Source organism: Oryctolagus cuniculus, chromosome 7 (genome assembly GCF_051225735.1).
Source record: "Oryctolagus cuniculus isolate XC-2025 breed Fujian yellow rabbit chromosome 7, ASM5122573v1, whole genome shotgun sequence".
Classification (NCBI taxonomy): Eukaryota; Metazoa; Chordata; class Mammalia; order Lagomorpha; family Leporidae; genus Oryctolagus; species Oryctolagus cuniculus.
The window spans coordinates 84071267-84143355 of record NC_142873.1 but is presented as its reverse complement, the minus strand read 5'-3'; the positions used below and the strand labels follow the sequence as shown (position 1 = coordinate 84143355).

Here is a 72089-nt window from a genome sequence, read left to right as displayed (position 1 = left end):
TGGGAGAAGCAAAACAAATGGGATTTCTTCACAAGTTTTAAGTCTTGGGGCTAGGATAAAAGTTCTATACTTGTGGACGTGGGCAGGGTGTTAGGGTCAGGTGCACTAACTCTAAAATGTCTTCCAATCAAGCGTAAGTTTGCATTGATTACCTTACTGCTACAGTTTGAGCATGATTTGGCTCCTGAGCCCTTGCAAGATATTTAAATCCCAATGTCTTAAGGGTCAGAACAGAGTGGAAACTTAATCTAATTATGTGGTCTAGAAAGTGGGTCCCGTGGGAGGTTCTTGGGTGTGCCCTTGGAGGGTGGCTGTCATGAACAGGTTGTTCTGAAAGCCTGAGACTGACTCATCCGCTCTCTCTGCCTCCTGGTTCACCCTGAGATTCTTCTTCCACATGTGCCACTGCCACCATTGCCATTCTCCACTCACCAGAAACCAAACCAAGGGGCTTGTCTGATCTTAGATTTGATGCTCCAAAACTGTGAGCTAAATTAATCTTTCCCTTCACAAAATTTTGTGCCTCAGGCAGCTCATTGTAGTAACGAACAACTGACCAATATCCCCATCTTGACAGTTTTGCTCAGTGCATGCTCTGAAGGTCAATGGCGTAGGCCAGGAGTAGCCTTAACCAACTTCCCAGGACAGTCTGTAGAAAGCCAACCGGGCCTCTAGCAAAGTCTCTTGTCACGACAGCAATGCAAATCCCTCAAGCTGAATTCCTCTCAATTCCCTTTCTGGCTGCCATGGAAATTACAGACACCAGAATTACTAGCACGTATTGGGTTCCTTGAACATCATAGTACATTCACCAGGCATGTGTCATTTAGATACAGGGTGTTTAGCAAGTCAGATTGCATTATATACAGTTTGGAGATCACCAACCCTTCAAATATTAGAATATTGATTCCAATGTGAAATCTTTGTTTTGTAGAAATAGAGTTTGTGATACAAATTTGAAATGACCCGAAGCCCAATTAGCAAGCATTGCATCTGTCTCACCTTCAGCGTTATCTGAGTGTTATCTTTGTTACTGGTGCAGAAAGATGCAGAGAAGAATGACCACAACAAAAGCGCAAGAGTGTTATTGAATAGCCCGATAGGGACAGCACCTGGAGTCCCTGCCACACCAGGCATCAGCCTGTGGATGAAGGAGGCTATGTTGCCAGGGTGGGAGTTGCACCTGGAAATCAGGAGGTGGTGACTGAGCGGTGGTTGTGACCAGTTGGTGCATTTGTGCCTTGTGAGAAATTTTACCCAAGAGGAGGAAAATAGGCACTATTAAAAAAAAAGCACTATGGGATGGAAAGACTACTAATAGAGACAACTCAACTCCATAGGTCTCTATGTGGTATCTCTTGGATGGGGTTTGAATGTGGTTTGGATGATCTGTGTATTTTTGTCATCATAGCACTAATTACACTGTATTATAAATATCTGTTTATTTGTCCTTGTCCTTGTCCTTCACTGGACGATAAACTCCCAGAGGACTAGTGCTCATGATTTCTCTCCCTACCCTCTTTCACTGTCCTAGCATCTAGAGCATCTGGTACAGGCCAGTAATCAGTAAATGTTTCGAATGAATGAGTGAACGATTGCAAACTGACTCAACTTGGTTGCTAAGAGCAGGTGGGCAAGGGACAAGCGAGAGATGCCTCCAGGTCCATCACAAGTCAGGCTGGCTCCGAGTTCCGGATAACATCATAAAGGAAACAGGGATCTCGGGGTCTCTGTGGGAGACTGAGGCTGGTTTCAGAAACCAAAAGATAATTTGTTCTGTAGGAGAATGGGACCAGAAATGGCATCTTGTTAAGGTGTCAGAAACACTTTAGAAAGGACTGGGTTCTGTTGAGACAGAACATGGAACTTGATAGGAGGTGGCAGAGTGGTGGACAAGGGAAAAAATTTATTATTTTATTTGGGTGCCTTGTAGAGTCTGTGGAATGGGTAGGTTTTGGTAAGAAATAGTGTGGTGGAGTGGCATAGGAATTTGAGGAAAGGTGTCCTTGCACCAGGACCAAGCTAAAGTCAAGAGTACCATTGCAGGAATCTAGAAAGAGTCTCTAAGAGGACATGTTAACTGAAGCTAGACAGTCTGCGCATACTACTCACTCTTAGTCACTTACCTGCATGACGCTGCTCCTTGGAAATCATTCTACTGGTAATACATTTTGGTATATTATGAACAACTGAACTAAGAGAGAAATATATCCATTTGGAGTAGGAGTGACTCGAATATGATAGGCAATCACTGTTTGTTGAAAGAACATATGAATCATCACAAAGGTTATACGTGACTACTGGGAAGAGCCCAACAATCCTAGAGTATCAGTCTGTTTGGGCAGCTATCTGTGGCCCTACATGTCCCAGGTTACCAAGGAACAGAACACTAAGGCAGGGGATTACTTCTTCATGATTAGTTCAATAAAACAGGAATTTACTGATGGAGCTGGTAGCCACCATCTACAAATGTTTAAAGAAAAAAAGATATCATTGGTTCTGAAGAGTTTTAATCTCCCTCCTTATCTAGAGGCTTATCTCAGGCACGCTCCATCTAGAGTCTAGTTTCTCCAGACCTCTAGCATCACTTTGGGGTTCTTTCTATGGTTCCTTCCTTACAGTCTTACCTTCATCTCGGATTTTTTCTCTTCCTTCCTTCTCAAAATAGAGTGTGTCTCTGAACTTCTTGTTTCTTTTGGGAAAGGGTCCTCAGCCTTTGGCAGCGTTTTGGAGAAGATGGCAACTGGGCTGGTGCCCTGACACCAGCGAAGGCAATGGAGCTTGTGAAATGCATTTCAACAAACCTGCACAGCCCGGGGCTGAGGGCAGTTCTGGGTTGGGCTTTGGCAGGTGCCACCCAGGGTGGGTCTGGCTGCACAGGAGCCAGCCTGCTCAAGCCAGCTAAGGAGTGGCTCTGGTCACGCCCCATGTGGCAGCTCCACCAGATGGGGACACCAAGCGAGCTAGACAATAAAGTCAATGGGTCCACCCCCAAGGTGCAGAGTGGGCTGCTTCCACTGTTTGTGCACATGGTTGAGCAATAGGAATCATGAAAGTCCCTAGGCGACAGCAATTGATGATTTTTGGTTTGTAGTCATTCTCTATTAGTGTCCCTGGGCCCTTCCTCTCACTTTCCCCTCTTTGTGTGTGTGTGTGTGTGTGTGTGCATGACAAATAATACAGAAAAAAAGCATAGACAAGAGTTCAATGAGCACATATAGATTTAACTATTTTTAACACTTTACCATATTCATTTCATATGAAACATTGTACATATACACATACATGGTATTTTTCGAAAGCAGGGGTGGATATATTAAAATCACATAACATGGATAAATGACAAAGATTATAAAATTAGGAAAGAAGGGTATTTTATTATGTAAGGGGTATAATTCAGTGAAGACAACATTCATATTTGTATATATATATATACATATACATATATATACTAAATAATACATCATCCACCTCTCTCCTTCTCTATCTCTCTCTATATATATATGCGCATACATATACTCACATATGAGACAAAACATGGTATTTGTCTTTCTGTGTCTGGCTTATTTCACTAGTATAATATTTTTTCAATTCCATCCTTTTTGTTGTTGTTGTTGCAAATGTCAGGGTTTCATTGTTTTTTAATGACTGAGTAATACTCCACTGTGCACATACACTGGCCTTTCTTTATGCATTCATCTATTGATAGACACCCAGGCTGGCAGTGTTGTTTTTGTAAATAGCACCACCATAAACTTGAGGATGGAAGGCTCCCTGTTCTGAAGAGTCCAAGGCCTTTGTGTCCGCCCACACGTTAGGCCTGTTCCCCTCTCACCACTTTGCCTTTTTCTCTTGCGACAGCATGTCATGCCCTGAACACCTCCTGTTACTCCTCTCCTCCCCGCCCACACTGCACTCCCGGCCTGCGTCTTCTTGCTGCAGCACCTGCTTTTTTTATGTGAATTACTTGAATTACTTGTAGGCCGAGGTTCTGAACCTTTGGTCCTCGTGTCCCTAGAGTCCCCGGAGCTGGGGAGCCTGAAGTACTTACTGAATCAGTTTGTTCAACCTGAGGTCGTGGGAAGACCCAGCTTTCATCTTCTCTCTTTGTCTTTCTGGGATCCAGTGGAGAGGTCTCTGGCCCCAGCATCAGAACCCGGCGGCAGTCCTGGCTCCCTGTTTTCCACTGTGAGTCCTTGGGCAAGTCACTCCACCTTTCTGAATCGGCTTTCTGCCTGCAGCTCAGGAATTTTAAGAGTTTGCTGTTGCACGTCTCATAATATTGTTAGGATTAGATGCGAGAATATGGGTCAGAGGGTTTATGAATTAGAAAGTGCTGCAGAGAGGGTTCTTACGGTAGAACCAGTTTGAGCTAATGACTGACAATAGGTTAAAGTATTCCTCTTCTCAGATAACTTTCCCACTTGCATTATGGGAAAGGACATAGTTTTAAAATTGAATTCTGTTCAGTGAGGAATTATACCATGTCTATTATGTGGCTGGTAAATTTTGTGTACATGGTGGAGGTTAAGAAATAGAGGTATAAGAAATAGCTGCTTTCTGAGAAATTATGACATAATTAGAAGAGATGACAACAGATACCAGTGAGCTGCTGTCCTGGGGTTTAATAAATAGCTACCAGACTTTGTAATTAGACTTCTCAAACTACTAAAATTGCAAAAGAAAGCAAATTGAGAGACCAACATTGAATTGCCACCTTTTAACTTTCCTCATCTATTCCATTGTTTATAAGTTGTATTTGGAATTTGTATATAATAGCCTAGAAAACTGTTGCTTCACCAAAAAAATCTATAAAAAGTTAAAGGAACTCATTTGAGATTTCTGAAAAACATAAGATGTTGTCTTGATCCTTTCCACTTTTAACTTGAGCCACTCTGTACTTTGTTAGGGGCAGGAACTGGGTTCCAGCGCTTGAGAACACAGAGCCCCTGGCTGGAGCCTGCCCTCTTGCTCTGACACTATTTGTTTTCCCTCAGGTCAATGTAAGACTTCTCATAAGGCTCGGAACCTCGCTGGACTCTGTTTCTTTTTGGTGAAATAGGGGTTGGACTAGAATCTGTGCTGTCCAATATGGTAGCCTCTGGACACAGGTGGCCATTCCATCTAATTTAATTAACGTTAAATAAAATTCAACATTGAATTCCTTAGTTGCACCAGCCATATTTCAAATGTATACTCGCCACACATAACTGATGACAGTCATATGGGACAACAGAGATTTCAACCATATCCAGCGCTGAAGAAAGTTCTGTTGGATGGTGCTGGACTAGATGTTTCCTGAAGATGTTTAATTTTTAAATTCCAAGATTTCTGTGGCTACATGTGGGACCTGCTTAGCATCTAACTCAATGTGGCCCAGCTCATAGTGGATTTATAAAACAGTCCTATGTTGTCTCTTAAAATTTTTAGCGGTGATGATAATTCTTGGTTAATTCTGACGGATGGCGTGAATAGTGCTGCCTAGGATATATTGATTTTATTGAAAGTGCTGCATAATTTGGTTAAACCAAAGTCTCCTATCAGCCTTCTGTATCTGTTTGAAAGGTTGTTCTGTATTTGAATATCCACTTTTTCTAATCCATACCAGGTATTTTTCTTTCTTTTTTTGGCCTGAGATTAATCTCCCCTAACATTTTCACAATCTTATGGGAAAAACTAATCTAAATGATAAGTAGTTTCTTTTTTCTTCTTCAATCTACCATAAAATTGCCAATGTGTTTTTAAAACCACTATTTTTATAGAACTTGTGTAAACACTGTTCTGGACTCCATCTGTTGAATCAGCCCCAGCGCTAACAAGTGTCGTTGTGAAAGGTGCCATAATCAGTGATGTGGCTGGGCTACAAACTGAGATGGCTTGGCAACACACAGTGCCACATAAATTAAGTCATTGTCATAGCTGTTAAAAAGGAACACTGATACCATTTCAATTCCATGCAGAGTCAAAGGTGCAGGGAAGCCCACACTGCCTTCTTTCAGACTCTGAAAGAGAGAAATCATGAACAAATGGTAAAGTGATCCCAAATTTCTAAGACATTTACAAAAAAAAAAAAAAAGGAAATATGACAGTGAGTTAGAAGGGGAGAGAGTCCCTCAAAATGATTCGAAAAATCTCAGTCCTCAAGATAATGACAACTTCTGAACATCAAAACCTTCACTCTGCAACCTTTCTTAAATGGTATCTTCTTCTGAGCAAGCAAAAGTCGGAGACCAACACATTCTCTTTTTTTACCTTAAATATTAGAAAATCAGTAAAATTTGAATATATCAGGTTACAGTAAATACGTAGCAAGACCGGCCAACAGAATTGGCAAAAAAATGTTCAGGAAAGTCCAATGACATAATCCATCTCAGCTTCACACACTCACAGAGCCTGACCTCGGTGCCTGCTCAGAGACTCTGCTTCTCGTCAGATCCGGGCTGCTGCCCTTATTACCATACTGCCCACGTGCTGTGCTTGGAGCAGAGAAACCCTGCCCCTGGAATGGGCTCGTGTCAACATTTTTATTGCAAGTTCCCATTTTCTGATCATTAAAAAGCTTTCGGCACAGGAGTAACTTTGCGAAAGTTCAAACTTTGAAAGGATTCATTTAATGGCTTAAAAATAACATTTGGGCCACGCCCATAATTTAAAAATCTTCTAACTGGCTTTGTGGTCTGGGTTTTTTCAAAATGCATAAACTTAAAATATGAAGGGACTCAGCAGTTGGAGGAGTTCCAAAGATTGGTTTTTAGTGTTTGGTGAACTGGAATGAAGTTCCTTAATGGTGAGCTTTCCTTGCAGAAAGGAGAGCGTAGGATCAATTTAGTTGGAATGTTCTCTAGTGGAGGCTGAAAGGCTCTCAGTAACTTTCCTTCACGGTTATGAGGGAGCAAAGATTGGACCCAGGATGGGCTGCAGAATTTTTGGAGCCCAGTACACAGTGAACACTTAGGCCCCTTGTTAAAAAAATTATTAGAAATGCCAAGACAGTGACAGCAGAGCATTCGACCAAGGGTAGGGCTCATCTAAGTGTGGGGTCCTCTGAGACCCCATGTGCCAGTGAAACCGGTCCTGGCTGAGCTCTGTCCTTCTTTTCCTCTTTCCCTCCCTCCCTTCCTAGTATTCTCGAAGTATGTTAAGAATTGTGCTGTTTCTAAAACACTGTGTGTGTGTGTGTGTGTGTGTGTTTTAAGATTTTTATTTATTTATTTGACAGGTAGAGTTACACACAGTGACAGAGAGAGACAGAGAGAAAGGTCTTCCTTCAGTTGGTTCACTCCCCAGATGGCTGCAACGGCCAAAGCCATGCCGATCCAAAGCCAGGAGCCAGGTGCTTCTTCCTGGTTTCCCATGTGGGTGCAGGGCCCAAGCACTTGGGCCATCCTCCACTGCCCTCCCAGGCCACAGCAGAGGGCTGGACTGGAAGAGGAGCAACCGGGACTAGAACCCGGCACCCATTTGGGATGCCAGCGCTGCAGGTGGAGGATTAACCAAGTGAGCCATGGCGCCGGCCCCCTAAAACACTGTTAATGAGTATTATTGGCTCAAGTGTAATATATATATGAGCATTGTCATTTTAACAAGTTGTCTTCATTCTTGTACAAAATGCTAATGTTCCCAATTTTCTTTCCAAATGCTATTTAGGAACAACAAATAAAACACTTGAGAGAATGCGGTTTTCTAAAGTTTGTAAATTATTTTCATTTCTGCTTTTAAATAGTATCTTCCAAGTATCTCCACGAGGTCTTAGGCTAAAATAAACCCATTTTCAGGTTACGGAGCTGATGCTCTACAGTCAGGTTCAATGACTCTCACAAAGCTGGACACGTCTTTATTGGTGGAACCAGAATCAGTACTTCCCCTTCTTGTCGAGGATGCCAGATATCAAAAAGCTTACATGCTAAAATAGGAGGAGCTCTTCAACCAAGAAATACATGTAATGTTGTGAGCGGTGTATATATGTATTTACTTTTCACCATGGAGGGATTGGGCCAAACTCAGCGTGCCTGCAGAGACAGGAAAGCCCACTTGTTTGGTGAAACTTGCTCTGCTTCACAAGGGCAGTCCCTTAGCCCCAGTGAGTCCACGTGATGTCATGCTGCAATCAGGTTTCTTTAGAACCTGGTGAGCAGAGGAAGTGGAAGAGGCTAGATACAGGCTGCTATTAAAGACCCAGAAAGACTTCAGGAAGGACTAGAGATCAGAGATTTGAAGTTGGATGCTCATCTTTGTTTTTGAAATATCATGGGCCCTGCATTTTACAGTACTGTTCCATGGGTTGTTAATAATGTGTTATTTAATAAAGGAAGCACCGGCAGCAGCTCTTTTTGGTCAATTAAGTTTGGGGAAACAATGTCTTTGACAAAGTTAAACAGCTTCCTAACTACAGGACATCTCAAACCTTTAATGGGCCGCTGTGATTTGTGACTCCCCAAAGGGGAGTGTAGCTTTTCCAGACTTATTTGACCACAGACCATCTTACCTCTTTTTTTTTTCTTTCCCAAAGACTCTCAAGGGGCTAATGTTCCACAGAATACACTTGGTGAAATGATGCCTTGGATTAAAGGACCAACATTACCAATTATAGTCCTGTTGTGAGTTGAGTTGCAGCCCGCAAAAGATGTCTACCAGGAACTTCAGATTGTGACTTTATTTGGAATAAGGACCCAAATGCCAATGTGATTAAGGTAAGGATCTCACGATGAGATCATCTTGGATTTAAAAAACTTAGGGTGAGGCCCAAATCCCATGACTAGTGTCCTCAGAAAGGAGAGGAGAATCAAGACACCACCGATACACAGACAAGAAGGCCATGGAAAGGTAGAGGCAGAGCCTGGTGGCTTGTGTCCCCAGCTGAGGAATGCCAGGAGGTGGAAGAAGGCAGAAGACACAAGGACAGCTTCTGCACTGGAGCCTGGGGACGTCCAGCTTCCAGAATCGTGAGAATCAATTCCTGTTCTTTGAAACCATCAACCTGTAGTGATTTGTTACTGCAACCCCAGAAAATGAATGCAAGTCCAATCTGTAATGCAAGACCAAACTGTAAACCAGAATTGAAGGGTGTCCTTTACCTTTGGTCCATGGAAATGTGGCCAGCCTTGCTAGGACTATTGCAGGAGAGGGGAAAGTTCCTCTGAAGACAGTCTGAGACCTAGACCAGTTGAAGTGAATGACAGTACACAAAAGGCCAAACCTGAGCGCAGTCCCACAGCTGTATAAAGGGATGTGGCATGATGGGACAAAAAGCCAACAGTGGGGCCCCTAACAATGCCACTCCTGTCTTCAGGGGATTCTCCCACCAAGCTGCCTGTGGGGTGAGAACCCTACATGCTCTCAACTGTCTCGCCTCCACCACCCAGCTCTCACGTAAGACTGGGAAAATGTCCAAGTTGGCTTTGTATTCTGACCCCTCTAAGCATGTCCGTGGTTTGTTCTCTTTGCTTTTCTTTCTCTCTCGGCAGCCTTTCCCCTACATTGTTGCCTTAGTAGTCATTTATTTCTGACCTGTAATTGGGCAGCATCATAAGAGCTTTCTTTGGCTCAGAGCAAGGGGGAGTTGTATTAAATAAGCTAGTTCTTTAATTACTGGCCTGCTTATTGTGTGTTAGCAGGAGTGGCTAAAATGTCAAAGAAGCTTTTGCTCAATGGCTTTCACCCCGGAGGATCAGAGATTGTGGCAGTCCAGGGAAGGCCCTTGAGTCACGCTGGGTCTTTGTGATTCTTGGTAGCAGAGCATAAGGCAAGTGGAAGACTGCAGCTCAGGCCCTGGTGGCCCTCCCCTCTTGAGGTGCAAAGCGTGAATCAAGCTGGCCCCAGCCTTCTAAGAAGGTGATGGGGAGCCGTGTCCAGGACTTCAAGAATCCATTCATCCGCTTGCTTTGAGCAATTGATTACCACTTGCATTCCAAAGGCTCTATGGAGGGTCCCTTTCTTGCTGTCACACCAGTAGGGGGTACCCCAAAATTGGGGGAGGGGAGCAGCATTGAGGAACTGTTCTGGACCCCAGCTTGCTTGGCCTGTCCTCTTCCCCTACTGACAAGAAAGAAAATGGAAGGGGAGGCTGGTGCCAAAACAGCTTCCTGGTGCCACTGCAAAGAGCAATCCGACTGGTAGTGGGGAAGTGATTAAGAGGTGGTGAAAGGGGGGACTAGTAGGAACTTTCCCCCTGTGACTGACCCATAAATTTTGGAAACCCTGGTGATCACCCCTATTAAAAAGGCAAAAATATGGGCCACAGAGAGGTTATTCCAAGTTCATCCTGAGACACCGGGGCAGTACTGGAAAATAAACTTCTGACTCCTGATTCCTGTTCTACAACATCACTCCGGGAGAACCACGTCACCCCTCGCCTGTCACTCCACTCATAAATACAAGCAGATGAATCTGCTTCCAGAATTCCTTCGCCCACTCCTCCCACTTTAGCTAAAGGTCTGTCCCCTCCTAGAGTGTGGGAGCGAATGTGTTAGCCAGCGAAAGCTTTCAGGGCCTTTGTGCAAGAGAACAAGGAAGTCAAAATGCAATAGGTAGAAAAAGACCAGAGAAACATCTGGAAGAAATATCTGGGTGCATAATTATGATAACAGTTCCCAGAAAGGTCCCGGCTTAAGATTTCTGTGGCTTCTCTATTCCTTATCTGTTGTACACCCCCCAAAAGTAAGGCAGCCCTCCTTGCCCTGGCGCCTCCCCATAACCACACTCCCACCCTCTGCATCATTAAAGAAGACAACTCCTTTATAAATCTTCTTGGAGTTACCTTCCTATTTTAATATGGATTTGATTCTTACATGCAGGCATCATAGCCTGTCTTTTACTGATTTAAGATGGAATAATTAGGCAACAGACATATCTGAAAATAGATACCCTTTAAGATGCAGTTCCTTTCTTTGACGACATAGTCGGGAGAACCTTCTCAGGCTTGTTTTGAAACAAGACAAGCCCTCTCTGGGGAGTTCCAGACACATCTTTTGCCCCTCTTCAGCCAGCACTTGTTAAAACCCTGCCGCAGTGAACCTGCCCATATTTAGATCAAACGCCCAAGTGCAAATCTGAAGGAATGGAGGCTAATTTGAGAATGTAAGATCCATTAAACTATGCAAGTATGCATGAACTGGAAAAAGTGGATCCCATAGATAGCGCTATAGCCCTTAGCTGTTAGCAGGTGTGAGTCAGTCAGTTGTACAATTCATTTGTCTACCTAATTGCACTGAAGATAGGCTTTTACTTTGCCTATAACATCTCTAATGAGTAGGTTTTCAGTTCGATCTAACTAATTAATTCTTGTTAACTTCCTTTGCATTGCTGTTCTTTTAATTTAACCAGAGACAGCCCAGAGTTGCGACTAGTGTTTAGTCTCAACTAGATTACTCCAATTCATTAAGGGCTGTAATTGTTGGTCATACCCTTCCAAGTGGTCATTACAACCCCTGGCTTGCATAGTGAATAACAGCAATTTCCTGACTCCAACAGCCTCTTGTGTGAAGGAGGAGAAAATGCTAATAAAGAAAGAATAAATGATTCTCTACTCCATTCAGGGCTGTGTAGATTTCTTTTGCAGCAGAAATTGTACTGAGGTGGTAAAACGGGCTTCTTGCAGGCCCCCTACCTCCACCCTGAACGAAAACAATACGAACCAAGTGAAGCATTCCCTGCTACTGTGATTACAGCATCCGTAAAAGTGATTATATGGCTGTTGTAATCAACTTCAATGAAAGCTGCCTGTTAGAGCTTCAATAATTACTCATTTCTGTTAACAGCTTGCTTTCAGTTTAGCACTTTGAGGCCAAGGGGGGGGACCCAACCAAAAAAAAAAACTTAGGGCATTTTAATAAAGGATCCCGCTCACATGGTATTTTTGGGGGCTAAGTGCTTGTGTGTGGGCAAAAAAAAAATGGACATGTAAGTTTTTGTCGCTTTCTCAATAGCAATCCCCTTTCATTTGAAGCTTAGATTCTATTTAACCAGCAAAAGCACAAGTTCATACAGGGTTCAATCATGTACGAATGTTTATTGAAGGAGGTACAATAGTTTAAATAAAGTGGTGGTTTTAAATATTTTACCCATTTCTTTAAACAAATTGCCAATCCTTAAAGTCTGTGCTAAACACATTTCAAAAGCAAAATACCACAAGGATCTTTCAATAAAACCTCCGCACTGAGGGTCTCATTTGCTCCCCACTCCTTCGCTTTGGATGTATTTTATTATTAATTTTAGGGGGAGAGGGCAAGGTTGGGAGAATCAAATTTGTTTTAAAGTTCTTCAAATATTTGTCCTCAGTGCCTTTTTGGGAGAAAGAAGAAAAGAAGAGATTCCTTCCAAGTCTAGTAAGACGAACCGATCAGACGATCCAGATCCAGTTTAGGGGGTCTGGACAAGGTGGGATTGGGCAGAGAGATGTTAAATCAGAAACCCTGTAGAATGTGACCCCTATGCTCTCACGGTTCTCACTTTCAGCATTTCTGAAAGACAAACAAGTCAAATAAACATAATATTAAAAAGACAACAACAATAGAGGCCTTGTTTTCATCAAAGACAGAAAGGGAGACCGCCAATGTACAGAAGTTCTTTGAGCTCAGTAACCATCGCCTAAACCAAGTCTCCTCCTTCCCTCCCTCCCAAAACCAACTCCCCAAACAGCAAATGCCAGAAACCTTACAAGAAAATTGGACCCTGTTCTATTTCCTTGCCTTCAAAGTACAGATAATTTGGGAAATCCTCAAAATGCCATTTCATCCCAAATCTAAACATTTTTTCTTTTGTTTTTGTTTCTTTGCAACATATAAAATCCAACACATATCAAATTCAAATTATGATGCCTTTGAAAATTACTTAGGAAAAAACCCCCACTAACCTTTAAATTTTATTTAATTTTTCTCCCATCACAAAATGATTCATGAGGAAAATCTACTGTTTTTTTCCCACATGTGATATGAAAATACAATTAAAATCCTTTAATCAAATGAAGTTATGTTTTATCGATACTAACAATCCCATTGATTTTGATTTTATGTAAGATGCTCTTTGAAGGGTCAAATTTCACTGATTTCAGTATTTCGCTGAGTTGTCTTGAGCAACCCACAGCAAGAAGATAACCTGTCTGGAGGATACACATTCTTCATCTGCACACATGACAATATTCAGCACAAGGACAGTGGGTTCCGCATTTCTGAGACTGACTGGTTGCATAGAGTGAAGAAGCAGGCCTTCATTCATTCCCCTTCACAGTTGCTCCACTGGCACATTTCAAATGGGTTTTCACCCAAACAGCTCTTTCTGGCTCACACATCTTCCTCTGCTCCTTCGCATTTCCCACATGTTCGTTTCATGGTGAATTGTGCTCCATTTGACTGTGTTTCTTATTGATGTTTACAGTTCGGCTCCCTCACCATTGAAGTCCAGCTTTGACCAGGAAAAGGCAGGGGTGAACGCATGGGAAGTGTGTGTAGGCTGCGAGCTGGGACCAGGTGCAGGGAGTGGAGTTGCCAGAGAGACCTGGTAGTTCAGGGCTGTTTTGATCGTACTCCTAGGTCTCTGACAGGAGACCTAGAAAGGACCTGGGATTCCAGAGCCAAGTTTATCGCCCTAATCCTTTCTTCATTTCCTTCCATGTTATCAAGCTGTGATGGTCTCCTTTTAATTTGGATTGCTCTATTTCATTAGATATTTTCGTCCTTTTATGAAAAGAGGAAGATAAAGCTACATATTTGAGATTCAAATGAAAATGAGACAGTCCATTTTTAGACACTTAGAAATGTTAAATGTTGGGAGAGAAGAATGTAACAGTATTATTAGAACCTTGAGATTAATTTTATTTGTACTTACCTATGTAAAATTACAACTTAGAGAAAAACATAGTTTTTTTATTAACACTTCTATAAAATGTACTATATGTGAAATATAGGATAATCAGGGTTCGTTTGAGGAGGATTTGAGTGGTTTTATTTTGGTTTCTCATTTAAAACAGTCACATTATACCAAAAATCCCAAGAGATTGCCACCAGCATACACAAGCCAGGATGAGAGCATAGCGGGTAAGAATCTTAGTATGTATTCTGCAAAATTGTATATTCTCTGAGTGAGAAAAGAAATAGACGAGCCTCTGACGTCAAAGGAAGCAGAGTTGCCAGAGGAGTTCTTCCACTGAGATTTGTATACCACTGTTGGGTCCCTTGGTTTCCAGTTCAGTGTTTTTTTCTGGTTTGTAAACTCCAGTGCCTCTGGCTTCCTTTGTTTATATGAAATAGTCCCACCCAGGTGCCTATAATAACCACCAATGTTTGATGGCATTCAGGTCTTTCAAGCCAGAGCATCAAGCAAGACAAGTAAATTGGTGATATTCTGACATTTGTATTCTTAAGACAGAAAGCTTGGCTTTAAACCTTTTAGCAGAAGAGATGATTAAGAAAGGTTCAGTAGGTAGGTGCTAAGAGAAATTGGTATGTTAGCCCTGCAGCTTCTGGCTAACTTATCAAATTACAGCATTAGATAAGCCTCTGCCTTCCAGTTGCCCACGCTACCAAATACCAGAATTCCACAGTTGTTGGGAGTGGGAGGTGGGGAAGAAACTACAGAGATTTCAAGGATCTACTCACAATTAGTCATTGCATTTGCAAACTGAAGGCATTGGAGTGAAACAGCATAATCTTTGCTTAGACGCAAAATAGTATCTCTTTGATCCTCATTGTTGCCCTGAGAACTGGTGAACTATAGGGTGCTCCCAGTTTGGAATGCCTGTCACAGTGCTTTGTGTTTCTAAAAATGCTTTCAATAAATATTTGCCTCATTTGGATGTTACTGTTTTTTTTAAATATCAATCAGAATACCTGCTTAAGAAAACTCATATGTGCAAATCTTTTTCTTCTAGAACTCCCAAACTTTTCAAGAGAAGGATTTAATACTTAATTTCTTTTTAAGCTTATTTTAAAAATAATGAATATAATTATGGTGTTAAAACGTGATATTTTCAATATGTACACATTGTGGAATGGCTATATTTAAATAATAGACATACGTATTACCTCACATATTTATTATTTTTTAATGGTGAAACACTTAAAATCTACTATGTTGGCAGCATTCAAGTACACAATACAGTGTTATTAACTATAGTTGCCAGGTGGTACAAGAGATCTCTTGAATTTACTGTTCCTAAAAACTTTGTATCATTTGATGAGCATTATCCCAATCCTGTACCCTTGGTGCGTCCATCCCTTGGTAGCCACCATTCAATCTATTCTGATTCTGAGTTCAGCTCTTTTAGGTTCTACATGTGAGATCATGTGGCATTAGTTATTTTGTGCCATGTTTATTTCACTTAACAGAAGATTCTCCAGGTTCTTCTGTGTTGTTGCAAATAACAGGATTTCCCTCCTTTTTAAGGCTGAATAGTATTCCAGTGTGTGTGTGTGTGTGTGTATGTGTGTGAAAGTGGGGCAGTCGGGACTCAAATTGGTGCCCTATGGGATGCTGGCACTGCAGGCCAGAGCTTTAACTCACTGTGTCACAGTGTCAAGCCCCTACTCTTAGCACTTTTAAAATGTGTAATATTCTATCATTAGCTATACTCACCGCACTGTGCAACAGATCTTAAAAAACAAACAAAAAAACCCAACCATACTTGGCCCAATTACCCGAAGAACCACCGTACTGTTTTTCCTAATGGCTATACTAATTTACATTCCTACCAAATGTTCCCTTTTCTCCACATCCTTGTCAACAGTTCTCTTTTTTTTTTTTTTGATAATAATATCTCATTGTGATGACTCAAATTTAATTTGAATTTCCCTGATGATTCGTGATGGTCAGCATTTTTTATATACCTATTGACAATTTGTGTCTTCTTTTGAACAGTGTCTGTTCAAGTCCTTTGCTCATTTTGTAACTGAATTGTTTTCTTTTTAATAAGTTGTTTGAGTTTCTCTTATATTTTGGATATAAATCTTTTACCAGAGTTACACACAGAAAGAAGGAGAGGCAGAGAGAGAGAAAGAGAGAGAGAGAGAGAGAAAGAGAGAGAGGTCTTCCATCCACTGGTTCACTCCCCAATTGGCCGCAACTGTTGGAGCTGCACCGATCTGAAGCCAGGAGCCAGGAACTTCTTCCCAGTCTCCCATAAGGGTGCAGGGTCAAGGACTTGAGCCATCTTCCACTGCTTTCCTAGGCCATAGCAGAGAGCTGGATGGGAAGTGGAGCAGCTGGGACTTGAACCGGCACCCATATGGGATGCCGGCACTGCAGGTGTCGGCTTTACCCGCTACGCCACAGTGCTGGCCCCATGACATTCTTAAGTAACATTATTAATGTTACTAACATTTTGTACAAAATTCTTAAAAAATGACTACATCTCTTCTACGTAACTGAAAGCAATATTTGGTTAAATACCATGTTTGTAAGGGGACTCTTCATGTACTTCAAGATGTTGCTCTCATCATTGCAGCTTACCAGCAAAAGCCAATGGTGAAGAATAAAAGAATACATTGATGATTTTGGTGCTGGTGAGAAAGTGGCAGAGGGGACACTCATTACTTGCTGCTCAGAGTGTTTAAACCAGCATAAAGTTTTTGGGAGAACAATTAGGATATATCAAAACTTAAAACATGCATCCCTTTTAAATCAACAATCTCCTGTCTAAAAATTATTTAGCAAAAGTATTTGCATACGAATATAAGAAGATGTGCACAAGAACGCTCATTACAGTAGACCCTCAGTATCTCCAGGGAATCAATTCCACCCAGGACCCCCACAGACAGCAAAATCTGTGGTGAATAAAGTCTCTTCCATAAAATGATGTGCTTTCTCTGTATAACATTGGCCCATCCTCCTTTAAATGTTCAGTCATCTCTAGATTACTTATAATACCTAATACAATGCGAATGCTATATTGTTCCACATAGGGAATAATGACAGGAGAAAAATATTTGTACACGACAACAGAGATGCAAGTTTTTAAAAGTATTTTTGATCTGCAGTTGGTTGGATCTGAGAATGTGGAACCCAGATACAGAAGGCTGACCGCGTAGCATTATGGATCCTACAGAAAATTGGAGACCATCCAAATGTTCATAAACTAATAATAGATAAATTATGGCACAGCTATGGCGTACAAGGCAGCCATGAGTGACGTGGAAGGATGCCCATGATATCCTGATGAATAAGAATAGGCAAATTTAAGAGTAGCATGCAGAGGCTGCCACTGCACACGCCTGGGCCTTTGCACTCCCAATGCTGCCTGGACCTGGAGCCCTGAGCCCTGGTTCCTGTGAGAGGATGCTCCAGGCGAGGGGGGAGGGACAGCATGCATGTGGTGCTCTCCCACCTCTACCGGGAGCACTTGCAGCGGAAGTGCAGCTGGCCAGAGGGTGTGTCACACCAACTGAAGGCTGTGACAAAACATGTACACCTGTGGGTTCACTGCCCCAGATAACCCTGACTGGGCTAAGGGGCAGGAGGTGCAGAAAGTGGGACTCATACAGTTTGAAAAAGTCACAGAAGAACCCGTGGGCATCGCTCTGAAGCTGAATGAGAAGCAGTCCGGTACTGTAGCCAGAATTCTTCATGGTGGCATGATTCATAGATAAGGTTCCCTTCACGCAGAGCACGAGATCCTGGAATTCAATGGCACAAATGTGATTAATCACTCAATAGATCAGCTGCAGAACGGCATGAAAGAAACCAAAGGAATTATCTCGTTAAAAGTAATTTAATCAACAAAGTGGGCTTCCTGTACTACAGATGTTCATGAGAGCACAGTTTGACTACAATCCCAAGACGATCTGATTCCCTGCAAGGAGGCAGGACTGAAGTTTGTCACTGGAGACATTATCTAGATCATTAACAAGGATGACAGCAAGTGGTGGCAGGGGTAGATGGAAAGCTCTTCCAAGAAGTCAGTAGGATTGATCCCGTCTCCTAAATTCCAAGAATGGCAAGTGGCAAGTGCGGTGCAGTGTGCTCCAGGTGAAGCCCCAGGCTGGGAAGAAGAAAAAGAAATACAAAGACAAGAACCTTGCTAAGTGCGGCTCAGTTTTGGACCGGTTGGATGTTGTCTGACTTCAAGGAAGTGGTTCACCATTGGAGGGTGAACCAACGGCAAAAGGAAGTCCTTTCTCTCTGTCTCTCTCTCTCTCACTGTCCACTCCGCCTGTCAAAAAATAAAAAATAAAAAAAAAATTAAAAAAAAGAGGAAGACCCTGGTGCTGGTCAGAGCCAGTGGGATGAGCTGCAGCCATATCAAGGATGCACTGCTCAGCCAGAATCCGGAGAAGTTTGTGTACCCTGCTCCATATCCAACATGATTGCCAAGAAAAAGCCAGGAAGATGGGAAGGGGTACCACTTATTCCCAATGGAAGAGATGACCAGGAACATCTCTGCTAATGAGTTCTTGGAGTTTGGCAGCTCTCAGAGCAACATGTCTGCACAAAATTTGAAACAGTGCACCAGATTCATAAGCAGAACAAGATGGCCATCCTTGACACTGAGCGCCAGACCCTGAAGAACTTTTGCCTCTCGTTGTGTTCATTGCACTTGCCAGCCAGGGTGCTCAGAAGGAAGCCCTGTAGCAGCTGTAGAATGCTGCTGAGGATATCCATAGCCACTATGCTCACTACTTTGACCTCTCACTGATCAAAATGGCGCTGATGAAACCCTTAAGAAGTTGGAAGAAGTATTTGACCAAGAATGCAGCTCTGCACAGTGGGTTCTGTATAGCCCTCTCCAACATTTAGAACCCTCTTTCCCTTGCTTTACAACAAATAAAACTGCTGCAGCTAATTCTGTCAGCTTCTGGCTCTCTACAACTCTCTTACTTAAGCCAATAGGATTCAGGTCCTCTTGCTGAGGTTGATACAGGGGGCTGGGGTTGGATTTTGCTGATGGATGGGGCACTGACCTGGATTTCAAATGGTTCTCCAGAATCAGCTGCTGTAAAGGGCTATCAGCATGCAACTGCCAATCAAAGCTGATACCCAAAAGAGCAATGGACCCTGCCCTTCTAAGGCCTGTACTCTTCACTTCCCATCATACTCAGCTTTTCATTTGTTTTTTTTTTTTTCTTTAAATTTGGAGAAAGCATTTTTAACCTCAGCTTTCTAAAATGCAAAAATGAAACAGCTGAGCCATAGAATGTCTGCTCCCGAGAAACCCTTAAAAGCAATAAAAAAATGTTGCTGTGTTAAAATGCAAAAAAAAAAAAAAAAAAAAAAAAAGAGTAGCATGCAGTCTGTTTTCCTTTGTTAGACTGAAATGTACATGTGTACATTGACAACACAAACTTACCTTACAATGGTATCAGAGTATAGAGGGCCTGGGAAATAAATTTTACTTTTGACTATTTCAAAAATATTTTCAGGATTTAATGAAACAATTGACTGGGAACCTATAGTTCAAAAATCTTTTAAGTCTATAGGACAGTCCATTTATGTAACAGAGAAATTAATTACTAAAATAAAATATATTCAGATTACTGGGCTCTAGATTAAAATAACAAATATAAGATTTAAAAATATAAGAATAAAGTCCATCTAGAAAATATATAAGTAATTCTTTTAACATTGATTTATCAATCACATGATTTATCTATCTTGGGTGTTGGGGTTAAAGAGGAATTTCATTTATATTAGCCTTAAAAAGAGGGTTTAGGGTTAGGCATTTGATAGAGTGCTTGCCGCTATCCCAAATTAGAGTGTCCAAGCTTGGCTGTCACTTCCAGCTTCCTACAAGTGCACACTCTTGGAGGCAGCTGGTGATGTTTCATTTACTTGGGTTGCTGTCATTCTCAAGGGAGACTCTGACTGAGTTCCCAACTCCTGTATTTGGCCTGACCCAGACTGGGCTAATGTCGCCATTAGGGGAGTGAACCAGTAGAGGGGTGTTCTCTTTATCTCTGTCAGATGCCCTGCCTTCCAAATAGATAAAATAAATACTTTTTTTTAAAAAAAAAGAAGGTTTATTTTGGGGGCTAAACATAAACTAGGATTTAAACTAGAATTTTAGGAATAAAGGAGCTTCTGCCTTTATGCCAGAGTGTATTTTTTTGTTGTTGTTGTTAGCAAGTAAGAAAAATCCATCTAAATGGTTTAAACAACAAAGAACAAATGGTTTAACTGGAAGGAAGGAAGGAAGGATAAAGGGAAAGAGAAAGAAAGAGAAGGGGGGGAGAGAGAGAGAGAGAGAAGAGAGAGAGGGAGAAAAGCAGATCTACAGTTTCAGCTGAGACTTTATCCACCAGGTCCAAAATACCATCAAAGAGCTCTCTTGGATAGTCCTTCCATGATATCAACTTCATTCTAAGATTCACCAACTTTGTGATGCCACAATGTTTACTGGTAGCTCTCAGAAATTTACTTTTCTTAAACCACCCTGAAAGAGAGGGGATACCTTTCTGGTATTACTAATAAAAGTCCTGATAGGCTTTATGATTACCTAGACCGCATTCCCAGAATAACCCAATCACTGTGGCCAGTTGATAGATGCATTTGTTGGCCCAGCCTGGGTCACAGTCTCTGATGGTGCATGATGGCATGGCTGAAATCACACTTGCCATGGTTTGGCTCTAGTTTGGGTGTCCCTCAAGGCTCTGTGTATGGAAATGTAATCCCCTTTGTGAAGTATGAGGTGGGTAGACACTTCCTTTGACTTTGGTGTCTAGAGATGGACCCTTTGGGAAGAGATTAGGTTTACATAAAGTTGTTAATGTGGAACACCCATGATTGAAACCTGGTGGCTTTACAAGAAGAGTGAGACGGATCAGACAGAGGCATACACAAACACATGTCTTCCGAGTGTCATGCCATATGATCTCTGGGCAGCCTTAGGACTCTGCAAGTAACATGGTCATTGTCAACTAAGTCCTTACCACTCCAGAACCAAGAATCCAAATGAACCCCTTTTCTTCATAAGATATCTTGCCTGAGGAATTTCATGAGATTGAAAAGCTAACTAACACAACATGGTTCCACACATGAAAGAGTCAATGCATGAAGCATGGACAGCAACCTGGTTGGGTTCACTGTGATTTCCCAAGGCATCCTTACTTTTCTGTGCCCATCTGCTCCATTCCCATCCCCACTGGCCTGTTTCTGCTGTTTGCTTAGTTTCCTTTTGCAGTTTATGCTTGGCATTCATGACCTTGCTCTTCTCACTCCCCACTTCCACCTATCCTGTTATGACTTTTCAATTTCTGCTCCCATAAGGCTGGACATTTATTTTCATTTCTTAATTCATGTCTCAAAATTGAGATTCTGAGGGGCCCAGCTCATCTTTTTGAAGGAGGCCACATGAACTGGCCAGTTTGCAGATCGCTTGTCCTGAGTTAGGCATGCAGCCTCGGCCCAGTGATCTGGGCAGTGAAGGTTAGGGGAGTCCAGTCACTCGACCCAAAGCGTGATAGCCTGGGTGAGAGCAGTGCCTAGTCCTTTAGTGCTGCCACAGCAAAATACCTGGGACTTGGTAAGTCATAAAGAACAGATTTTATCTCTCACAGTTCTGCAGGCTGGAAGTCCAAGATCTAGCATCTGGTGAGGGCTGCTGTTCACTTCCAAGATGGTGCCTCGTTATCGTGGTCTCAGGAGGGGACAAATGCCATGACCTCCCATGGCAGAAAGGCAGGTGAACAAAAGGGGCTAGCTAAATCCCTTGAGCCTTTTTATGAGGACGTTAATGCATTCATGACAGCACAGCCCTAGTTACCTAACCATCTCCTACAGGTCTCACTTCTTAATGCCATTGCATTGGAATTTAGTTTTTTTTTTTTTTTTAATTTTCAATTATATATACAGAAGATCAATTTAGCATATATTAAGTAAAGATTTCAACAGTTTGCACCCACACAGAAACACAAAGTGTAAAATACTATTTGAGTACTAGTTATAGCATTAATTAAACACCTAAGAGTAATTGTGTGTTAATTACAGAGTTCAACCAATAGTTTTAAGTAGAACATAAAAAATACTAAAAGGGTAAAGTATTAAGTTCTCTTTTTTCTGTTTCTTTCTGTCTGTTTGTTATATAGTTTTTTTTTATTTAATAAATGTGAATTTACAAAGTGCAGCTTTTGTATTGTTGTGGCTTCCCCCCTCAACCTCCCTCCCTCCCGTGGCCCTCCCCTCTCCCACTCCCTCTCCCATCCCACCCTTCATCGAGTTTCATTTTCAATTACCTTCATATACTGAAGATCAACTTAGTATACACTAAGCAAGGATTTCAACAGGCTGCATTCACACAACTGCACAAGGTATAGGGTATTGTTCCACTAGCAGTGTTTTTAAGCTTTATAGTAAAACACATTAAGGACAGAGATCCTACGTGGGGAGCATGTACCCAGTGACTCCTGTTGTTGATTTAACAATTGGCACTCTTATTTATGATGTCAGCAATCACCCGAGACTCTTGCTATGAGCTGTCTAGGCTATGGAAGCCCCTTAAGTTCACCGACTCTGAACTTGTTTAGTCAAGGCCATATCACAGTGGAGGTTCCTTCCTCCCTTCAGAGAAAGGCGCCTCTCTCTTTGATGGCCTGTTCCTTCTGCTGGGATCTTGTTCACCAGGATCTTTCATTTAGATTGTTTTTTGCCACCGTGTCATGGCTTTCCATGCCTGTGAGACTCTCATGGACCTTTTAGCCAGATCCGAATGTCCCAAGGGTTGATTCTGAGGCAGGAGTGCTGCCATTCTATGAGTCTGCTGTGTGTCCTGTTTCCCCCGAAGGATCATTCTCTCCCTTTTAATTCTATCCTTCATTATTTGCTTACACTGGTCTTATTTGTGAAATCTCATCGACACATACCCTATCTTTTTGTTCAGTTGTGTATTTGTATTTATCACTTTACTAAGTGCGCTGGCATTGGTACCTGCCTCCTTGGTAAGACTGAGTTGAAATCCCCTGGCACATTTCTAGTTCCACCATTGGAGGTAAGTCCGAGTGAGCATGTGCCAACCTATGTATCTCCTCCCTCTCTTATGGAATTTAGTTTTAACACAAGATTTGGAAAGACATACTGAAACCATAGCAGGGGGCTATGGGCAGAGTGTTTGCTATGGATGGGAGTAGAGGTAAGGCACGTCAACTCACAGGCTGAGCAAAAAAAGATGCAGCTTTTTAAAGGAGAATTTGTACTATTTATATGTACCTTTTAAAATAATAAATCTTTACCCAAGAATATGATTTTACCTCTGATTTTCTTCCATAATCTATATCATATTTGCTTGCATATAGTTAATTAGGATAAATCTTTGTCTTTTGAAAGTAGGGTGGGTTTTTTGGAAATAGCCAGAAGTTATTTAGAGTTATTTCTGATTAAAGATAATGAAAGTAGGTACTATAAATTTGTCAAAAATGCAGTGTGACTATAAAAAAGAGACAAATTATCTTTTGTGGTTCATAAACTGACCCTGAAGACAGTTCTAAAAGGAGTTTTAAAAGTGTTTTGAGCAATGACAGCACATTAAATAAATGTATGATCCTCCTGAGGTGATTACTTCCTTTGAAGGACAAAGATTCAGGTGTTTGTTCAGGTGTGTGTGTGTGTGCGCGCACACATCCTATTACATCATGATTAATCTTCCTTCTATAGCAATGAAGCAGCGATCTGAATCTAAGTTCAGGAAGAGCAGATATTCAGTAGGTAAGCCTTGGGACAGTGATACTTGATACTGGATTTTCATACCTATGATTATTCTAATTGGATCAGATATGCATTGGTTGAAAAACGTTTTGAATATTACCTCTGATTGGTGCTTCTATCAGCAACCAATGCTACTCACTGACAAAGGGTGGGAGAACTGGCTGACTACTTAGTTAACCATAAATATCACAGGAAATCACAAAGCCAAAGTAAGATCCTTGGTAACCAGAAAAGGTATGCAAGAGCAAGTCCAGCTCATGATTGCTTGTGTTTTGAAGTCCCCAGTGTTGGAACCTTCAGTGTGCTTCTATAAGACATCCGGTTTCATAAAATTTCCATCAAGAATTAGAGATGGTAGAGGGGGAAAATTCCAAGATTGTGGAATAGGGAGGGAGCTTACTGCTCTAAGTGGGGGAAGATAGTTAAAAAAAAAGAAGTGGAGAGAGTGCAATTTCAGGGAAGGGTTAAGGAGAAAACTGCAGTGAACATCAGTTCACTGATGAAAAGAAGAGGGACACTATGACTCTACATGGAGGGTGTGGACATGCAGCATGAGCATAGACACAACACAGGACCCCAGCAACTGAGAGCCTCAGCACCAGCGTTGAAGAGTGAGCTCAATTCACAATAGCTAAGATATGGAATCAAACCAGATGTCCCTCAACTGAAGGCTGAATAAAGAAATTATGGGATATGTACACCATGTAATACTACACAGCAGTAAAAAATGAAATTCTGTCTTATGCAACAAAACGGATGCAATTAGAAATCATTATACTTAGTGAAATAAGTCAGTCCCCAAAAGACAAGTATTATGTTTTCCCTGATCTGTGGTAACTAATAGAGTACCTAAAAGATAATCTATGGAAGTGAAATTTACACTTTGAGATGTGATGACTATGAACAGTCCTTGTCTGTTAAGGAACAGTTTTTTTTTTTTTTTTTCATAGTATTGGTTGAACTCTTTACTTAGTGTAGGGTTAATCTTCAGTGTATAAAGTTTATTGAAAAGATCTTTGTCAAAAACGAGAATGGGAATAGGAGAGAGAGGAAGAAGATGGGTTGGAGTGTGGGTGGGAGGGAGTGTAGGGTTTGAAGAATCACTATGTTCCTAAATTTGTATGTATAAAATACATGAAGTTTGTATACCTTAAATAAAATGTTTATAGCTTTAAAAAGATTTTGGAAAGTGGAATTAACAAAAGTTTATTTTGGTGAAACAATTTTTTCATAATACATATTTTTATAAATTAAAAATTAAAATTTATTTGTTCATATATATATAAACATATAAATACATTTTGAGAGGCATAGAAACAGAGACAGAGGGTAGAAATCTTCCATCTAGTGGGGTTCACTCTCCATATGCCTACAACAGCCAGACCAAAGCCATGTTTATATCTGGAGCTGGGATTTCAATCTGGTCTCTTCCATGGGTGGAGGGAACCTAATTACTTAAGCCATCACTGTTGCCTCCAAGGGTACAAATGAGCAAGAAACTGGAAATATATGGAAGCCAGCACTCAAACCAGGCAATCAATATTGCATGTTTGTTTCCCAAGTGGTGTTCTAACTGTTACACCAAACAACTGCTACTTTCATGAATTCCTGAAAACCTTCAAAAGCATGGATTTCAATTTTTTGTACCAAAATAAATTTATCTCATTTTCCATGAACATTTTGAATATCCCAGTGTATACCCAACTTTTCAAAAGTAAATATACATCCTGCGTTTTATCTGGTAACACTAACCAGAAAGGATAAGATTGGAATGATTAATCATACCAAGTGTTGATGGCAATGCAAACCAATTACAACTTTCAATCACTCCTGGATAGAGTGCAATCGTAGAATCATTTGGAGAGCCATTTGAAGGTACTTATTAAAATTAAATATAATAAATCTTAGAATTCAGCAATTTCCCCTTAAAGAATATTTCAAGAGAATGTACAAGAATCGGTGTTCCAGAATTCTTTGTTTTAAAGCAATTTTTGATAAAATATATGATCATTAAAACATGTGGAATAATAAATTTTTGTATAATTGTGTGATGCAATAACAAACAGAAATAAGGAATAACTATTGCTATACTCAACACATGGTAGAATTATGAAAGACAATGTTGAATGAAAAAGGCTAGAAACACAATAGTGCATTTTATATTGTTGCATTTGTATGAAGTTCATGTTTCACCCTTTTTTGTATGCATTTGAGGCAATAGTGAATTAAGGTTTTGGAAAACAGTGTTGACACCCCATTCCACACTATATGAGTACTTAAAATCTTTTATCCTATGTGCAGACTCAGTTGAGAATTAGAGAAGAAAAACATATGTTACATATTAAGAAATGTATGTCATACATGGTAGAAGGAGCATATGACAAATTTCTGTTAAGTAGCACATTAATTAATGTCTTAATATGGTAAAAGGATTATTAAACATATTGTGACGGTCTGAGAAATACAGAATTAGAGATGGCAGAAAAGAATTCAAACAGCACAGCTTTCACCAATGGGCAAATGTTTAATGTTCACCATTTGCTGAGTTCTTACATAAGCATGGGGTGTGGTAAGTGGAGTCTTACCCTCAGAAAGCTTATTTCAGGGACTGGAGGTGTTCTATTTCTCACTAGCTACGTATGAGAGAGGTGGTTCTTTGTCACAATTATCTTTTTCCCTCAAACACCCGTATCTATTCCTATCTGTATTTTCTTTTTATTTATTTTATCTCATTGTTTATTTATTATTATTTATCTCATTGTTATTATTAAGCTGAGAAAGGTACTCAAAGAAAAGTCATTTTATCCATAAGAAACATGTTAGTGGTGAGGTATACAGCATGATATTAAATTAGTTTTAGGAAAAATTCATCTATTCAGGCCTGAACTTGAATTTGAGCCCTGGTACCTTCAGGCTGTGCTGCCTGTAAAGCCCTTGGAAAGTTAAGTTTTTTTGAGCCTTGACTTCCTTCTACAAAATAGATAATATTAAATGAGTTAGGGCATGTAAAGCACTCTTAGTTAGAGTCTAACTTTTGAGTTAAAACACACATAAAATGGAACACATAATTAAAACAGGCAACGTTTGACAATTTTTATTTATTTAGTATTTGTAAAGTTCTCTCTGTGCCAGGAACTCTGTTGTCCTTGTCAAGGTAATTTGCTTTCACAATTTGTGCCAATTCCACCCACATTTATTTCTTATATTTTTACACTATTCCTAATTGTATCTTTCACATACTTTTACTCGTATAAACATATTGTAGTGATTTTCCTCAGAAATCAGACTTCCCATGGGGATGAGCTTGGATCTCAGGGAAGCCTGGTTATCACTGGGGATTGTGTATTTTGGCAGGGGCATGGTATGAGGTAGCAGGGGCACTGAGACAGAATGACGACGCATCCCAAGTTGAAAATTTATAATTGATCCAGGAATTTCATTCTTTCCTTATCCTGAAGTCATCTTCTATGATCTATTGCTTAATGAAAGAAGAAATTAATTAATTAAGGATATATGCAAGGAAGCCCAGGGGTTCAATTTTAATGTAAAATAAGTAGCTTACATATAGTCAAGTGGTTTTTAGCAATGTAGTTCAAACACAGGCAAGGCAACCTTGAAAAGCAAGGCCTAAGCCAGGTGGGTGAGTCTACAGACTTTTGTTTTACCATGTACATTGTTTTCACTCGTTAAGTATTGTCGATGCGAGGTCATGATCTTTAATTCAATCACTTTTGAGATCCCAGGCATCAACAGATTCACAGCCAGAGTTTAAATTCTGAAGTCCCATTAGCCGTATTGCAAACCCTGCAACTGGTTGTGAGGCCGTCATTTCTCTCGTACAGCACTTGTCTCACTGCTTCGATTTATTTGTTTTCATGGCTTCTGTATTTACCAATCTATGAACTCCTTAGGAAAAAGAATTATTCATTATCTGTTTCCCTAGGGCCCAGTATCGTGTTTAGATGGTTAATAATTGTATACTCAATGAATGAATGAATGGGAAAAAAAAAAAGAACAGAAAACAATCTGTTCCTGGCTCAAGCCGCAATCATTCGTCAGTCTAGAATTGTGAGAATCGGCTGATTCTCCCTTCTACAGCTGTGGGTACAGTTATCACTTCCATTGATGAAGCGTGAACTCAGTGGCATAGAGTTGGTTCTAGCCTTCTGGTTAGTTCTTCTGTTTCCAGGTGCAACTTCCAGAAACCTCTTTAATGCTTCCTCCTGCTCATAAGGCCCACAGGTCATTTCCCTACATAGTGACACCATCTCATTAGTTCAACAGAGAGTGAGATTTATAACTTCTATAGGAGTTTCCCTACACAGGGTACAGGAAAAGAAGCTGTAACTGCTTAAATTAGCACAACACTATTTGCTTTCCTTCTGGCTACCATAAATTCTTAGGATGACACAGAATCAACATTTCAGATGATTATGTCTGGCTTGTAAATTGTCCTCCAAATTGTCGCCTTTTCTTCCTAGCCCACACCTGGAGGACTAAGCTATAAGCATAGCCCTGACCTCTGGCCTCCCAGTCAAGGTTAATTGGCAGTAATATCATGTGACTTGCCACTCCTTTCAAGTCAAGCCTTAGGAATTCTACCAGGTTCCTTTTACAAAAGTATCTGAGGTGGTTTTTTTTGTTTTGTTTTTTTGTTTTTTGTTTTTTGTGTGTGTGTGTGTTTTTTTTTTTCCTTACTAGAAAGCTTTGTATTGCCAGAACCTCTGTTACAAGATTCTACTCAAGAGTTTTCAAAAAATGTCAATGCCATACTTGGAAACTAGCCTTTCTAACAAGAGATTTGGTAGTGAATGTTAGCAAGAGGTAGGTCACAACTGGTCTTGCGACTCCCCAAAACTCTAAGCATGTCACACTGAATAATAAATTATCGTATATTCAGAACAAATATTTTCTATTGATTAACTCAGATGTGATTACCAACCAAGATGAAAAAACATTTTAGCTTTAGGTTCGAGATAGAAAACAGAATCTCAGGGGCTGGCGCTGTGGTGCAGTGGGTTAATGCCTTGGCCTGAAACACCGGCATCCCATATGGGTGCTGGTTCTAGTTCCAGCTGCTCCTCTTCCGATCCAGCTCTCTGCTATGGCCTGGGAGTGCAGTGGAGGATGGCCCAAGTCCTTGGGCCCCTGCACCCGCGTGGGAGACCTGGAGGAGGCTCCTGGCTCCTGGCTTTGGATCGATGCAGCTCTGGCTGTTGCGGCCGATTGGGGAGTGAACCACTGGATGGAAGACCTCTCTCTCTCTCTCTTGCCTCTCTTCTCTCTTTGTGTAACTCTGACTTTCAAATAAATAAATAAATCTTAACAAAAAATTAAAAAAAGAATCTCAAACATTGCATTTCTGTGGACACTCCGAATTAGAGACTGGGGGGCTTGTGGCGAGTATGAGTTAAGAGAGCAAGTGGGAAATGCAGGGAAGCCTTCCTGTGTTAGTAGAACTTTGAAGGAACTGGGAGAATGCAGCCTGTCTATTAGATTGACGGCAGTGAGCAATCTTGAATGATTTTTTACTCACATAGCAAAAATGTAGGTAACTTCTTTTTTGCCCTAGCTTACAGTCCCAGACAGGAAAACTTCATAATAAGTGTTTGGGGGAGGCTAAAAACTTGACAATAATGTTCGCCAATGAAAGATTTCAAAGAAGTTATAAAACCCAAGGTCATTTTTCCTGGTCCTTTTTGTATGCCAGACAAACATGCAAAGCTTCTTGTTAATCATAGATCCCAAATCTGAAAAAAGCAGCAATGGGGCATAGATGACATCCCAAACAAATCCTAAAGGCTTTCAGGAAAGCTAACGTCATTCCTAGACACTCCTATGTGCTAAGCTCAGGCCAATTTTTTTTTTCAAAAATGTCATCTGTCTCTTCAGTTTCAACAACCGGTGTGACATCAGTGAGAACGAAGGTGCTGGTCTGGGACCGGGGTGTGGAGTCAGTGCAGAGAGCTCAGCTCCTGTGGAGTGATCCAGGCAAGCTGCTTTGCTGCTTTGAACCTCAGCGGACTTGAGAAAGTATCTCCCACCACCCTCCCAGAGGTTGGTGATATCATCTTAGCACGATAGCAATCGTCTTTAGGATGGCGTGACATCATAGAAGACAGAGCAAAGCCAAAGAAAGGGATTCTCATTGACAGTGCCAAGTGGTTGGATCAAGTGTCACTTGAGATTTGCCATATTTCTTGATTTTTCACATATGGAATGCCGTCAAGCCATTTTTATCGCTTAATTCCCCTGAATTGGCTTTCTTGGATTCTAATGCCAGTTGAAGTTGTGTTATCTGCATGCTTTCTGACTAATAAGGTAATGACCAGAGAGCAGAGTGGGCATAGGTTAAGGCTGGGGATTGGGAGATGACTATGGAGTTGCCATGAGCAAGAGATGGAGTGGGTGTATCTGCCTCACCTGAGAGCCGATATCCTAAGCCCTTACTCTCAGAAATCTCTGAAACTTCTACCCTCATAAAAATAAGTATAGATATTTCTCTTGGTTTTGTTGTATTCAAATAATTAAAGCCTTTGTTTTTCCTGGAAAGGAGAGTATGCTTATGCCTTGGTGTGTGTGTGTGCATGTGTGTGTGGTGTGTGCACAAGCACTGATGGTGCACAGCCCAGCCAGCTGAACTAAACCTGAGTCATTGTCCTCTGCACATTTCCCACCACGTGGGATTCTGACCGGCAGCAGAGAGGGAGCGTGGAAGGTGTTAGCTTTGACCAGAAAGCTTATTTTCAACTTATCAAGGGTCTGAATTATGCTGCAGAATTGAGTAAAAATGAGTGTGTGGAATAAAAAATATATATTTAATGATACACAATTATGTTTCAAAATCTCTTCCACTGGGGAGCTTTAGAAACAGACAAGTGGTTGACGAGTGGCAGCCCACACGTGCTCTCGGATACAAGGCCTCCCTGGCGTCTGGGAGAAGGGTGGGGCACAGCGGTTTTAGCAAAGAGAAAGCAGAGCTGAGGCCCCAGAGGAGCCTGAGGGATGGAGGGCAATGCCGGGGACGCGTCGCCTTCCCCAGCATTTCTGAAACCTGGTGGGATGGAGTTCACAACCAGAGTGTGAGCAGTCCTATCGGGGCATTAGGATTCAAGAGAGCTAATTTGGGGGAATTAAAAAAAAAAATCTATCGAGTATGGTATTGAAGAAGGGAATACTAAGACCCAGGAGAAAGGCAGGCTGCTGGAGTATCCACCATAATTAAAGCAGATTACAATTGCTCTGAGAAAAGAAGGAATCGAAGAGTAAGATTATCCACTGTGGCCGACCAAGGCTGAGGGGACAGAACCCTGCCGTGGCAGCGAGGAAATTGGGAGGGAGCCCTAGAGAAATTCCTCATAATACCTAGCCTTTTTTTTTTCAAGGAAATGACAATTTTGAAAAAAAAAAAAAAAACAGAATGAATAAGCTGAATAAAATAGCTACGTTGAAGAAGAGGCCTTGGCACCACACGTGGGAAGCAAAGCAGGCCAGACATCACTACGATGCAGAGCAGAGGAGGGACACTGGTTTTGAACTTTAAAAAAAAAATGAGGGGCATTAGAGAAACAGAGCAAAGCAATAGCAGAGTACTGACATCTACGTCAACGTCCCGAAACAATAATTTCGAACAAGTACATTGACGTAGTTGGAAATCAGCAGATCTAGATGTCAGACACAAGATTACTGTTAAAGAATAGAGATGACAAATTTAGGCCCAGTGATTTTTTTTTCTCCTTCTCTCTCTCTAGAGAGTGGGAAAGGGAGCAGGGAAACGGCTTTGAATCCATTTGGTACTTCCCTTCCTTTATATTCTATTTTTTTTTAAAGGAACTACATCACAAATTTACTGGTACTGTCTATGATAAAGCCATTAGAGCAATGTGAGGAATGTTAACCAATAAGTAAAAATGTGCAATGTGGAAAGAAGGTAGAGGCTATTCACAACATTATGGACATAAACTTGAAAAATATCCTTCAAAGACCCTGATAATGCCACTTTAATGAAATTAAAAGTTGGCCCATGCATCTTGACATCTTTGCCAGCACACCAGCAGCATCAGTCACAGAAATGGCAATGCGGCAGGCAGTCCTTGGCAGGTGCACCTGATGGGCTGATAAAGGTGTACATGTTCATTAGCTGCCACCGCATGCTTGGAACAGCCATGATGTGCAGAGCACTGGTTAACATTTATGGGAAGTCTTACCTTCAAGAAGTGGGAGTCCAGATGAAAGCCAGTGACGTCCATGGAAAAGAGCTGAAGTATCAAGCAGTATGTCCTAAATACACTTGAGACTCAGGAGGCCACAGCACAGGTGAGAGCTGAGGTGACCACAGCATTCCCGGCAGCAGTAGAGAGGCAGAATCAGCCAACATTTTTTTTGAAAGGGAGAAGTTAGAAGGTGGTGGTGAGTTTATCAATCTACTTAGAATAAGATTCAGAAGTGGGCACTGAGCTCTCATCAAGCATGCAAAATTAATTTGATAGACTGCAAGCATGAAAGCGAAATGTAAAATAGTAAAACTTCTAGAAAAAATCTTAATAAATTATTGTGATGATGGAGAAGGGAAATATTTCTTAAAGAAGACAGAAAAATATTAACCATATTAACCATAAAAGACACAAAAATTGAACAATTAAAATTAAGAACTTCTTATAATCAAAAGATGACATTAACAGATTAATAAAACAAGTCCCAGTGTGAGAGAAGATATTTACAACATATACATACTTATACATACATACTTATAAACATATGTGAAGAACTTGTATCCAGAATATATGAATAATTTCCATGTAACAACAAGATAAAGAAAGTTGCCCAACTGAAAAAAAAATGGACAAAGGCCCTGAGTAGGCATTTTATGAAAAATGATATTCAAATGGTTAATAAGTATATGAAAAGTGGTCAATATAATCATTCAGCAGAGAAATGAAAATGAAAATTCTGATGAGATACTACTGCACACCTAACAGAATGGCTTGAATTGAAAGGACTTTCAGTACCAAGTGTTGGCAAAGATGTGGGACAAATGAAATTCTCATATATTACTTGATGGTTGGAGTAAAAGTTGCTACAATGACTTGGGAAAATTATTTGCTAGTTTCTATGAAGTTGAATCTTTGCATACCCTATAACCCAGAAACTCTGCACCAAGGAATACATCCAGCAGAAATGGGTGCTATGGGCACAGAAAGACATACATAAGAGTATTCCTAGTAATTCTACTCATAATGACCCAAAGAAAAACATTGTTCATCAATAAAAGAGTGAATGAGTAAATGATGGTATATTCACACGGTAGACAAAATGAGTATTGAAAAAGTACAAACAATTCCATGAAGGTATGTCATTGTGTTGAGTAAAATAAGTGAACACAAAAGAGTCCACACTGCTTTATGGCTTTTAAGCTATGTCATAACAGGCAAAACAGCCATCTGCAGCCACAGTGGTCCTCCTTGGGGCTAGAGTCTGTAGGGTAGTTTTCCAGGGGGGCACCACTGCTCTGTATCTTGATTTTTAGTAGTAGTCTCTTGAGTGGGGACATGTGTAAAATTTTACTGAACTGTACATTTAAGATTTGTCCACTGTACTGTGTGTAATTCACATCTCACTTAAAATGCGTAGTGTTAAGGAAAACTGAAGAAGAAATTAAAAGAGAAAACATAAATACGTATTCCTTTCTACATCCCTTCAGGATTTAGGGGTCCGACTGTGGAGAATGCTGCAGACCAGGACGGAGTCTGGATTCTGTTTCGTCAGCAACAAAAAGCTGTTGCAGAAAAGTTGGGAAAAGTTAATATTTTAGGAAGATTAATGTAGCATATATATGCATAAAGAACTGGGAAAAGAGAAGGAAATAAAGAGGAGAAAGAAACTCATTATGAAGCAATTATTAAAACTGAGTATATGAAATACATGAGATCTGTACCCTTTATATGAATAAGAAGAAAAAGCAGTTATGAAAATCCAGTATGATTTTCAGTACGTACATGAAACAGTCTGTCCTAGATTATGGTACAATAATAAATCAATTTTAGTTTTTCAGTCAATTATTTGAGACCTCATTTGCATTGGCTCGCAGGAAACTTAGCATTTCACTGTTGAGGTTCATCAGTTCTGAACTGTCCAGGAACCTGAGGGCATTGCATGTGCAAAGGACCACAGAACTGTACACATGTCAGCCACAAGATGCCGCTGTTGAAGACTGGTACTGCACTTGCAGGGTTGCAATGGTCAGGCTTGCCTTGCCCAGGAATTTGAAGTAATAGATTGCTACTTCAATTTACTTGCTTAGTCATTTTTTCCTCTTCAGTCTCCAGCACTGTTCTATGGTGGCTGGATTTAGATGCCCTTCCAGACGAAGGCACTGACTGCACTGGATTGAGATGGTCAATCCAGCTCTTAGGTGTTTCTGTTGAGTTCTGGTCACTAGCCAGGTCTCTTGTATCAGCTGGTAAATATTTTAGGGGGGACTTTTGGGATCTCTCCTGTCAGTGACCTTGTACAGGGCAACATGAGAGCAAACCATTATCTTGAATCTGAAAGATCCAGAGAGCCTTGAAATATTGTTAAACTTCTCTTCCAGAACCCTCTTTACCAAAGGGCCTCAGAAAGAAACTTCTCTTTTAAGCCATAAGATTTTAAACTCTAAGATTTTGCTATGGGCCTTTCTCAAGAGTAATGGATCTTCACCCTCCACTCGTATTTTCTTAACTAGCAGGGTCCATTCAATTCTTCAATTTCTCAGTGATGAAACTCAGCTCCAAGGTTATTGGATGTTTTCATCTATGGGCAGAGAAACAGTAAAAATCATTTCTAAAATTTCACCTCATCAGGTAGGCAGAGTGTTCTATAAATAGGCTTTGCTTAAAAATAATGAAAGATTTAAAGATAATGAAAAATCACTCTAAGCTAAGTTCATAAGCTTCCATTTAGTAGACAAAAGGTTATTAAAATTTCTTATGTATCATATACAGAAACAATAGGTGGCGAGTTTTATAGGAAAAAACATTGAAGTAGGATTTAGTTATAACTATTTAAAGGAGTGAAACTAAAAAATAACATGAGCAGTGAAATTAATATGCATAGATGGTATGAAGGGTAAGAACTAGACTTGGAACTAGAAAAAATGAGTTCAAATCTTGGCTGTGCTGTTTATTGGTTGTGTGACCTTACATCGTTTATTAATTTCTTGGAACTTCAGTTTTCAAATCTGAAAAACAAAATATCTTCAAGGAGTTGATGTGAGGATTTGATGAGATGGTGTACATCAAAGCATCTAGCACACAGCTTGTCCTATAGTGAAGTGCCAGTCAGTGTTTTTAAATTAAAATATGACTGGGGTGGAGCAGGATGTATTTTAAAAGATGGGTCTCAAAGTCCATCTTAAGTCTTCATTTGTTAATTCATTTGCCTTCATTAGTGATTTGGAAAATGAAGCAAATCAGACAAAAGTGAAAATAGATTTTAAGGTGGAAATTGTGGAGTAAATGGTAAGGTCTATTTTAAAAAGAACATAAATTGCTTCAGATAGATGATCACTTGCTTATACTGTAGGGAAATCCAGACAGGTGGCAGAAACTGCCCGAGACACCCTCAGAAAGAGACCTATAGTCCCTGGCATTCAGGGCAGGAATCAGGATATGTATCTTTTTTTTTTTTTTTTTAAAGACTTATTTATTTATTTGAAAGGCAGAAGTACAGAGAGGGAGAAACAGAGAGAGAGAGAGAGAGAGAGAGAGAGAGTTCTTCCATCCATTGGCTCACTTCTCTAATGGCCGCAATGGCAGGAGCTGGGCCAGTCCAAATCTAGAAGCCAAGAGCCAGGAGATTCTTCGAGGTCTCCCATATGGGTGCAGGGGCCCAAGGACTTGGGCCATCTTCTGCTTTCCCAGGCTATCAGCAGGGAGCCTGATTGGAAGTGGAGCAGTTGGGATCCAAACCAGCACCCATATGGCCCCATGTACTACTCCACAGCACTGGCCCCTAGGTTCTTTATCTTTTAAAAGGCTAGGCTACCAAGTTTGTACCGATGTAATTACCACAAAGAAAAGGAAAATATAGACTTTTTCCAGAGGAGAATTCTAAACAGTGATGGAAAGGATTTATCAAAAAGAGATTAAAGAAAATTCTATGCAACTGTGTTGCATGATGGCAGGGGTCTGGGAGTGGTATACAACAAATGCTTTTCAAGTGTTTGGGATGGTGAAAAAGAAAACTTACCAAGGACAGGAGGAATGATGACTTTCACCTGGCATAAAAGCAGCACTATGACAGGTAAAGAACGAAACTTTGTCTGAAACGTTTAGACCGGGATTTAGGAAACAGAAGCGACCGTTCATTTGACCTAGGGATTCAGGTGCCATTTATGGTGCCCATGTTCCCTATCAGAGTGCCCTGGGTCACTTTGGCCTTCATTCCTGATTCCAGGTTCCTGTCAATCTGAACTCCTGGAGGCTGCAGAGTGGCTTATGTAGGCAGGTCCCTACCCACCACACGGGTAATCTGGATTGATCCCTGGCTCCTGACTTCAGGCTGATTGTTGCAAGCATTTGGAGAATGAACCAGCAGGTGGAAGTCCTGCTTGCCTGTCCCTCTGTCTCCCTCCCAATGTTTCTCTGCCTTTCAGATTAAAGTGAGTATGTCCTTTCTGCCAGTGGGAACCTCATTTAGGAGTAAGATGAACAATTTAGCAAAATTATACACGAATAGGTGAATACTTATCATCTCCTAGAGAATTTTGAAATGATTTTTCACCAAATGGAATTTAAGGGAGCTGTGCCCCTTTTCCAAAGAAGTTTTGATTGGAAACACAAATGGTTTGGTTCCCTTTCACAGTATCATCGTAGTGGTTGACTAGGTGTCACCACAAAGCCTGGAACTCCAGGAAGCGGTACATGGGGTACATGGAATGTTTCTTTTGCACTGTTTCTGAAACAGAAAGTGACAGTGGGCTGGCGCTAGCTCACTAGGCTAATCCTCCGCCTGTGGCGCTGGCACCCCAGGTTCTAGTCCCGGTTGGGGTGCTGGATTCTGTCCCAGTTGCTCCTCTTCCAGGCCAGCTCTCTGCTGTGGCCCAGGAGTGCAGTGGAGGATGGCCCAAGTGCTTGGGCCCTGCACCCACATGGGAGCCCAGGAGGAAGCACCTGGCTCCTGGCTTCGGATCAGCCTGGTGCACCGGCCGCAGTGGCCATTGGAGGGTGAACCAACGGCAAAGGAAGACCTTTCTCCCTGTCTCTCTCTCTCACTGTCAACTCTGCCTGTCCAAAAAAAAAAAAAAAAAAAAAAAAAAGTGACAATGAAGCAAGATCTTCCTTCCTCAAGTATGCCTCTTCTTTCGTTCATGGCCTGGACGTGTCAGTGATGAGAAAGGAGTGTCTCTGTACCTATGTAGACAACCGTTTCGGCACACTAGCCTTGCCAGTCCTTGCTCTCTTCCCCAATGTCGCTGACTTCTAGTTTCCTCAACCACTCCCTCCCCCAGGGCAGTGTGGACCTTATCCTTCTTAGTAGCTAACACCCTTGGATAATCTCATTTCCATGGGTTCTACACTCTGTCACGTGGGATCTGTGCAGATGACTCCCTCCTGTACTCTGTTTCCAACGTCTCTAACCCTCCTGAGAAATCTTCAATCCATTCATCCCACCTTTCCTGTGTCCCTCCAACCCTTGATAGTATCACGTCCTATTTTCAACTCCATGTTATCACTTCCTGGCATTTATGCTCTACCTCTCTTGACTGTCTCTGAGCTCTCTCATATAATCTGTGCTCATTGTGAAGCCACACAATTTAAGTGAAGTAAGACTATTTTTTTCTTAAATATTTCTTATTGAAAAACTATCAAATAGCTACAATAAGAATCCTGAATTTTGGTTGTTAACATTAATTTAGCATCCTCAAATGTGAATGTTCCCTGCTTTGTAGTTTGTGGAAGATCAAGAAAGCACTCTAGATTTACAGTTTTGTTATTGTTGTAAAGATGACAAATGTGATCCCAAATTTTTTTTAAATCCATATATACAGGGAAACAAGATGCAATGAATAAGGGTCAGCTGAGCCAATAAGCAATGATCTATACTCCCAGCAACTTCAGATACTAAATTGGTAGGTATACAATATAAAAAACATAATTTTCAAAGAAATAAAAGAACACCAAGATGAGTAAATTTCCAAGAGACCTTAGAAAAACATTGAAAATTCTGAGAATAAGAGAAAACCCCAGATGAAATATTTAAAATAAAAACATTATTGCAATCAGAAACAAGAAGATTTAGAAAACTGAAAGGTAGATCTGTATAAATTAAGAATACTACTCAAGTCAGGATGGCCGAATGGTCTAAGAATACCACTCAGAAAGACAAGAAGATAAAAAATATGAAAACATTTCAGAGTGTTATGTGATCCAGAATGGGAAGGTCTATTAGACATTAAGTAAGAGTCATAAAGAGAAAACAGAAATGCAGGTGTAGTGATGAAGAGTCTACAGTCTGCAGTCAAAAGATATACCATCTTCCCAAGGACAAAAAGAAAGCATCCCAGCTGGGCGTGTTACGGTGAGGCAGCAGGTCACTGCAGACAAAGAGAAGTCTGAGCCACAGCCAGGGAGAAAACAAAACTTGCAAAGGAATGACAATTTTTCTGGAAGCAGACTTTGCATAAGCAAAAAGCAGACAGCGTACACATACACACATAAAAAAAAAAAATGAGGGGGAAGAATCTTCCAAGTATTGAAAGAAAGTAACCATACACCTAGAGTTGTATACCTACAATAACATCTTCTTTTAATAGCAGGTGGAAATAAAGATTTTTTAGGATAAATGCTTGTTTATCATCAGCAAATCTTCACTAAAGGAACTTCTACAGAACACACTTAAGAATGAAAACAAGCACAGGAACAATGGCTGTAAGGTGAGATAAAAATGTATGCCAACAAATTATTACATTCATTATTACAAATATTACATTCTAATAACTACATTAGTGGGTTATTACATTCATTACATATGTTGCCTATAAATGTTAATTTCAAAATAAGACAACTTCCGAAGTTCAAAAGAGATGAGTTAAAATAGTGGGCAATACTTTCATTTAAGCCAGGATGGGGTGGGAAAGAGTAAACGCGTTCTAAAATACTCATATTCTTCAGCATATGATATTCAATTTACACTTCAGAAAGTTAGCATACATAATAAAACTTTCAACGGAAATTTCTAAATTAGAAAAATAGCATGTGTACCTTCTAGACAGTGAAAGACAATGTTAATGTAAACTCTCAATTGCAAGAAACAAGAAAAAAGAATAAAAAGGCAGAATGGTAGAAACAAATCTCAAAATATCATTACTTTTAATAAATACAAATAGACTGAATGAGCTAAAGTGCCAAAGATTGTCATCTTGGACAAAAAATAAAATGTAGTAATACACTATCATAAACAAAAGACACAACCAAAGTTTTAAGGTATAGAATGGTTGAAATTACAAGCATGAAAAATAAGGGGCGAATGCTAATGAAAATAACTGTGGAGGACTTACTTTAACATCAAATTTGACTTTAAGATGACAGGAAAAGCATCAGTAGAGAGGATTACTTATATAGTTGCAGTAATTTCAGTTTACCAGGAATATGTGACTTTTCATGTTTGACTTGATCTAATAAAATAGCCTAAAAATATGAACAGGAATAATTATAGAATTAAAAGTACAAATGGACAAAATTCCCATTGTAGTGGAAGACGTTAGCATACATCCATTGATCACTGATAAATCAACAGTATATTAGTAAAGGTATAGAAAGTTGAGTTCTGTTATTAGCAAGTATGATTAAATGGACATTTATAGAACTGACACACAAAATAGACAAAACATAATGTATTCAATCACACATGTGAGCTCACACATTTTATTACATGTTAAGAAATAAAATATGTTAACAAACTTTAAAGAATAAATACCATATAGATCATATTCTCTTACTAAAATGTGGCTAAAATTAGAAGTCAGTTGCAAAGATAAACTAGAATTCTTAAATTTTCCCCAAGTTAAAGACACACTCTTCTAAATTCTTATGGATCAAATCAAAATCAATTAAAATATAAAACTCACTTGTAATTCATTGCTAGTATGAGGGGGTCTTCAAAAAGTTCATGGAAAATTCCAAATCAGGAAAAAATGCATGATTTTCAAAATATTTTTGCACCAAAATAAACTGATTTGTCAATTCCATTTTGTTTTTTGCAATACCATTGTATTACAAAATAAAACTTGTGGGGTACAATTGAAAACAGACTGTAAAGGTCATTTATCATGTAACATGATTGTACTCATTCTCATGGACTTCAACTTTATTTTTTTGCACCAAAATAAACTTACGTTTTAATCCCATTTTTCATTTCAAGTACCCTTGTATTTGAAACGAATAAAGGCTAAAACATAATAAGGAAGTATACACCTTAATAAAACGAGTTCTTATTAGACTAATTCTCAAATATTTAAGTCTCGAAGCTATGCAATACTCCTGAAAATGATCATGGCCCTCAAACAGCTTAATTTGTGTGGGTTATAGCTATCAATATTTGCAAAGAAAAAACACTAAGACACTAAAAGCATTATAAATTAATTTATATTTTTATAGAAAGTATTTTCCAAAGCAAAAGAATTTAGCAAGAAGCTTAGAAGCATGGAATTTTTATTCTATTACAAAACTCCTAGTATCTGATGGGATATTCAAGTTCCTGTGATGTGTCACTTTAATGGCAGTATATGAAGAATATCTGGCCTCATACAGACATGTATTAGGAAAAGGGGTGTATTTTACTGTCCTTACCTAGAATTGTGACTCTTCCTCTCCCATTCTATGCCAAATATCGCTAGTGTGCTGCTGCCGCGGCTCAATAGGCTAATCCTCCGCCTGCGGCTCCTTCACCCAACTGAGTTCTAGCCCCAGTTGGCGTGCCAGATCCTGTCCCGATTGCTCCTCTTCCAGTCCAGCTCTCTGCTGTGGCCTGGGAGGGCAGTGGAGGATGGCCCAAGTGCTCGGGGCCCTGCACCCACATGGGAGACCAGGAGGAAGCACCTGGCTTCTGGCTTTGGATCAGCACAGCGCGCCAGCCATAGCAGCCATTTGGGGGGTGAACCAACAGAAAGGAAGACCTTTCTCTCTCTCTTTCTCTCACTGTCTAACTCCGTCTGTCAACAAAACAAAACAAAACAAAACAAAAACCAAATATTGCTAGTATTAATTTCTTAGAGGTTAGTTACTACTAACATGACACATGAAACATGTAAGCATACTGGTGAATCACTCATGGTCTGTAATATTATCTATTGGTGAAATGGACATTGGACACAGTGGTTAAGACCCTGTGTGGGGCACTGGCATTGTGGTGCAATGGAGAGTGCTCATTGGAATCCAGCTAATGTGCCTGGAAAGGCAGGGGAAGATAGGCCTAGTACTTGGGCCCCTGTCACTCATGTGGGAGACCTGGATGGAGTTCTGGGCTCCTGGCTTTGGCCTGGCACAGCCCCTGCTGCTGCAGGCATATGGGAGAACACCAACAAGTGGGATATCTCTGCCTTCAGTCTAAATGTCTCCCTGTCTCTAACTCTTTGCCTTTTGAATAAAGGAATAAGTATTTAAAATAACTACTGGTAAGTCTTGCATTTTGAATAATTTTTTTATTATCCCAAGCATGATTTTGCAATATTATTTATTGATTACCTGGAAGATATTATTACCTTGAGTTATACAGATCTTGTGTGTAATATGTTGGCATATTTCATTATACAAATGGATAAGATATACTTATTAATATCACCACTGATTTCATAAAAGTGACCTTTAAGTATTGGGAAGCTGTCATACTTGCAGTGACAAATACAACATTAAACACTAATGTTCGCATGAAAACTCACATTTTAACTTTGGCAGTAAATATTTTCAGTTGTTTACCTGGAGGTGACACGCTCATTTATTTTTGAGAAAAAGTCTGGCAAATTCTCTAAGTATTCATAGTTTGTTTTTCTAGTTCTTTCAAGTAAAAAATGGTATTCCATGATGAAAATGGCTAGTTTAGCTGGCAATTCTAATAATCACATAAGTGCCTCTCCTTGAGAAAATCATCATATTTTAAAATGCAGCAGAGGTGCTTTATATGTAAGTCTCAGTTTTTAGACATAATATTAAAATGACATGTGATTAAGGATTAAGTTTTCATAAAATTAATAATTTTTACTATTCAAGGACATTCTTAAATTAACTGGCATTTATTTTTAGCTATCTTTAAAAATTATTTATTTGAGGGGCTGGTGCTGTGGCTCACTTGGTTAATCCTATGCCTGTGGCACCAGCATCTCATATGGGCACCGGGTTCTAGTCATGGTTGCTCCTTTCCAGTCCAACTCTCTGCTGTGGCCTGGGAAGGCAGTGGAGGATGGCCCAAGTGCTTGGGCCCTGCACCCGCATGGGAGACCAGGAGGAAGCACCTGGCTCCTTGCTTTGGTTCGGCGCAGCATGCCGGGTGTGGCAGCCACTTGTGGGGTGAACCAAAGGAAGGAAGACCTTTCTCTCTGTCTGTCTCTGTCACTGTCTAACTTTATCTGCCAAAAAAAATTATTTATTTGAAAACCACAGCCATGAACAACAGAAAGGCAGGGGTAGGGAGATAGAGAGAGGAGAGGTGTCTTCCATGCACTGTTTCACCCCCCAAATGTCCCGGTCTGAGCCAGGCTGAAGTCAGAAATCTGGAACTCCATCCTGGTCTCCTACAAACGTAGCAGGGCCCCAAATACTTCAGCCTTATATGTTGCCTTCCCAGGTGCATTAGTAGGAAGCTGGATCAGAAGCTGAGCAGCCAGGACTCAAAGCAGCACTCCAATATGGGATGCCGATATTGCGCAGCTTAACCCACTGTGCCACAACAGGTGCCATGGTATTCATTTTTAGAGTGAAAGTGCAATGGTGAGAAACCTGATAACTATTTCCTTGGTTTATGCTTAGATATTAGTGACTTTATCATATGATTGTTGTTTTTGCACTGATAGTTCAATGTAATAGTAAAAATAAGTAGCATCCTGGTATGGGAACAAAAATTGTTTTGATCTTCTTGAAAAGTTCTAAGGGGTTCACAGAAATCTACAGACCACATATTGAGAACCCAAAAGTTAGACCAAGTAACAATGAACCAAATTTTGGTCCAAGGGCAAAATTTTGTTCTTATTTTTGTAAAAGTTCTGTTGGAAGACAGCCATGCCCTTTTGTGTATGTATTATCTACGGCTGTTTTGGGGCTGTGATGACAAAGCTGAGTAGATGCAGCAGAGAATGTAAGGCTCATAAAAGACTACCCGGTCCAACACAGAAAAGTTTGTTGATTCTGAACTAGACTGTAATATTTGAATAAGTGCAACAAAGGTATTTGAAGGAGGTAATGAAGATCAGAAGTTAATGCAAACAGAAAATAATAATGTAATATAAAGGCCAATGAAAGACACATGTGTTCATTCTTTGAGAAGATTAATGGAATGAAAAAAAATCTCTGGCAAGACATACTAAATAATGAAAAGTTATTTATAATTTATAATCCATCTTAATAATGATTAAAGGAGACTAAAGGCATTGTGGTGCAATGGATTAAGCCACCACTTGGGATACTGACATCCCCCTTAGGAGTGACTGTTCAAGTCCCAGCTATTCCACTTCTGATCAATCTTCCAACTAATTTGCTTGGGAAGGCAAGTACATGACAGCCCAAGTGAGAGACCAGAATGAATGGAGTTCCTGGCTTTTGGCTTTGGCCTGGCTCAGAACTGGCTATTGCAAGCATTTGAGAAATGGACTATTTGAAGAAGATCTTTCTCTCTCTCTTTCAATAAATAAAATAAATAAATCTTAAAAAAAGGAGACTAAACGTAGCAGAGATTTAAAACAGAAGAGAAAAACACGAACAATTTTATACCAATAAGTTTTAAACTATAAGTAGAAAGGATAAACATCAAGAAAAATGTGTAGTACAAAATCTGACAAAAGGAGAAATGGGTAATCATCATTCTGTACACATGTAGTGTTAAAATTCTCCTCTAGAAAAGACAAGAAACAGGTGGTTTTACAGACAAGTTCTGCAAAATTCCGGGGACAGATTGTTCCAATCTCATACGTTTCTCTATAAAATAGAAAAAAAGGAAAAAGTAGTCAGCTACTATTATATAATGCTAGCATTAGCTAATTAAAAAACATAGGGACAGAATAACGCAGAAAACTTACAGCCAAATTATGCTTTAGTTTATTAGTTTGACTATTCTAAATAAACTATTAGAAAACTGCAGATAGTGTATGAGAAAGAATAATTCAGTACGATCAAGGTTAGTTTATGCTAGGAATACCAAAAAACATTGTTTAGACACTTGGTCAATAGACACAATCATTCTGGTAATAGACAAAAGGAGAAAAGCCAACAGGAAATTGTTTAAGAGGTACAGAAAAATTATTTGTTAAAATTCAAAACTCATTATTTAAAACAGAAACAAAGTCCTTAGTGAACTAGGAATAAAGTGAACTTTCTTAAGGTAACAAGTTGTTTCTAGAAAAAATGGTAATAAATATAACTTTTAATTATAAAACATTAAAACATACCTTTTAAAATCTGGAAGAAAAAGGTGCCCACTGTTACCAGTTCTATTGCAGTATTTTACTGGAGGGTCTAGCCAGTGCAATAATTCTCCTCCCCTCAAAAGTCATTGAGATTCTATTAAGATTGGAAAAGAAATAGAGCTGTCATTGTTCTCAATTTACATTATTTTCTACTTGGAAAATGCAACATATAATCTATAGAGCTATTTGGAATTGATATCAGAGTTCAGTAAGATGACTGGATATATAACCAATATATAAAAATAAATTATATATCCATATATAATGTGTGCAAATATACATATATACATACATATATATAATTTCAAATGAATATAAGATGCATAAGAATAAGAATTTCAAAAGGTCCTTTATTAGAAACATTTTTACATTTTAATGAAAGACTTTATAAATTATTTAATAAATGAGAGCTAGACCATGATCTTGGGTAAGAAATCCCAGTGTTGTAAGAATTTCAGTTATTCTCAATTTTAACCGTAGATTTATTGCATTTTCAAACTGGATTCCAAAATAGCTTGATAAGGTGATTCTAAAACTTAAAATGTGGTGTAGGTGTTGTAGTGCAGTAGGTTGAACCATTGTTTCGGATGCCTGAATCCCACATCAGAATGCTTGGGATGGAGTCCTCCCTCTGCTTCTGAATCAGCCTCCTGATAATGTGTCTTGGGGGCAGCAAATAATGGCCCAAATACTTGGGCTCCTGCCATCCATGTGGGAGATTTGGATGGAGTTTTTGGCTCCTGGTTTCTGCATGGACAACCCTGGTTGTTGTGGGCATTTGGAAAGTGATGCAGTGGACATAAGATAGGTCTCTCTCTCTCTCTCTCTCTCCCCCTCCTTCTCTCTCTTTCTCTCTGAAAATATGTATACATATATAATCTGTCACTTTGCCTTTCAAATAAATAAATAAATCTTTAAAAACAATAAAATTTTAAATGTAAGAACAAAGGCCCAGCAATTGTCAGGACCCTGTGAAAGAAAACTAGCCAGAGGATTTTGTCCTTGCATATACCAAAATATATTTTACAAATATAGTATCTCAGATGGTGTACTGGTAAAGAGAAAATCAATTTGATCATTGCAACAGAATAGGGTGCTCAGAGACAGATCCATACTCACATGGAAACCCAATGGAGAAGGCCATGAGTGATCACCCAGTGACAGATTTGCCAGCAGCTCACTGGGGTGGTATGGACCACACAGTAAATGATACTTAACACTATTATTTATATGGACAAAAATGAAATTGAATCTTAATTTGTTTTGTTCATAAAAACAAACTCCAGATGGACTAAACTAAACTAGTAAAAGACAAAACTTCAAAACTCTTACAAAAATGTGTAATACAACATTTTTCTATAAAAAGAAGCAAGCTTTGAGAGTTTAATTTTGTCCATAAGAAAGTATCATAAGAAAAGTGAAAATATAAACAATAAACTACTTGTAATACATATTCTATGTACTGGATTATGCAAAATTCAATAATTGAAGCCCTAACACCCACTGTGATAGTATTTGAGATGAGGCCTTTGGCAGGTAACTAGGGTTCAGTGACAGTCACAGTCACGAGGTTGGGGACCCCCTGAGGGATTAATCCTCCCCAGTAAAAAGTAACACCAGAGAGTCTTCCCCTGCTCACCATGGGAGAACACATGGAGAGGGCAGCTGTCTGCAAATTGGGTGTTAGTAGGAAAACCCTCACCAGAAAGTGACCATGCTACCACCCTGGTCTTGGACTTCTAGCCAATGTGCTGTTGTTTAAGCACATTGTTTGTTGTTTGAAATTTTATTCCAACATACTTAGCTAAGAAAACATACAACCAACAAAGTATTAGTATCTTGAAAGCAAAAAGAATTTCTACAGTCAATAAGAAAAAAGTCAACTAAATTGAAAAATGAGTAAAACATATGAACAGGCATATCACAGAAAAGCAAACACATATGATAAATATCAGATGACAAAATACTTAAAGACATTACTAATCAGGAAAATATAAATTAAGATCATGATGAGATATAATTCATATCCACTAGACAGGCAAAAATTAAGAAGTCTAAGAATTTCAATTATTAGTGAGGAAGTGGTATAACAAGACATATTTTGCTGTCCACACTGAATATTGATATATGACTATTTTGGAAAACCACATTGTGGAATTAAACAGCTTCAAATACTGATAGCTGTCAATTTTTCATCTGCACAACTTCTACTCTATTGATAGCAGAGGTTTTAACTTATGTGTAGTGGGGGACACATGTGTCAGGAAGTCACAGGAGTTCTGCTGAGGTGGTTGAGTAGGCCTGGGAACAGCTGTAGCATAGGTTAAAGCAGTGTTTGACAAGTATCATGGTGTGAAACATGCCTGAGGGAATTTCTAGCACATATGTGTGAAGAGATGGTTAAAAGACATACGTAGCAGCTGACTGGAAGAAGGATGGTAAGATAAACTGGCATTATCTGAGAGTGGAATATCATACAGCATTGAAGCTGAATGAGTTCTAGCTACACAGATGAACTGTCAAAGGTGTCCATGACAACATCAAATTGCATAAAAAGCTGTATAAAAGTCATTTTATATTGTTTAGAGATACATATACATTATACAAGAGACAAAAAGAGATAAGGAGCTAATATGCAAGTCTGCTTTGGGTAACCTCTGGAAGGAAGATGTGGCCAGGTCGAGATGGACCCCCATCTATGATGTTCTTTCCTGGTCTAAGTTGGCGATGGGTTTCTTTTGTAACTGCTCAGTGATCTATACATTTATTACAGATGGACTTAGTAATGCAGTTACGTAAGGATGATTAAGGTTCCACTGAAGGTGGAGAAGGAAGTAGAAGGGAAAGAGGCAGAAAGAGGGTTAAGAAAAGGGAGGCATAAAAGAGGGAAGGTGAGACTTTTATAATGGAGTTCCTCTGTGATAGAAGTTCACATGGAGCCTAGTTTTTCAAATCTACTATGCAACATTGTATTTACTTCTAATTACTCTTGAGTACTATACATATGGCTTGAGGCTTACTCACCAACTCTTAATAAGTTCTGAGTAGTCTGTTTTCCTTACAGTGTTAGGAAAGTTTGCTATTTGTGTGTATGTGTATGTTTCCAGAAGAGCAACAATGAGTTTTCGGTTTGCATTTAGACGCCAATGTAGTTTAAATAATTCTTTTTAATTTTGTGTTTGCTAAACATGTATAGTTGAACACATAAATTAAATTCATATGAGATGTGATTCATTCAACTTCATTGTTATAAGAACAGGCATGATAGAATTCTGATCTACCAAAAATAATTTCAACATTTATATATTATAAATTGGGTTCTCTGATCTTTCTTTTTTTTTATAAAAGATTTATTTTATTTATTTGAAAGATAGTTACAGAGAGAAAAGGAGAGACAGAGCAAGGCAGAGATCTTCCATCCACTGATTCACTCCCCAAATGGCTGCAACAGCTGGCTCCAGGAGCCAGGAGCCACTTCTGGGTCTCCCATGTGCATGCAGGGGCCAAAGGACTTGGACCATCTGCTGTTTTCCTAGGTACTTTAATAGGAAGCTGGATCAGAAGTGAAGTAGCTAGGTCTGGAACCAGCACCCTTATGGGATGCCAGCTTTCTAGGCAGAGGCTTAACCTGCTATGCCATAATGCTGGCCCCCAGGTACCTTGACCTTTCTTAGGAGTGTGAAGTCTCAGAGCCAGAAAGGACTACAAACACATGGTAGGTGCACTAAACATTTGCTAGGGGGAGAAAAGAAGGATGAGTGTTCTTGACTTCTTTCAGAGTAAGTGTATTTCACATCACAGCCCACTGAAAATACACGCAGACGCACAAACACACCTCCACACACAGTGCACACCACTGAAACAAAAGTTATTCAAAAACCCTGATGGTTTCTATTCTAATTGATCCTACTTTGGGCAGGATGTGATCAACTGGATGAACCTCAGGATACTCAGAAAGGTGGCAGCCTGCAGTTTGAAAAACACTCATCTAGGGGCTGGTACTATGGATTAGTAGATTAAGCCTCCGCCTGTAGTGCCAGCATCCCATATGGGCACTGGCTGCTCCACTGCTGATCTAGCTCCCTAACATGCTTTGGAAACCACTTAAAGATGGCCCAAGTGTTTGGGCCCCTGCACCCATGTGGGAGATCTGGAAGAAGCTTCTGGCCCCTGGCTTCAGATTAGCCTAGCTCTGGCTGTTGTGACCATTTAGGGAGTGAACCAGTGGAAGGAAGACTTTCTCTCTCTCTCTCTTTCTCTCTCTCTCTCTGTAACTCTGCCTCTCAAATAAATAAATAAAACTTAAAAACAATAAAAACCTCATGTACTCCATAACTCATGATATACAGATGAGGCCTCTGAGCCTCCCAAGGGGCTACAGAGAGTGTGATTGCCAAAGCCATAGGAGTCCACGTGTCTAGACTAAACTAGCATGAAGCCAGCTTAAATAATGTGCCCTAGTCATCGACATATCGTTATGCATTTTCTCTTCGCTGCCTCTTCTCATACACCCACAGCCCATCATTCGTCAGGTCTGTCACTCTGTCTAACGAAATCAGATTAATCCAGTGGAATATATTCTGGATAAGCCATGCTGAGCATTACCTAGTATCTTCTCCTTGTTTGCAAATCAATCTCTTGATGACTTTCCACTTTGTGTGTGTGTGTGGGTATTAAAGCCATTTTTTAAAGAAATAACGTTTTGATAAAACAACCAGCTACACAAAGCAATCCCTGGATCTGTGACTTAACACATTTATTTCATTACCTAAGTTGGAATTGAAAAATGCTTTGATGTCCAAACAAAAGTTTGTGTTTGCATTCCCTGATGAAGCCCATAACATCCTGGCAAAACATCAGTTGGAAGAAAAAAAGACTTAAGCTCAATTTTTATATATTTATTTTCAACTTCCCACATGCGTCTGCCTAGCTCTCTGTCTAGATGGTTAGATTAACAGTTCACCACTCTTTTAAAGAATATCCAAACCACATTACTCTCTGTTTAACTTCTGAGGTGAATTTTAGTTTAAATTTATGTGCAAATTGAAAGAACTCACAGGTGGATTCCTTTTTTGTTACTGTTCTCATTATCATGATTATTATCAGCAATTATACTGTTATTTTTAATCAAATAGAGATTAATTCTCTGCTTTCCAATTGCTTAGAGGAGTCCAGAGCCAGTGTGAAGTTTGTGACAGAAAAGGGAAGGAAATGTTCATTGTTTGAAGATTTCTGCAGGCTTGGGAGGCCCATTCACCCAGGGGAAAGACAGGGTACAGGTCCTAGGTAGGCCAGCAGCAGATGGGGAGGCCACTCGTAAAGGAAACAGGTTATGACTTAAGAAACCTTGCACGCGTGCATACACTGGTTCCCACTGTAGCCTTTTGTCATCCTGAAAGACAGCAGGGTGCCTTCCCACAAGAAGTACTCAATAAGAGTGCATTCAGCTTTGCAAGAACTTGGAAACCACACAGCCCAGTGGGCCTCACTTTAGAGGTGAGGAAAGTGAGGGAGCTGAGGGGACCAGGCCTGTGGCTAGGAAGTGGCACACCCCCAAGCTGTGAGTTCTCTTCCCTACGTCATGTCATCTCTTAAATTTGAATTCTTTCCATGTCCTCACAGGATTCACCGATACCCCAGACGAAACCCTGATCAGTATCTTTCAGTCACTCTAACAATAAATCCTGAAGCTTCTTCATCTATGAGTATATGTAGCAGAATCTTTTCTCTGATTTGACCTAATAGTAAACCATAAGGAGCCATTCCTTCTCTCTTCCAGTCGATCACTCCTATCCTTCTAAAAGGGAAAAAAATGCTCCAAACTGCTTATATTAGTGATGACCTCTTTAAAAGTGAGAAGATACTTAGCCCAGTCTCCAATATTTTTACCATCTCTGTCTGTTCTACATTTATAATTATGTTACATGAGAGCCAGGTAAATGGAAAAGCCCCTATTCATCAAATGAAATTTTGTACCAATATATTTTTTTTTATTTATCTGAGAGGCAGAGTTACAGACAGAGGGAAAGACAGAGAGAGAGGTCTTCCATCTGCTAGTTCACTCCCCAAACGGCCCCAATGGCCAGAGCTGAGCAGATCCGAAGCCAGGAGCCAGGAGATTCTTCCAGGTCTCCTACATGGGTGCTGGGGCCCAAGCACTTGGACCATCTTCTATTGCTCTCTCAGGTCATAGCAGAGAGCTGGATCAGAAGAGGAGCAGCTGGGACATGAACCATTGCCCATATGGGATACCAACACTGCAGGTGGAGGCTTAGCCCACTACACTACAGTGCTGTTCCCCAACCCCATATGGTTTTAGTCTTTTAATAGAAAGCTTTGAAACAATTTTTTTTTTTTTTGATAGGCAGAGTTAGACAGTGCGAGAGAGAGAGACAGAGAGAAAGGCCTTCCTTCCGTTGGTTCACCTCCCAAATGGCTGCTATGGCCGGCGCTGCGCCGATCCAAAGCCAGAAGCCAGGTGCTTCCTCCTGGTCTTCCATGCGGGTGCAGGGGCCTGAGCACCTGGGCCATCCTCCACTGCCTTCCAGGGCCACGGCAGAGAGCTGGACTGGAAGAGGAGCCATCGGGACAGAACTAACGCCCCAACCGGGACTAGAACCTGGAGTGTCGGTGCCACAGGTGGAGGATTAGCCTAGTGAGCTGCTGTGCCAGCCCTGAAACAAATATTTTTCATCTATCAGAATTTCATTTATCAAAATTCTGTATTCTCAACAAATTCATAAATAATATTTTAAACTATAGTGTTTTTGTGTCATAATTGAATATTTTTGTCCCTCCCACTTTGATTTTAGAATCAATGCACATTAAAAACAAGAAAGATATATTAAGTTCTATCATTAACTCTAATCCAGTAGGGGCAGACAAACTGAACATTATAAAACAAGATTTAACACTGCATATAGGAGAATCAAATGAAATTTGTAGGATGACATAGGCAGGTCAGGGGAAATTAGAAAGGGAAGAGCACTTGTTTCTTTAAAAGACTTATTTTTTTTATTTGAAAGGTAGAGTGACAGAGAAAGGAGAGGAGAGAGAGAGAGAGAGAAAATCATCCATCTGTTGGTCCACTTCTAATGGCTGCAACACAGCAAACAGGTTGAAGCTGGGAGTCAGAAACTCCATCCTTGTATCTCATGTGGGTGGCAGGGGCCCAATCACTTGGACCATCTTCTGCTGCTTTCCCAGGCCCATCAGCAGGGAGCCGGATGAGAAGCAGAGCAGCCAGGACTGGAAATAGTACTCTGATATGGAATGTCCAGGGTTGAGATGCTTGAGTCACAACACTGTCACCAAGGGGGAAAATCATTTTACATGAGTTATATAGGGCACATTCCAACGTCTGCAGAATGGTCTGGACAAGGGGTTTAGGGTTTGCAGGCATCAAAGTGTGCAGAAACAGGTGTACCCTCTGATCATCAAGGAGGAGGGGGCGGGGAAGAGCAAAGGTCCTAGAATTGATGAATGACGGTGATGAGAACTAACAGTAGTGGCTTTTATGTGATGCTTTCACTTAACAAGCATTAGCACGTCCGGCGTGCACAACACGTCTGTGAGATGAGCACTGCTGGTGTTGCTATGTAGGATGTAAGAGGAGAGTGGGCAAAAATCACAGAGCAAATACGGGACAGAGCCTCTTAAATTAAGCCCAGGGATCAAAAAAAATGCCAATCGCACGAGTCTCTTCTAAAAAAAAAAAAGACTTCCAATGGCTCTTTTTTTTTTCTTCTGCTTCTCCTGCCCCTCCCCTTAACCATTATTTTAAATTTGAGACCAAGAAGTTCAAGTGTTAACCTGTCCCATAGAACCTGCTATTATGTACTGTGTCCTAGCCCTGCCCCGCTGGGCTGGTTCTCTTTTTCTCAGAGGTTCTGGGATTTTTGAGGATTCTTGGATGGAAGAAGTACCTTTGGAGTCCTGAGTCATGGGCTCCCCATGCCCTGTTGGACCTGCCAATCTTGGGAATTCCACTGTGGAGCAAAAGGCACCCCTCAGGCAGCGTGGAAGATTCATTCTGAAGGGCACAAGAAAAACCAGTTTCTGTGCAAATCAAAAAAAAAGTAACCAGAGCCCCAAGGAGGAAATAATTCTTCAATCAAAAATCACTTTGGTTGAAACATGTACTGACACCTAGATTTGCAAAAAAGAAATATGACACTGAGAAAGAATTAGAGTCCCCTTCCAATTAATAAATCTTGGCTACTGTTGGGAGTGCTCACAATTTTGTTTTCCAAATGAGGTTTAAAACCATATTTTGTAAAAATGCAAAATGACAGGTATTTAAACTCCTTCACTTCCTTCCAGCCCTCTCCCTAGGATTTGTCTTTACCTGGGCTCTCTTTTTAGCTACATGTGCACCAGAGGTATGGTCCACCCAGAATCCCTGTCCAGGGGCCATTCTGCAGTGATCAATGGGGCAGCCTGCTGTTTACCTCACGTCTTTCAGGCTGAAAAAGGTGCCCTTTTGTTACAGAGGCCTCCCTCTGGACAGTCCATAGATTAGGCAGAAAAATAAAGCAAATAATTAATTATCCTTGCCCCGACCAGCAGGCTCACACCTCTATTGCCTTGTCGCTCCTGAAAGTTAGAAACAACTGGAATACAGACACTTTTCTGGGGGAGAAACATGGTGTGGCTTTTCTTCTGCAACATTTGAGGACTCTTTTCTTAAGATGCGGGTCCAAGAACGGTCTTCTCATTTGCTGTGGTCAAAGTACACAGAGCCCTCAATGAACATTTTGGGGTGGGTATGGAGAATGCACAGCCTTTGAAATGATAATCTGTTTGAGCCAATGGTGTCCATGAACTTGGTTACACAGACGCGTTCCCCTGGTCTCTGGTCTCTTAAGTCTGAGGTCAAACATTTCACAGACTGCCACACCAAGTGATTACGAAACTAAGTTGTAGCTGGTGGACAGCTGGGTGCTTATTGCCTTGTAATCCCCAGTGGTTTGGGCTTGTCTTTGATTATAGGAGGTGACCTTGGTCGCTAGAATAGTTGGGAAATCTAAGGGACTGGACAAACTGCAAATAGATTGCTCGGAGTTTCCTGTTTTCATTCAGATGTGTACAAATTACCTCAACATGCCCCCCTTTTTTTTTTCAGAAAACACTAAGGTCTGAAAGAAACTCTTGTTATATTGTTGCCACTTAGGTTTCACTGAGCCTGCATTATCTACTCACAGCTTTAATGACTTCCTGCTGAGAGAGGTTCTGTAGCAGTCTTGGCAGCAGGGCTAAGAATAGCATTAAATGCAAGGTTATCTAGGCATTACACTCACTGTAACATGCAATTAACTCTCCTCTTCCATTTTCATTACACAATTATTCATTAATGTCAATTTAATTTTATGCATTGTTCTACATGACCGAAGGCTGATTACGGGCCTTTTCACTCCAATATCCCAAGTTAACTGGTGCCAGCCGCACTCAGGGCTGCCTAATTGCAATTTAGCCCAGACAATTCCTCCCATTTTTGCCTCCAGTAATGGAACAACAGATCATGGCCAGGTAAAGATTTTAAGGTGGAAATAAAGCCCAGGCTACAAAGCACTAAAGTTCAGAAAAGCCTTTTTCCTTTTATTCAGCTGAATAAAGACTCACTGGAAAAATTAAATGGAACAGGTCTTCCCCTCCCCCCCAACCTGCCTCATCCCCGCCTCTTTTTTTATATGACGCTTTTTTGAGCTGTAGTTTAGGAGTTTAACCTAGCTACCAGAATCCTAAGCTACTCTGGGTCTCTGGACCCCACTGGGCTTCCTTGGTTCAACAATGTCATGGTCATTATCACACAATGCTGCTCTGTCCACACCCTGCAGTTTCAAAGGATAATACAGAATGCCCAAGGACCTTCCCTAGTAGTTGCCAATGGGTTCATGGGTTTGCCGCCCATGAATAAGTAATTATTTTTTGTTGTCGCTGTTTGAGAACGTGAGCGGGTTGTCGGGTTCTCAAGTTCAATCTCTTCCCAGCCGTCTCTGTGTGTGTTTTGAACAGCATCCCTCAGGAGGTAGAAATGAAACACATCTTGCCTCTCTCTAAAGCTTCCCACTAGAGTCTTTCTACTTCACATCAAAATCAGTTCATTAGACGTCCACCTTAAAACCCTAGCAGCCGTGCAGGCTAATGAAATCAGGGTCCTCAGACCTCCTTGTGCCCAAGACATTCACGGTATCCTTTAATCTGCACAAACAGCGCATCATTAGCGTCTCCAGTTTTACCAGCAGAAAATTGGGGAAAATTGAGATTTAAAGAACCATTAAAGAGGAAGCTTACGTTGTCTTCTGCTTTTTGTTGATAGTTACTGTTGTTAAATGCATGGGGGGAAGGGGACTGTGCTGTGGCTTGGCGGGTAAAGCCTCTGCCTGAGGCTCCAGCAATGCGTGCTGGTTCAAGTCCCAGCTGCCCAACTTCCAGCTCCTTACTAATGTGCCTGCGAAAAGGCAGTGGAAGATGGCCCAAGTGTTTGGGCCCCCGCCACCATGTGGAAGACCTGGATGAAGCTCCTGGTTCCTGACTGCAGCCTGGCCCAGTACTGGTCAATGTGACCATCTGAGGAGTGAACTAGCAGATGAAAGACCGCTCTCTCTTAACTCTGACTTTCAAGTTAAATAAATAAATCTTAAAAACAAACAAACAAACAAAAAGAGCCCGCAGGGGACGATGAGTCTCTGGGATAATGAGATCTATCAGAAGTCAGGAAATAAGTCTGGCTTCTTTCACAAGGGGTTACCAGTGCCGTGCCCTGGGACTTGGGTTCTAGTGTCTTTGCAAGCCCTCAGAGTGGCAGGACGTGTGACCAGATCTATGCATTTAAGCAGTGTCTCATGCTCAGGGCTGGGCAGCTAGACTCCTAGAGCAACTGAAAAGCAAGCAAGGTACAAATAGACACTACAGCACCTCCCTCCTCACCACTGTGGGCAAAGCTGTGTCAGCATTTCTATTTGAAACCTCTCCCTTCCCCCCACCCTTTTTTTTCAGAGGCTTTATAACTCTGCCATAAAAATTAGTTCCAAGCAAAAACTTGGCATGCAAAGTTTCAGCCTTAGAGTGAACTTTTTTTTTTCATCACAAATTGTCAAAGAAAAAAAGAAGAAAAAAAAACCAGTCCTTTGGCTATTTTTACTTTTTTTTTTTAGGCACAAAAATAGAAAACAGAAATGTACTGTACTGGTTGTGCACTTTTTTGGAACTTTTACAAAAACATTTATAGGCCATTATGAGGCACGAGTGTTCTTGGAGGACTTCTGGTTTTCTCGACAGATGATTTTATAAGACCAACATCATCAGGGCCTTGAGCTGACTTTCCCAATGTGTTCTCTGTGGTATCTCTTTTTCTCCAGTCTCGGGGAGCAGCTGTGGCTTCTAAGCGGCTGTGACACTTCTGGTGCCCGTAGTGGCAAGTCGTTGCTGTCTCTCGGCTCTGTAATCCATGCTCTCAAGTCCCCATCAGGATGCGTTTGGCCACTGGACCACAGAGTCTGGTGAGAGGCTTCCACAGCTCCTGGAGTGATTTGCAAGATATTTGAACATTCTTGAGATTTGTAGGGAAACAAGTGGGCGCAGAGGGGAGGGGGCGAGTTTTTCCAACTCCTTTGAGAGCAGTGGGCCAAAGTCCCACACTCCACAGGACACCAGGGGAAAATTAAAGAACTTTAAATAGCACCACTCATTACTTCGCTAACATGGTTCAGGTGGAATTGTGCAAGTTTGGTGATACGGACGGCCAGTGGTAACAGAATCACACTTGTGGCTAACCATGACTCTCCCGGCCATTCAATCAGAGCACACTCTGGTCAGGTCTGCGAGAAGCTGTAGTGTTTTGATTCCCCACGGGTTGCAACTACTTGGTGCAACCCAACAAGTGAAGGAGGACAGCAAGGACTGAAAATCGGGGCTCCCACCAGCTCTGTGAGCTTGTCATTTTGTGGGGAACAGTGGGACAGCGTTTGTGTTGTTCCAAGTTCGACAGTGTCATTGCTGCTCCTTGTGTGCGGGTTGGTGTGTGAGGCTGCGCTGACATCACGGCCACTGAACTTTCTTCCCCCACCCAACTTTGATTTTACACTTAATTTATATGTTACTAATAGCTAACTGCTGTCTAAAGCCTTTTTGATTCATGCTCTGTTTGCTTTCCTTCTGTGAGGTTTATGGTCAAGGGACCTAATTTGCTGGCTTCATTATAAGCTGCATTTTGGACAAAATACGAACTAATGGGGTTGAAAGGAGGCCCTCAACTTTGCCTCAAAAGTCAAACCATGGCTTTCTAACAAAGAGGTATTTAGCAGTGTCATTGGAGCATTTAGCTTCCTGAAGTTCACATATGATTAGAAGTTAAATATCTAAAGATCCATTTATTTGCTTAATAACATGGCCAAATTGAACCCGTCTGTGGGTTCTGCATTATAAAGCCACTAAAGGACTCTTTTGAGGTTCTGTGTGTGTGTGATTACTGACTTAATAGATTTCAACCAGCACCAGTCCAGAACAGCCCCTATTCCTTGTGGCCTGCACACTTCGCGGAGCACCGCCCGGGACTGGCCTTGGGAGAACCTGTCACACGTTTCCCTCTATCTGCTCATCACCGTGGAGCTTTGGTATTTGAGTCCGGGTCTGCCTCCACCCGCATTCCTTGATGGTACAATCTGGACTCCTCTGTGTGTGCGGGTGTTTCTGCCACGGCACAGAGGCTGCAGTCCCTTGAGCCCTTCCCACGTGACAGTGGCTTGCGCTGCTTGAGGTCTTCACTAGGCAACCCCAGCGCGTTGCCGGAGAAGACTCCCGGACATGTTCCCCACAGCTTCGTGAGCCAGGTACTGTCCTAGTCCCCATTCTACAGATGAAGAAGCAGAGGCGCACAGAGGCCCTGACCAAGACCACACGCTCCTAAGGACCATGACTAGGATCCAGGGGGCTCCAGATGGGCCAGCAAAGTCAGGCCTCTCCACCACCATGCCTGCTGCCTCTTTAATGTGCGCTAACACAGAGCTCCTCCTCTTAACAAATGAAAAGCTGAGTGTGCTGATGAACGCTGCAGTACACATGACACACCTGTCAGTCAAGGACTGCATGTGACTGCAAGCCAAAAGAATGGCAGAGATCACAGGAGCCGTAAGCATCTAAGATGGCAGCCATCAATGTCATCTCTGTACTAACCAGGGGAGACTTCCTGGAGGGGGTGCGGCTGTCCTTGCGATTTTTTTTTTAAGATTTATTTTACTTATCTGAAAGACAGAGTTACAGTGAGAGGTAGAGCCAGAGAGAAGGAGAGGTCTTCCATCTGCTGGTTCACTCCCCAAATGACCGCAATAGCCAGAGATGAGCTGATCCAAAGCCAGGATCCAGTAGCTTCTTCCTGGTCTCCCACAGGGGCCCAAGGACTTGGGCCATCCTCCACTGCTTTCCCAGACCATAGCGGAGAGCTGGATCGGAAGTGGAACAGCTGGGACCAGTGCCCACGTGGGATGCCAACACCGCAGGCCAGAGCTTTAACCCGCTGTACCACAGTGCCAGCCCCAGTGAGATTTCAAGAATGAAAGGCCTTAGGTAGGTGACAAGGAGACGAGAGTTATTTCTACTGTGAGGAGGGAGAGAAAGGGGGAGCAGAGTGCGGCCCGTAGGTCAGGCAGTCCTAGGCAGGGGAAGTTAGAGAGATTGTCTGGGTGGGTGAGGGCCTTGAACGCCAGGCTGAGAAATATAAAGCGAGCTTAATGAAAGAACATGATTACTGCGTTAAGTGTATGGCTTAGGAAATCATCTTTGAGTTTGTTCAACAACCTGGGAGATGGAGTGTATTCAGAAGAGCCTGCGTTGCGTGGGAACAGGCTGTAGCACACCCTCCTTCCCAAGGCCACAGCTGGGCCCCCGTCCTTTCTCAGGTTCCCTGGAGTGGAGAAGCTGCCGCAACTCAAGTCTGCACGTGTTCATAGCAAGGCTGGTGCCGATAATGGAGGCCGGAGCACACGCATTGCTTGGATTAAGAATTCAGCCTCCTGCACGAAGATCCAGAGAATGCATTCAATCTCAGGGATTCTTCCCCCATTCTTCTCCCCCAGATAACTTGCCCAGCCTGGTATCTCTCATGCAATCTGATCCAAAAGGTGTATGTGTTCCGAAAATCCAAATTGACATCCAGCTAATGAGAGGCCAGTTCATCATAAAGCAGTCACCAGGAGCCAACCGAGCGAGCACTGCATTCTGGGAAAAAGAAAGCCACGTTTCGGATTCCAGTTGAGACACTCGTATTTAGCCAAATTTTCTCTGCCAAATAGGGGCCCACGGCAGCGTCGATCCTCTCCTGGGGCCACAGGTGGTCCAGCCCCGGGCCTGATTGGAGATTCTTGACATGCGTGGTGGCAGATAGTTCACGGTCGCTTTGCAGAGTTTTAGAGGGCATTTTCTAAAAGTATGATATCACAAGTGCTTTCACAAGTTAGAAAGATGCAACCTTTTCTTTTGTCTTAGAATGACAGAATGTGGTAGGAAAAAGATACACCCCCTTCCTCCACAAGACTGCCTCTCTTCATTTGACAAATGAGGGGTGCCGAGACCCAGAGAGGGTAAGCGATTTGCCAGTTCCAAAATCTAGATCGCTTTTCGTGCACACACTCAGTGTGCTCCTTCCTAATATATCTTTGAGGCTGTGCAGATTATTAAAGCTAATTAGAGTTCTCCTTGGTAAGGATAATTAGCACAGAGGTACCAGCCTTGCGTCAGACAGTCTAGGCTTCAGTCCAAACTCTCACTCCCTGGAAGACTTGGAATAAATCATTCAGCTTTCCTGATCCTCAATTTCCTCATCTGTAGAATGTGTATAATAGTTGAACTGAGTGCCCTGGGCTGTTAAGAGCATCCAAAAAAGAAAAAAAAAAAAAGATACTACACAGGAATGTTTTTAATAGACCATAAAACACTCTGCAAATCTAGTTGTAAAAAAGGATAAAAATATTATTTTAAAATGTGATAATGTTTGTATTGACATAGTTTATATCTGTGTATAATTTCTCTCCTCCCACTACCCCCTAAAATTCAAAACAAACAAGAAATTGGTTTTAGAACAGACTGCATTCCTGCCAATTTTTCATTCTAAATTGAGTGCTATTGGAAGGTTACAAGGCACAGGAAAAGGCACATTCTAAATCATTCCCGTTGAAATACATCAACATGTTAACAGTGGTGGTTGTAGGGTAGCAGGGCTATGGGGAATTCTTTTAAAATGTTTTCTTTTGTAATTTCTCAATTCTTGATAATGAAATGTATCAGTCTTATAATGAAAGAAAAACATTGAAAAATTAATCTCATGCTCTATTTGGAAGAGCCTCACTTGAGGGTCATAATTGCTGCAGTTTATCCCTTGTTTACCATGTGGCATACGTTGCTTTATTCGATTTTTTCAAAAAGTCCTACAGAAGTATTGTTCCATGTACAGATGATAAGCGGAGGTTCGGTGAAATGAAGTCAGCTGCCCAAGGTTGCCCAGCACAATCCGCAGAGCCTCTCTGATTCCAGAGCCCTTATTCTTTCCACTGTGCCATGCTACAAGGCCAGATTGAGATGGGACTTGCTGGGGTTTAACCTCCTACTCCCTCTGCCTGCCAGACCGTGGTGATGGCAGATGGCTGAGCCGGGTGCGTGCGGAGCAGACAGAGGCCTGGATCTGGCTGGGCGAGGAGAACTGGGCTGCATTCCCGAGTGTCCATTAAGGACTGGGGGAAGACTTCACACCTGTGCCTCGTCCCTTCCCCTCCCTGCAGCCTGTGGGTTCTCATCAACAAAGCGAAGACTTTAGACGAAACAAATGGCCTTCCAACTCGCTGTAGTGGCAGACCTCCTCCTCCCTTTTCTCTTTCTCATGTGAATTTTTGTTGTCTGGCCCTGGTGTTAGGGACAGTATGCCTTTGAGATCTAGACAAGGGGACGTGGGCCTTTGCTGTGGCATAGTCAGTAAAGCCACAACCTGCATTGGGTGATGGTTCTAGTCCAGGCTGCTCCACTTCTGGTCCAGCTCCCTGCTGATGCTCCTGGGAAAGCAGCAGAAGATGGTACAAGTCCTTGGGCCCTGCACCCACGTGGGAGACCCAGAAGAAGCTTCTGGCTTCAAACAGAAAGCCATCCTGTCTTTGGATCAGCACAGCTGCGGCTGTTGCAGTCATTTGGGGAGTGAACCAGCAGATCGAAAATCAATCTCTCTCTCTCACTCTCTGCCTCTGCTCCTCTGTAACTCTACCTTTCAAATAAGTAGATAAATAAATAAATCTTTAAAAAAAGAAAGAAAAAGGTGAAAAAGCTCAGCCTTATTCTCAGGGTATGATCCTAGGCCCCTTGTCCTGTGGGCCCCACTTCTGCTAGGCTCGGCTCTTGCTCTGCCATGTCTGTGCTTCAGTGGTTCACGTCTAACATTTGGTTCTTTATCTTGCTTTGCACTCAAAACAAAAACAAAACAATACTCGTCTCAGTGTTTGTGCTTGGAAAAGGATTTGCTGAATATTTGGGGAAGATGATGGGATTTACAATCAAATAACTTAAACATCCCTACTAGGCCAGCGCTGTGGCTCACTTGGCTAATCCTCTGCCTGTGGCACCGGCACCCCGGGTTCTAGTCCCGGTTGGGGCACCAGATTCTGTCCCGGTTGCCCCTCTTCCAGGCCAGCTCTCTGCTGTGGCCAGGAAGTGCAGTGGAGGATGGCCCAAGTGCTTGGGCCCTGCACCCGCATGGGAGACCAGGAGAAGCACCTGGCTCCTGGCTTTGGATCGGCACAGCACCTGCCATAGTGGCCATTTGGGGGGTGAACCAACGGAAGGAAGGCCTTTCTCTCTTTCTCTCTCTCACTGTCTAACTCTGCCTGTCAAAAAACAAACAAACAAACAAAAAACAAAAACAAAAACCACTCCTCATTCCTACTAGACGCTTCTATAAAGGTTTTTGCTTGTGTTTAGAGCATGGGCTCCAGCCTCTGGTTGTAGTTCCACCCCCACCCCCTCCCACCTCCATCTCCCTCCCTCTTGTCCCTCCTTTCTGTCTCTCACCACCACTCATTCCTATTTTTGCTCCTTCCCCTGAACAAAATATTCACCCTGAAAAATTTCTGCGCCAGGTGTCAACAATAACTTTTTTTTTTAAAACCAACACATCGTGTGGCGCTTGAATAAATAGAATTGATGAAGAGGGTGCAGAGCTTGAAGCTGCAGAAGAAGGGGCAGCATCTTGCTCTGCAAGGCCCCTGGGCATGCCGAGGAGCCCAGCAGCAGTGAGCACCGGAGCAAGCAGGTCACCTTTGAGCAGGGACCCTCTCTGAACTGCTCCCTTCCCTGCCTTTCTCCACAACGGGGGCCACTATGGCCACTGCACCCCAAGCAGACAGACCTCAGAGTAGCATTTCAAATTGTATCTGCATGTCTCCTGCAAACACCTGTCTCACCAGCTAGACTGTTAAAGAAGAGGTTGGTAGTATTATTAGTCATCTCTCTACTAGACAAGGTACCTGCTAAGCAGATGTGTATGACAGCTTGTGGGTGACGGATAGGATATGATGTGGGACTTCTCAATCAAACCGATCCTCCACTAGAAAGGAGGGAGCTGAAAGTGACCCGGTAGGCCAGAAAGCAAGCAAACCCATCTCCCGAGGGGACCTCATAGAGTTTGCAGAAAGCGGGATGACAAGAGAGGTCTCTTCTGGCACAAAAAGATTTTTGACATCATGCATAGAGGGGTCTTCAAAAAAGGTCAGCATCGTGCTCCCTGTCCTTGCACGTGGGATCCGCTGCACCCAGTTTTATGGGGAGGGGAGGGGCCGGGGCAGCAGGGGAGGCCCTGCGTGAAAGCTTCGTTTGTATACTTTGTAATCAGCCCAGTTGCCCATTTGATTTAGATCGTTTGGTGGAAGACCGTGCTTGGATCCGTGTTGGGCATAAGTAAACGGCCATCCTTCATCCGTCCGGAAATGCTCCGGTGGCTCACCGAGGTACCCGGGCAGCTGTTGTACTACGTGTAACGGCGCCAGGCGCTGCGCTGGAGAAGGGTCCGGTGCCAGGCGTTTCTGGCAGCGGCGATTCTCCCGGTGAGGAAGCTGGCACCAGCCGCAGCGCCAGGGGCAAGGCTGGAGGAGAGAACCCGCATGTCTGCCCTGGGAAGGAGGGAAGGGGGTTTTGTTCCTGAGTCACAATCAGCAATGATCCCCTTGCAAAATCCATCTCAGTGCCTGGGAGTGGAGCACTCAAAACCCAAATACAGGTACCTGTGGTTTGGTAGTTCCTTTCTCCCCCATGGCCTCCCTCCCTCCTTCCCCACGGATGGGATGAGAGAGAGGTGCCTAAGGCGGCCTGCCTCCGAATTGGCTTCTTGGGGGCGTTCATTTCCTTTAGTGCTCACCTATGGAAACTTTAGGGGGAGGAAGAAGGTTCTGGCCATCTCATTTCAGTCACAGTCCTAATTCTTCTTGTCACACAGCTAAGAGCTAAGGGAAGTACTGTGACTGAACTTCGGAGTAGAGCACCAAGTTCTCTCCTATGACGAATAAGAAACTCACATTTTCCAATGGCATGCGAATACTCTTTCTTTCTGTCTCTCCCAGCACATACACACATACATAGGAAAAAATAGGGCTGCACTGTCTCAGCGGTCTTGAAGAAGCCTGAGTGGTTTTTCAGGCTAGCCATTCCAAAGGCCATTTTGTAATTAACTAATAGGGGCAGATTAACTGCCAGTCAGGTGTTGACGTATGCTGAAACGTAGCTCGCAGATGCATTTGGAATGGCCTGTAACGTTTCCCATTCAGATCAGACCTTGTTCGCACTCATCCTCCTGCTAAGGGATTTCAGCACAGCTCTGTTCCATGAACACATTTGTGAGATTCCAGTGTGCAAGTTCCTGACCATAAGACACAGCTCCCATGGAGCACAGGACAAAAGCCATCTTCTCTGTGCCAGTGATACCATTACAAAGACGTTGGTCAGTGCTCGCGTCGGCAGCACATATACTAGATGTCGGCCAGCCACTGTTACACTTCATGAATTTCTTCCATCCACAAACATTTCTTCAGCCCCTTCCTTAGGGTTTTAGAGTTTCAATGAACAACACCACCCTGCTTTGCCTCATGTTTAGAACCATTTCAGGGATAGATAAATGGTCAGATTTGTATTACTGACAATGCTGATTGGAAAAATGGCCACATAGACTTACTGACGTAATCAGCACCCTCTGGGTTAAGTTGACTGCCCAAGCTTTCAGCACAGTGGAGAGAGAATGCTGAAAAGTTTCCTGAAGGCAGGTGAACTTCTTCAGCCTTATTCCATGTTGATTCTGCAAACTTGCCAGTTACACAGGTTTCTGTTCTTCAGAGGAGGCCTGGGGGAGCAGAGGCAGTGAACAAAGGGCCAGAGAAAGAGCTAGAGCATTGAATTCCTGAATGTTTCCATGTGGGGGCATGAGAAGAGGCAGAATGAGGGTTCTTCCCAGTAGCAGGCCCTATGGTATACAGTGGCAATGCAAGAATTAATATATAAGAATATGAAAAAGTACCTGGTATAAAACCACATGAGCAGAATAAAAGCCTTGAAATACTGATTATATCACCATACAGATATAAAGAGTACGTGGGGTCACATAGGCAGAGCGTACTGGGTAACTAATCTGCCTGGTGTGGAAAGCTAACATTTCTTGCAAGGGTGTTATTTGACTTAGTAAACACATTTTGTCTTCTGCTAAGTCCTGTTCCTACTGGATTTTACACATGGCCACAAGCATGCATGGCTCTTAAGCAGCACAAATCCTACAAGAGAACTAGGTACAGTGACCAGGGTGGGATTAAAGGAATTATCCAAATGGTGGCTTCTCAAAGGAGCAAAAACACTGAAATGTTAGCATGGAAGACACTGTTGGAAATTCTCCAGCTGTCACCATCATTATATCTAATCGTTAGCCGGTTAGCGCTGGATTCCTGAGACACTGGTATTTTCATTTGGGGCTGACCTGAATCTTAGCTATTCTTTCTCTTGGTATGCTTTGTGATCACTTTGCTGCCAGAAAGAGACCGAGGGGAATAACCAACAATGAGATGCCAATCCACTGACCATTTAATCCTGAGTCACTGTAGTCTTGAGGGAAGGAGCTAGCATCTGGAGTCAGAGAATATGGATTTTAATCCTTCATCTGCCATTAAATTGACTCTGCTATCCTGGGCATAGCTTTCAACTTCTCTGAAACTGCACACAACAAGGATATTAGTAGGACCAGTGATACTTTATAAACTTACACAGAAGGTGAAATTACATAATGGATGAGAGAATACTCTGAAAAGTACAGTGTTATCCATTATTATCTGTTAATGATGAGACATTTGGTGGAGTTACAAATTGAAACAAATGGCTGAAACATGGTACAAGTCTTTTGCTTTCCCCCTCCCCTGCTGTCCTAACTCCCACCCAAATATTAAACTGTCCTTTCATTGCACGCTCACGCCCACCTCTGTGGGGCACGCAGATGATGCTTCCCTGCCTGATTCACACCGACACTGTTGAACTGAACAGACTCCATTTATAAAAGGGCACATTCAAGGTAGGACTTTGTCCCAGCCAGGGTAATACCTCCCACTGGGTCAGGCCTCTGCTAAGATTGCATCTGTTCCAGGCTAGCTCTGAGCTTCTGTTTCCATTATGGGCTGTGTAAAAAAAAAAAAAAAAAATCAAACTAAAGTGATACAAAAAAGGTTAAAAACAAGCGATGTCTCGCACAGATGAAAATAAGATTGCCAGACATCTCGAGCCTTCCGACTAGAAGCTTGAGCACCAGGAAGAAAGCATCCCAACGTAGGCCGTAGGCCCACCTCCCTGTCCCTCAAGCACCCTTCAAATGCACAAATAATCCCATGATTATGAACATCGATAAAGAAAAACTTTAAAAAAATCAAAGGCATTGATTAAAAAATAAGATAAAATTCCAGTGGAGTAGAGGCATTTTAGACAGAGGCATTATTTAAAAAATAATCAACATTATTTTTAAAAATAGGGTTTTAGACTGGAAGGGATTTCGGGGTCATCTGTTTAATTCAACCTGAATTACTGTAACAGGCATGTCTTGAGCCCCTTTTGTGTGTCAACCATGGGGATACAGAAAGGAAAATCTTGGGATCCGCTGTCACGGGGAAATCACTCACATGCCATATAATGAAAGGGGGTTGTATGATGCTTACAGCAGAAATAAAGGCTTTGGAGAGTGTGATGAGGAGAGAACTCAAGATATGTTCTGGATTTCAGAAGTCAAGGGAAGGCCTGCAGGGAGATGGAGCTCACTCAGGGTCTTAGAACGTGAGGAGGACCCTGCATGACTCCTGGGAAGAGGTGGGAAAGTATTGTAGGAAAGGAAAGAGCCTGAGCAAAGGGGAAGAAGTGAAGACCATGAGGAGCAATCCAGCATGATGACTGACTCATTCACATGAAGAGAAATTAATGCTCAGAGTGGGAAGAGGAGCTGAGCCTTTGAACTTGGGGGAATTTAAAAAGCAACATTGAATAGTGGTTAAGAACGTGACCTCCTGGGTTCAAATCCTGACTCTGCCATCTACATCTACACCTACATCTACATCTACATCTTTCTGTGGGATTTGGAAAAGTTACATGACTTAGCTCTGCTTCCTCATTGAACAATGACTAATATAAGACAATTATCTTATAGAATTACTGTGAGTGCTGAATTAGATAATTCATGTCAAATACATACATAATAGTTACTGAAAGAAATAACTAAACTTATTGCTGAATTGTGTCCCCTTCAAATTTTTATATTTTGAAGCCAAAACCTAGTGTGACTGTATTTGGACCTCTTAAGAGGTAATTAATGTTAAATGAGGTCAGAAGGATGGGGTCTTCATAAGGCAGAGTTGGTAGAGTTATAAGAAGAGGAAGAGGAAGTTAGAGAATTGTGCTTGAGTGTTTGCCCTGAAGAATGCTACATGAAGATACAGGGAAAAGTCCACCATCTGCTAGACTTTACCAGATCCTGATAATGCGAGCCCTGATCTTCAGCTTACCAGCCTCCACAACTGTGATGGAATGTTGTGTAAGCCATGCAGTCTATGATCTTTTGTATGACAGCTTGAGCTGACTAATACATATAGTCTAGGTACCAAAAACTTGAACACTCATGGAGTAACACAAATAATATAAATAAGTGAAGCAACTGGTTGTTAGCAAAACAGCAGTTTAAGCTCAGTGATAAATGGCAGCTAACACTGGGCATATCTGACAGGTACCTGGGAATGCGGGAGCCGTTGCGTGACTGCAGGTCTGAACGGACCAGCCTTCTCTTGGCTTGAGTCAATTGGTGATGGCTGTGTGGGATGCCAGGCCTAGCATTCCAGAATTCTCTGAGTTTTTTTTTTTTTTTTTTTTTTTTTTTTTTTTTTTTTTTTTTGAGGAGGAATTGGGGAGAAAGGGAGGAAGAACTTCTAAAATTTAAAATGCTGCCAATGCTTTGAGAGTATAAAGGTAAAAGCTGCTCCACAGACCACTGATCTGCTCCATCAGAAACACTGAGAGTCCAGGCACGGGAAGACTGGGTTGGAAGGAAGAGGAAATGCCAGGACAAGAGGTGGGAGGAGACTGGGATTTCTAGTCAGATCTTTAGATAATAGTTTAGCTTTTCTGAGACTCAATTTTTTCAACAGAAAAATGATAATGAAAACAATACCAGTATTTTATGGTTCTTGAAGGAATGAATGAGAAATGTATGTCAAGTATCTAATGAGCACTGGAATATTCATTCTTTCTCTTTTCTCAATGGATAGATAAAAGCCTGAACAAAGGACATGGTGGTAGAATGGAGGGGATGCTGTGAAGATGTTTCACAGGATTTGATTGGACGAGGGAGACTCAAAGTTGATGACCCTTGGGAGGGAGGGGATAATGAAGCTGTTAACTGAGGAAAGAACCACAGGAGAAGAGAGATTAATTAATTGTATATTACATAGATTGAACTTGGGGAGTCTATGGGACGTTTGAATTGAAATGTCCTACTGGTATCCAAATAAGTATAGGAGGAGATCAGTTAGGGGTAGAGATTTAGTTTGAGGTGCTGTTTCTTAGATAATTGAATCAGGGGAATGGTGCGGATTTTTCAGACAGACCAAGCAGCATTAGTGAGAACAAGGCTCAGGATGGCCAAGGAAGAATCCAGGAGATAATGGACCACAGAAGAAATGACAGCTTTAAGAATGGTGAGGGCTGCCAGAGGAATACCTGTGCAACCACGAACAAGTAGTAGCATGAACAGAGAGAAGAGCGTTTCAAGAGTAGGTCATTACAGCAATTTTAGATAGAATGAGAAGAAAGAAAACAAACTTGGCTTTTGTAATTTGGAGTTTACTAGTGAACTTGAGAACAGTTTGATGAGAAAGCTACTCTTGTGTGGTCTGAGTTACATAAAGTCAGCTCTAGTCACCCTTTGCCTGCACCCTCCTAACTCTCAGTGCTGACTGCAACCCATCAAGGAAATGGTTGATTATGTTCATGACAAAGAAGCCACGAGGGTATTGAGGGTGAAGTGTTCCTAGAAAACCTGCTGGAAGTGAAGCCCGATTTTCTCACAGTCAGAATGATACAGAAGAGGGGTATGCTCTTGACATAGGGCCGTGTGCCCAACTTTTTATAGGCATGAACACAAACTCCATATTGAATTAATCAATTATGAATGATGACCATGTATAATATAAAGCCTCTTCAAGTATGCATAATTAAACAGGGTAATACAAAAGCCAACTGCATAAATTATATTTAATATGAGGGAGTAGCATAAATATTAAACAAAGTTATTATTTTATTTCCTGACGTTCTTTCTCATTGGCAGGTGATGGGAATTCCAGCATCATGGAATCATAAGAAATCTGTTGGAAAAGTTTTCACAGATATCTCTGAGAAGGCTCTGGACACGACTGGGACTGCTTGATGCCTTTATAAGGAATTAATGGACTATTTTTGCTCGCTCGCTTTTTTTTCCTAATAATGGTTTCCATAACAAGTATTGGAGGCCAAAATGTTGGCTTTTCTGCTATCCTCAAAAGTAAAGTCTTTCTGCTTTATAAACCTAACATTGTAAGCCAAATACTTTCATTAAGATGATCAAAATTTTATTTCCACATTTTGGCTTTTATAAAACTATGTTCCATGTTTTTGAAACTTTTATTTCTGTGGAATAAAGAGTTTTGAGACTGACCTAAAAGTAGCATCCATGAAGAGATGTCATGTAGTTTTGTGATCCACAGATATGGAAGGAACAAGGTGTTGATGATGAACTTGAATAAATCGCCAAGCAAGATAGTGTGATTTCCTTCTGGACATCTCCATAAATTCTATATGACCTTTTCCAAAGGGGAATGATGGTACTAGATGTTCTCCATCTTTCGTAAGTAGTTCACATTTCTAAAGTCATTCTTTTCTAGTTGATGTGATGGACTTTCCCTCTTCAGTAATTCACATTCTCCTCAACAAAGTTGATATATGTTCCCAATGGTTGAATCAAGAAGAGGATATTAGGATATTCACTAGAGATCAAAAGTGAAAACAAGTTGTTTTTAAATATCCTCTAAGGAACTGTATTTGCACTCTTCCAAAGAAAGTGAGTATGTTTGTGTTTGTGTGAATAAATTAGGAGTTCATCTCCTTAAAGGTGCTGAAGGTACTCTCTCCAAAGTGTGCGTATGTGTGTGTATGTGCGCGCGCGTGATGGGAGGAAGGAACTGGGAATAAGGAGATCTGTTTTGGAAAGACACAAGGAAGGCTGGGCAACATAAGGGAGACAGGGTGGTGATACTGGTGGCAGTGGGGAGAGGATGAGTTCATAGTGCAGTTAGAACCTGGAAGTCTCTGGCCCTGACCTGCATGAACTGACTGTGAGCTTGGAAGGGGCTCTGCAAGCAGACAAGTCAATGGCTTGCTCTGATGGGCTGTGTGCAGAGCCTGAGCCAGTGCTGCCTCCTCCTGCCCCTCATTCTTGGCACCCTCTCTTATGGTTTACAAAAGGAGACTTTGCCAGGCCATAGCAGAGAGCTGGATTGCAAGTGGAGCAGCTGGGTCTCGAACCAGCGCCCATATGATATGCCAGCGCTTCAGGCCAGGGCATTAACCCCCTGTGCCACAGCGCCGGCCCCCAGAAGGAGACTTTGGTATGAGTGAAGCACTGGGATGCCAATCCTGGGACTCAAGGAAGCCAAAGATAATCTAAAAATCTGAATACGATGCTGCCTGGAGATTAGGGATGGAAACTCTGAAAACCTTGGCTTTCCCCTACAACTTCCACATAGCTATGCCACTTAATCTCCTCTTAGCAGTAATTTTTAACCACCTCATAAGGATTCCATCATGTATTGATTTAATGATTCTCTGAAGCTTCCTGCTATACTTTGGGGTCCTTAAGAAATTTTTGGTTTGTTTTACAGGTTGCACCACTGCCTAAACCCTTTGGGATTGTTTCGAGCTCTCGTCTTACCACAGGTTTCACAATCCTTTTTCTAAAACTCCGAGCGCAATGCATTCCGGAGTTCAGATAGCTCATATTTTCAAATAATAATAATATTAATAACAATAATGTAAATTACTTACCATCCTCAGTGGTAATGATCAGTAACTGTGTGATGACTCGGTTCTATAGGGAAGACATAGACGTCCATGGTAAGGTGATAGATAAAAATCATAAAGAGCTTCATATCCATCTACATCAGGTTTTGTTGCCACTGGATGTGTACCAAATGTGCAAAAAATTGTTTCAGTTTTCAGTGCTTTTGGGATTTTGGAACTGTGAACAGCTATTGTGAACCTATGCTACTATCGTTAAACATCTTAAAGGCCAGGAAGGAGTGATGGGTTCAACTGGTGGGGGTTGATATTTCCTTGTGTAGAAGGCTGAATGATGGTACAACCAAAATATCAGGTCCTCATCTCTGGCTATTACCCTATGTGGCAAGACATGTGATGGAATGAGGGCTCTGAGATGAGGGAATTACTCTGGAACGTCTAGGTGGACCTAAAATGCAATCATACACAACTTTTTAAGATGGAGGAAGTCAGAGGGATCCTTGACACACTCAGTAGAGGCGGAGGTAATGAGAAGAAGAGGAAACAGAGATGAGATCTGCAGATGTCAGCCTTGGAGATGGGTGATGCAGCCACAAGCCAACGTCTGCTGGCAGCCACCAGAACCTGGAACAGGTGAGGAATGGATTCTACCCTGCAGCCTCTGGAGAGGGGTGGCTCTGCTCACCCCTCGATTTCCAATCAATGAGTGGGATTTGGGGCTCTCAGTCTCCGGAACTACGAGAGAATTAATGTCTGTGCTTTAAGTCACCAAGTTTGTGGCCATTTGTTACAGCAGCCACCCCACTGAAGGATGCCTTGAGACTTCTCGTTCGAGTTCTGCACTGTTCCTCACTCTTTGGACCGCCTGACTTATTTCAGCGATTCCCTAGTTGTTGCTTCAAATGTCCAAATTTCAGTTTCTCCATTTGTTAAATAAGGATTGCGATACATACCCCATCGACCTGTGTGAATTAACTTAAAATGCTTATCATCAGCATACAGTTAGTGTTCATTACGTGGTAGTGTAGTTTTGACAGTACTATTTTCTGAGAATGCTGTCCTTTTAAAACTTCCCAGGAGATATGAATTCACATTTATGTCAGAGCCCATCTATACTGCAGAGAGGGTTGATTAATCAAATCTCAGTTTTCCCTCATCTAAAAGATTTTTCCAACCCATTTATATTCAGCAATGTCACATTGGTGATGCATTTGATGTCTGAGAGTGTTAGAAGTCTAAAGACATACCAATCAGTCCCAGGAGTTTAGCTGCTATATTTACCCCAAACAGTTTTACTTTCTCAAAGGCTAGAGTTTTTGCATCTGGTGTCTTCAATCAAATCAAGGGTACATTGCTTGACAAATGCTTAGAAATATGCCCATTTGAAGATGGGTATGTGTTTTAGTACTTAGTAGAAAATCCTTTTTTTTTTTTTTTATGAAAGTGACAACCATATACAAGTACTAATCAAACTAAGAGACTTGAATATTTTGAAGACAAGCAATTAATAATTATAAATTACCTGAGCTCCTAAAAATAAGAAATAAGGCAATAAAGTAATCAGAAAGCTTTCACCAGGAGTTACAGAGTATGGAGAGAAGAAAACCAATGGATGACAAAAAAGGAAAATAATATTTTCTGAGTGTCTACAATGGGGTAGATGTGGAGCTAGGTTATAAGTACTTGTGCCTAACTTCAGCCAGACAAAATATTTCTAATAGTTTAGTCTTCTGGGATAGTTCAGCTCATTTGAACAGGGTTGGTTTTACCATTTACAAATATATAGCCGTGTTTCATTTTTTAAAAATATTTTATTTATTTATTTGAGAGGTAGAGTTAGAAACAGAGAGAGTAAGAGACGGAGAGGAAGGTCTTCCCTCTGCTGGTTCACTCTCCAAATTACTGCAATTGCTGGAGCTGAACTGAAGCCAGGAGGCAGGAGCTTCTTCCAGGTCTCCCTGACAGGTGCAGGAGCCCAAGCACTTGAATCATCTTCCACTGCTTTCCCAAGCCATTAGCAGGGACCCGGATTGGAAGAGGAGCAGCCAGAACATAAACAGCACTCCTATGGGATGCTGGCGCTGCAGAGGGAGGCTTAGCCTACTATGCACAGCGCTGGCCCCACAGCTTGTTTCTTGAAGGACAGCTTTTTCTTCTAGCATAGCATACAATGCAAGTGCATTGTTCTTTCAGGAAATTATGGAGTTACACCCTCTGATAAGTGTCTCCCCTAAAAGACCTC

General features: G+C 41.5%; 1 pseudogene; it reads left to right on the top strand.

Moving 5' to 3' along the window:
* The first annotated feature begins 17293 nt into the window (after positions 1-17293).
* LOC100351516 (55 kDa erythrocyte membrane protein-like) lies at positions 17294-62277 on the top strand (annotated as a pseudogene).
* Positions 62278-72089: the final 9812 nt, after the last annotated feature.